Here is a 72,089-nt window from a genome sequence, read left to right on the forward strand (position 1 = left end):
ATCTATTTCACCTCTTAAAATCACCTACTTTTATGTCCTCTATTTTCTGTCCAGTTATCATGTAATTCCTGATATATTCAGGAATTTGGTAGCCAGAAATTAAAGAACATGCAGTATTAGAAATCAACCTAAGTATCTCTTCAGTTAGAAGAGATTAAAATCGTTATTTTTAAGTTAAAGTATATAAAATATTTTATCTCCTCTTACATAAGAAAGAAATTCTAATCTTTGCCACATTTCTTTAAATGTTTAAATGGAAGAAGAAAGAAAAAGAAAGATAATGGTGGTTGATCTGGTTACCTGATTTTGTGGTATCTTGTGTGCTTTTCAATGCCTTAAACTTCCTTTGAATTGACAGAATACATAAGTGAAATTTTTATATAAAAATCAGAGTGAAGTTTGATCATTGTGAAATATCCCAGTTAAATAAAATTAGTATCTGCTTTGACATATCAGACAATACCAGAAAACAATGTATTTTGAATTCTTACATATTTTACTAGTTAAATACTTATCTTCAAGTAACAATAAAGTTTTTGGAGTTCAAAATAATTTAGTCTACAGAAACTTTTCCAGTAGTGGCTTTTATTTTGTGTTATATCTCATTTTTTTATTCCACTGTCTTGATTTTTTTAAAGTTGTTCTTTGTGACAATATCTGGCTACTATTACACACAAGAAAACTTTGTCACAGCTTTTCCTCAATCCTAACTCTGCCCCTCAAATAAAACACAAGGGGGAAAAAAACTGCTCAGTTGGTTTTCTGGGCTCTCACAACACCACATATATGGTGTTAATCCCTTAAACTCAGCAAACTGTTGATGTATAAAAAACAATATTCTCCAAGTGCAGAGGGTCAAGTAGTGCAAAGATACTTAAAATGATACAGAAGGCCCATGTCTCCACTACAAAAAGAATTAGTGAACTGCTGTTTGCAATGCTCTGTTTTTGTATGTAACTTTTCTTGGCAACAGATGCAGTATTTATAGTAAAGTCTATCACCGTTTATTAATGTTATACATTAGAGTTATTTGCTACTCTAAAAATGATATGCTAAAATATGCCGAAGCATTTTCAAATAAAACAAGAAAAATGAACTGACAATTTATTAATTGCATTTCATTGTTTCATAATAGAACATGATAAACCTTGAATAAAACAACATAAATATATCAATTCCATTTAGCATAATTGTTCTAACCATTTATAATGAAGTCTCCAGAGAGTTCTTTTCTACTCATTTTCCCTAAAATTGCAACAGATTTTTTTCCCTTTCTTTATATACTTCTGCCATTGTTTAAAATAGTTGCTTTCCAGTAATTCTCAGGCAAGCAGAAGACAGCAGTAACCTGAATGTTCATGTGTCCAGAGAATTGATAAACAACTTGCAAACTAGAATATTTCAACTCAGTGTGATTTGGGAAATCTTGTTGCAGGTATAGTGCATCTTGCATGTTGTTTGTCACAAGACAAAATGGATCAAAGGACCAATCTCAAAGTTCTAATAACAGATACTAAAGTAGGTGCATTATTAAATATATACCGGTGACCCAGTTTACCATAAGAAGCAATTTCACTATATTTTTTAGATATCATGCTTTTGAGGACTGCATAATAAACCTGCTTCAACTTTGAGGAACTGGTATATATAGGAACACCAAGCAACTCAATAGCTGAGTCAGAGACAGGGTCAATGATCAGGGTCTCTATGTTAAAGACACATGGAGGAAGAGATGTACATTTACATGAAAATTTATCAGTTAAAGGCCATAAATTCTTTGCATTTATGTTTGTGTTTCTGATAGCTCTGAAAACATTAAACAGGTACACCTTCCTCCTTCATGTGTGGGACTAATCTCTATTTTAATACCAAGAAGAAGAGAGCAGAAACAGGGTTGGCAGAAGAGCAAGAGAACAAGTAGACTCAAGTGTATGAATATTCAGCATACAAGAAAGTCAGTAACTCGTATCAGCAGAGAGAAGATGGACAGCCACATGGAAAACAATAAAAATGGACCAATTTTTTATATTATACATCTGGATAAGTTCTAAAAGAATCGGAGAGTTGTCACATTAAATAAATACAGCAAAACAAGTACTAGAAGAAACATAAATTAAGTGCTCTATAATTTGTGTTTGGGGAAAACTTTCCTAACTATAATTCAAAATCCAGAAGGAATAAAGGGAAAATGGCTAATTTTATTAAATTTTAAGAATCTTTCACAAGGAAAGGTCACCTGGTTGTCTCAGTCAGTTAAGCGTCCTACTTTTGATCTCAGAGCTCAGGTCTTGATCTCGGGGTCATGAGTTCAAGTCCCGTTTTGGGCTCAATGCTGAGCACAAAGATTACATAAAAAAACAAAACAAAACAAAAAAACAAACAAAAAAAACCTGTCACAAGGGAAAAACACCCTAAGCAAAGTTAAAAGACAAGCTGAGAGAAAAGAATTGCAAACATATCACAGGCAAAGGGGTAGTGTCCTTAATTTATATTATTTACTTCTAATAATAGCAAGTCAAAGCACCAAAATTCTAAATGGTCTGTGGCTTTCAACAATGCTCAGTCTTTCTTATAATTGCAAGACCATTTCTCACCTATCAGAATGGATACAAAAGTCTGACAATATAACCAATAGATGAAGCTGTTGGGAAATGCATTCTAATGCACTGCAGTCAGAATACAACACCACACCCCATAAGGAAATGAACTGGCAATATCTAACAAAATTTCATATTTATTTCCCTTTGACCTAGTAATTCCACTCCTAGGAAACTATTGCAAAATATACTGGTAAAATACACACAAGAGGGTTTACTATAGCACTCTTTGTAATAGCAAAGGACTTGAAACAAAGCAAATGTCCATCAAATTGGGAATTAATCATGTATATCAACACAACAGAGTACTGTGCAGCTCTCATAGGTAATGAAGAATAGCTTTCTATACTACTATGGTGTGATCTCCAAGAAAGATGAAAAGTATCAAGGTGGAAAACTGCATCTGCAATATGCTACTGCTCATTTAAGGAAATGAATATATACATATATATTATAAAATTAATATAGTAATAAAATTTTTATATTATAAAATTTACATTATAAAATAGTAATATAAAATTTATATAATAAAAAATATATACTATGGGGACGCCTGGGTGGCACAGCGGTTAAGCGTCTGCCTTCGGCTCAGGGCGTGATCCTGGCGTTATGGGATCGAGCCCCACATCAGACTCTTCCGCTATGAGCCTGTTTCTTCCTCTCCCACTCCCCCTGCTTGTGTTCCCTCTCTCGCTGGCTGTCTCTATCTCTGTCGAATAAATAAATAAAATCTTTAAAAAAAAAAAATATATATATACTATAAAAACAACAATGTTAAATATATAAAGGTTTCCCTAAAAGGAAAGAGAATAGAAAGGACAGGGATTCAAAACTGAACATTTTGAATATGCCCTGTTTTGTAAATTTCAAATTTGACTTTCAACCCACATAAATATTTTAAATAATATTAAAGCAAAATCAGTTTCAAAAAGCATTTCTTAATTCCTAAAATCCTGAAAGTAAAATCCATGTATCGAATTTAGCATGGCCACACAAGGAAGAATTACTCCAAGTAACTTGTAATTTTACCAAAAGTTCCTAATGGGATTTACTCTAAAGGCAACATAAACAGAAAAAAAAATGTGTATCTATCTATCTATCTATCTATCTATCTATAACTAATTTGTTTTCAGTTAGTGACTGTCAATATCATTATACTGCAACTGTTATGTATGTATTGTGAAATAAAGCAAATGGGTAACTATACTGGTGTTTTAGAGAAACTAAGATTTATACACAGAGGACACAAAATGCAATTATAAACTCAATGAGGTTAAGTAAAATCCCCCACAGTCTTGACTATGAATTGTGATTATACTTATGATTATATATGCACAAGCAATATATGTATTTCCTACTTCTGCTTACTGAAAGGTCTTGAAATAGTGACCAATACAGTGACAACATGCACACTTAGCCCCTGGTCTTCAATTACAAGATGTAGAGAAATAACTAGTTCCAGGTTATCAGACAAGAGAGATATATAATATGAACCTAGATATATATATATATTATAATATATAATATGAACCTAGACCATTTTACATACCAAAAGGCACGTTACTATCCGTCCATTAGGGTAAGCTATAATGGACTCAGGAGGTAATATTTAAAAAAAGGCTACTACTAGCCAAAGACGGGAAAATTTGAGCATCAATAAGGATAATGACTGGCACGAGTTGAAACATATGACATATGTTTAAATCTATCACTTTGTAAAGATTCTGATAAAAAGAAAAAAAATAAGAAAATCTTATTGGTCTCCTTCAGAGGATATTAATAAACTGACTCATTTTTCACAACCAGTAAATTATGGAAAAAAATCAAGCAGGTACACCACCTTTCCCTACCAGCTATAATTCAGGATCACTAACGAGTTGGTGAAGGTACTATATGTTTATAAAATCATTCCAGTTAATAAATGAAGAAAAAATGATAAAATAAAAATATCACAATCACGTCCTAATATGAATCTGAGCAATGATCATCAACTGCTAAAACATCAAAAAAGTTAACTAGATGCTATGTGCCTCCTCATGGACAAACCCAAAACTACCTATAAAGTGTTCTTGCCAAAAACAAACAAACATTCCACCCCTGAACCTGATGTGGACAAACTTCTTGCCCCCTGTTCCCACTGTGTTTTCTCCCATCACCTGTGGAAATCAACAACCCTGAATCACTAACCAGAGGGGCAGGGTGGATCCTTTCCCTCTTGTAATGAGTTTTCATTCCTTCCTTTGATTTCTTTCCCTAAACATCATTTCTCGGCCCTGTTCCCTTCCTTCTGTTGCCAGGAGTACCAGCGATACAAACTTTGCTTTTAAAGCCTAAGAGAAGAGGGATTGGAAGTTAATGACAATACGGATTAGACACACCAGGCTTTGTTTATGGAATGTGAGGAATAGGAGCTGGAGCCAAGGCAAGGTCAGCAATGCAGCTGAGGACTCTGGTGGAAGATTATCAGATGGTGGAGAAAACAAATACAGTTTCTATGAGCACACATTCAGTCTCAGGTCCAGTGCCCACCATTGCTCATACTTTTGAGTACCTATCTCCATACACCCTTTGTGACATTCAGGAAGACAAGGAACATGCCAGGAAGATTCTTTACACACTAACTGCTAACAAGGAATATAATATCCTTAAGGGTAGGAATTATGTCCTCTTGGATCTCTGTGGCACACATATCACATCACCTAGTACACTGCTGTGTATATGATGAACATTCAGCAACTAATTAGTGGACATAAGACAATGTAACAGCATAAATTGAAAATTATAAATGATTTTAAAAAGTGCATCATCATAGGCTACTGAAGTTCTCCACATTCACTGAAGATATACTTGTTAAACTGCAACATTAATATTTTGTTTAAAAATCTAGAGACTAAAGGAAAAGGCTGAGAATTAATAAGATAAGCATACTACTTAAGAAGTTAGAAAAAGAACCACAAAATAAATCCAAAGATAGTTGATGAGAGGGGATCATGATGATAAAAACAAAAATCCCCAAAACAGAGAAACTGAGATACATTAGCAGAGCAGCAAACCTGGCATATTTGGCCTCCAGAGTAGATCTTTTAACAACATTTCCTCTCTATGCTAAAAATAATTGTCAGTAATAATCATGAAATAACTAATAATGGTCATGAAAGACACACAGAAAATGAATATTTTATTTTACTGAACTTATATGCCATCATGCCAGTAGAAATATATATTTTTTTAAATCAAGGATAGAAAAAGGAGAAAAATAATGGAATAATGTTTCTAAATTATATTACTATATTTTATCTTGTAAAAGAAAAGAAAAACTTGTATCTCTATAATCTGTTACAGTAATGAATAACATTATAATTAATAGCAAAGGGCAATTAATTAAAAAGAGTATCAATTAATAAAGAATAAATTTTTATTTTAGAGGTATTTTTCAAATTCCGTACAATATTTCATGTTTGAATTAAAACTTTTCACTCAACAAAAACAGTATTACACGTACTATTTCCCACTCTACTTCATTATCGAAATTTTTACATGCTATAAAAACTCCAAGAGTAACGTAGAAGGACAGAAACGAAGTAACCTGATTTTATTTCTTGTTATCATTGTTTATTTATAATCTACTGCATAAGCATAGGAACATATGCATTTACTCTCTCAATGAATGCAAATAACTGAGTCTGAGGAAGTCACAGGCAGACTCTATAACTACGAGTTCTCCCATTAGCTTCCAGGATGATGTTTAATAATACAAATAAGAAGGACACAGTACTTTGAAATCTACATATATGTTTTCAAAGCCTGTAGCAACCACATCAATTATTTAGTTCTTAGGCCAATAAAAGAGTTTTTAAGGGGGGGGGAGTATTTTATCACTGATATTGTTTAGAACTACCAGTGCATAATGATAATAAGAAGCTTGTCAACATTTAGTCAGTTTTACCATTGTTTTTAAATTTTTTACAGACAACACACCTTCTAATTGCCTGTGCCCAGGGAAGACCACTCTCACTACCCTCCCATCATGTGCCACGGCTGCAAAAATAATACCTGAAAAGCCTAATAAAACAGATGGATGTAAAAATTTTGCAGAGAAGGCACAAATAAATAATACCAGAAATTAAAAAAAGAGATAAAACTTTAAATAGCATAGCCACTAAAAAGGTAAAAAGAGTACGCTAATCAACTGTGTGAGAATAAATTGGAAAGTTTTAGATGAAATGAAAATATTCCAGGAAAATGTAACTTATAAAAAGCAATTAAGAAAGAAAATTTTATGGTCAATTAAATTGAATATTTATTTTAATTCACAGAAAAACACTAATCACCCAGGGTTGATGGTAATTTATGCCAAACATTCAAGGATGGACATACCAATCTTAAGATAACTTTTTCAGAAAATACAAGAGGACAAACTTTCCAACTCATTTCATGAGATCAGCATCTCCTTGATGCTAAAACTAGAAAAGGAACAGGAAGAGGAAAGAAAAGGTTACTATAATTTGTGAATGCAAATAAAAAATTCTAAACAAAATATTAACAAACTGAATATAGCAGTATACAAAAAAATATCATGAACAAGTAGGATTCACCTCAACAATGTAAGAGTTATTTGACATTTATTGATAGAAAATTCATATTACCATTCTTATATATGCAAAAAAAGGTTTTTGAAGTTCAACATGCATTCGTGATTTTAAAATACACTTAAACTAGGAATCAAAAGATAACTTCCTTAAAAGCTACCTATGAAAAGCTTAGAGCAAACATCATTTTTAATGTGGGAACTTTGGAAGTGTACCCTAAAAAATTAGCTACAATTTTTCTGGTTCTGCACATAATGAGTTTGGAAGTCACCACTCTATTTCAACAAATAAATAGCTGAACATACTGAAAAATAATCAACTCTTCTTGGATCTGTAAAGAGGAGAGGACACAGGGCAAAACTCTGCCTGCCACAGTTAAGAGACAGGTAAGTACAGGGCATCCCACAGGTTCCTTGACTCACACAAGAAACTGCCCTGGGAACGAGGGTGAGGGGAAGAAAAACCCAAACTACAACTGACAAATTGTAACAGCTCAGTGTAAACAACCCTGCAAGTAAAAAACTCCAGGGAGACCCAGTCATTGTAGACCCTCACCATACTGTAAGATTTACCTCCAGGACCTCAACCAGATTCCCAAGTAAATATCAGAGAAAAATCTCCTCTGGCCCAGGCAGGAGGAGAGGAAAAGGAACCATTTTGAAACACTCCAGAGCACTCTGTTCTTAGCAAGGACACCCCTCAGGAGAAACTATTTTACCAGAGCATAACCTACTTGGGTATTATCAGAACCTAACTGACCTGGGGAAAGAAAATACCCCACTACAGTATGGTGACTAACATAATATAATAAAAAATCATTATTTAAAAAAAAAAAAAAAAAGAAAATACCCCACTACAGCCCACTCAGCAATCTTGTCCCAAATAAGAGAGGAGAAAAATGGGCCAAAGACCTTAACAGACATCTCACCAAAAAAGATACAAACACAGCAAAAAAGCATATGAAAAGATGCTTCACGTCATATATCATCAGGGAAATGCAAATTAAAACAATAATGAGATAACCGCTACATACCTATTAGAATGGCCCAAATCCATAACAGAATCCAGAATGCTGTTAAGGATGTAAAATAACAGGAACTCTCATTTACTGCTGGTGGGAATGCAAAATAGAACAGATACTCTGGAGGACAGTTTGGCAGTTTCTTACAAAACTAGAAGTACTCTTACCATAGCATATTGCAATCATACTCCTTGGTATTTGCCCAAAAGAGTTGAAAACTTATGTCTATATAAAAACCTGCACATCAATGTTTATAGGAACTTTATTCAAAATTGTCAAAAATTGGAAGCAACCAAGATGTCCTTCAGTAGGTGGATAAGTTAACTGTGGTACATCTAGACAATGGAATATTATTAAGTACTCAAAAGAAATGATCTTTCAAGACATGGAAAGACATGGAGGAAAAAAATGAATGTGTCTTACTAAGTGAAAAAAGCCAGTGTGAAAAGGCTAATGCTGTATGATTCAACTACACGACATTCTAGAAAATTCAAAACTATGGAGACAGTAAAAAGATCAGTAGTTGCTAGATACTGGGCAAGGGGAGAGAGAAATAGGTGAACACAGAGAATGTTTAGGGCAGTGAAATCACTCTATATGAAACTATAATGGGGAATACATGTCATTATATATTTGTCCAAACTATATATTGTGCAACATCAACAGTAAACCATAATTGTAAACTGTGATTTTTGGTTGATGATTTATCAATGTAATTTCATCAGTTGTAACAATGTATCACACTGGTGGTGGATGTTGGTAATGGGGTAAGTTATGATTATGTAAGGGCAGAGGATATATGGGTTATCTCTGTGCCTTCCTCTTAATTTGCTCTGGATCTAAACTACTCTAAAAAATAAGGCTTTCAAATTTTTAATTAAAAAAATATTTTTTTAAAATTTAGATACAAGTCAAAAATACATCTATCACCACACTAACAGATCTTGAGTAATCAGATAAGAAAATGAAACTAAATGCCTAAGAATTAGGGAAGTAGAAACAAAACTGCCATTATTGCAGATGATGCTTGTTTACATTGAAAATCCAAAATAGACTGTGAACAAATTATTAAAAATAAGTTTAGCACAGTGTCAGGTTGCAAGATAAATGTGAAAGAATTTTGTTGTACATCAGAAACTGATCATAATTTTTAGAAGATATCATTTATAGTAGAAACAAAATACGTTTTATTTATTTTTTTTTTAAAGATTTTATTTATTTATGTGACAGAGAGACAGCCAGCGAGAGAGGGAACACAGCAGGGGGAGTGGGAGAGGAAGAAGCAGGCTCATAGCAGAAGAGCCTGATGTGGGACTCGATCCCCGATCGCCAGGATCACGCCCTGAGCCGAAGGCAGACGCTTTAACGACTGCACTACCCAGGCGCCCCCAAAATACGTTTTAGAAACAGTATACATTAATGAGAAGTAGACAAAGATATTTGAATTATTTGTGAAAATAATTATAAAATTTATTGAAAGATCTTAATGAAGACCTAATAGAGATACACTATGTTTACAAATTTAAAAACTTGCTTTCATAAAGATGTCAATTTCTCCAAATACAACTATAGATTCTATATAATTCAAATAAAAATCCCAATAGGACTTTAAAAAAAAAAATTTGACATCAAAATTTTGTTGGAAGAGCAAAGGACCACGTATAGTCAAAACATTCATAAGCAAGATTAATGTGGAGAACATTTTCTCCAAATTACCAAGAATTACTATGAATTTCAAGTATTTAGAACAGTATGATACTGTATAGTGAATAGAATATCAGTATGAATAGTGATAGACAAAGAGATCAGTGGAACCAAATGATAGTCAATATATAGATTCAGGGCTGTATATAGAAATTTAATGAGACAGTTATGTTATTATAGAGCACTGTGAATATGAAGGACTAGTCCCTAGAAAATATTCAAAAACTTGTTTATTCGTAGGGAGAGGGAATGGGACTCTACTTCACACTATACACAAAAACCCACTTCAAAGTAGAACAAAGATTTCAATATGAAAAGCAAAACCTCAACAATTTATGATAAAAATACAAGAAAATAGTCTTAGGATCTCAGAATAGGAAGAAAAAGGAAAATTTTAAAATTCCTAACCATGAAAGATAATACTTATTATATAATTACATTGGTAGTTTAAATTTTTGTTCATCGAGAGCCATTCTTAACACATTGAAAGGTTAACCATAAAATGGGAGAAAATAATTGCAGCATGTATAATTGACCAAAAAAATGTATCTAAAATATATAACTGACTCCTTTAAAGCAGAAACCTATAATACACATACATTTATATATGAAAGCAGGAATTTCAAAGAATTTTGCACACATATGGACAATAACCCAAGCAAAATAAAGTGCAACATCATTACCAATCAGTGCTATGTCAAACAAGCCCACAAATGAGATACTTCTGACACGTCTTGTTTTTCAAAAATCATGAATTCTGGTAGTTCCCAATGTTGAAGATGTCACTGATCAATAAAATACACTTTCTATATATACTTTTATATACTGTTAATCGTAGTATAAAATGATAAACTACTTTGACAGCATTTTTGTATTACTTGGTAAAGTTGAACGTGTGCACCTGATATGACATGGCAATTCCACTCCTAGATATAATCCCTAGGGACACCTTGGAACATGTGCCCCAGGAGCCAAGTATAAGAATGTCTACAGCAACACTGTGTGAAATTATAAAACACTGAAAACAATCACCCAAATGTCCAATGATAGGAGAATGGATAAATAAATGGGTAAGCAACATTATATGCAGCAGGGAAAATAAATTAGACAACTACATGAAAGAAACTTGAGAACATAGTTTGAATAAATGCATTCAGCTCTAAGTAACTATTATATAGTGTACCATTTTAATAAAGATCAAAAAAGTAAGACTAAATAATATTTATGGATGGGTATATATAAAATAACACTAGTTTTATTTTACACGTGAGGAAAGAGGCAGGGAGATGGGATAGGCTAGGAGAACAAAGGCCATATTCAAAATGTTCCCAACAGTACACTGAATGATGGATTTACTGATTGTTTTATCAGCATGGTTTATAATTTACATATAGGGCAATGCAACATTAAATGGATCAAATCAAATGGCAAAAGACAACTATGATTTTTTTTTTTTAGAAAGATAATTAAGAAGAAGGAAGGAAGGAACAAGGATGGAAGGAAAACAATGTAATTACCCACCATACTTCTGAACACTTGTTCCACTGATGGGCATCAGGGGGCAACAATGAGTGCAACAGTAATCCTTTCTTGGTCATAAATGAAGCACGTGGGAAGGTATGTTTCAGAGCACTGTGATGTGTGGTCTTTAGTGCATCATGGTTTTGACCTACTTGACAACAGAAATTGTAGGGAACAACTCTTTGTAGAGGGGAAAAAACACTGTTTACTGGATAATATTAGGAATACAATTTTGGAACAGAAAAAAAGTAAAATTTAAAGTATATTAAGGCTCTAGATATAGCCACAACTTAAGAAAATACAAAAGACAGAACAACATTCTAACCACATAAGGAAACAATTCCACAAGACAAATGGCTCAGTTTTGCTAACAAATAAAGGGCATGGTGAACAAAAAAGAGTAGTGTCAAAGTTTAAAATAACATTTAATTACAATAAATGGACTAAATGGACTTATTTGGGTCTTGATTCAAAGTGTTACAAAACTTTATTAAACAGGAAGAATTTAAAAACTATTTGGTGTATTAAAGAATCGCTATTTTATTGTGCTAATGGTACTGCGAATTTTTAATGAGACCCTAGTTTTTAAGACAAATGCAAACATATTTACACATGATATAATAAAATGTTGTGAATATTTTTAAAGATACTTGTGAAGAAAGAAGCGGATGGGAACAAAGAAGCCACGAATTGGTCATGTAATGATATCTGAGTCTAGGGATGGATAACAGGTGGCTTTTTATATTGTTCACTTCACATGTGGATATGGTTGAAATTTTCCACTGTAACATGTTAAAATATTTTTAAATCTACTGTGTATCCCATTTATTTCTCACAACAACCCTATGAAGAAAAGAGTGTTATTTACTATCATTTTTTAAAGAAAAAAACAGACCCAGGAAACTTAAGGGATATGTAAGTTTATAATGAGGCAGAACTGTGACCACAATCCAGAGGCTACAGACTTTTGACCAATGTCTTTCTTCCACCTCTGAATCCACAGAATTTTATGATCCCACCAGGTGATATTCTAGATCATGATTTATAAATGATATGAACACTCGTGGAATGACTCTCTAAGCAACATATTCTTAGACAGATAAATTGAGTGTGCTGTAACCTTGTAAACAAGTTCTAAAAATGAACCAGCCCTTGGAGCTTGTTTCATCACCTTTCCCCCAGGAGAAACACTTGTCAAAAACTGAATGAACTTCATTGTTGCTTCATTAATAACTTCTCTGAATAAATGAATAAAAGTTACTATTTCTAAATGTAGTGTGCCATTTAAATTGATGTAGCAGTTTTGGCACCATCTTCAGGTGCCAAGGGAATACAGGAAAAGGAAAACATTGGATTCTATGTGATTTCAACCACAGTTATTAAAAGGCTTACAACCTATGGGAGAAGAGGGGAAGGGAAAAGGAGATCAGAATATGGTAAGATATTTGACAGGCATAGTGGAATGGGGACATGAAAATTAAATGCTCAGTTTTAAATGGCTCACTGTGGCTTGTTTCAAAAATATCTAGTTTGGTATGAAAATTCATTTCTCTTTATGTCTTTTTGGCAGAAATAAATACCTCTATGTTTACAAAAGTATGGCTATGAAAGACTCCAAAAATTTTATGTTAATAAAGTTACTAAAAGCCAGATAGCAACAGAAATGTTAAAAGAAAGCTAGACACAAAAAAACAAATTTACAACAAAGTAAAACTGCTAATAGATAATTTGAGATTTTTGCCATATTCTCTTAATGTATTAGTTACTTCCTAAAAGCTCTGTTTCATTTTGGTTCATGTTGGTCTTTCCACAAAGTTTGTAAATATTCTATTTTGTGGCTAACACTAATAACTCCCCTTGTCATCAACCCAAGCCTGGTTCCCTAAAGCATTTTTAAATTCAAAGGTAATTCAGTTTCAGAGCAAAGCCGTGCACAGAATTCTAATTTGCAGTGGAAAATCTGCACCATGCCTGATGATGTCTCCCTGGAGACAAAACATCAGGTAGTTTTGTCAATCAAATCAAAGTCATCATGTTCCCTTCTAATTTATTATAGTTATTTATATGTTTACTTATGTCTTCAAGGGAGATTTGATTATGAATTATTTACTGTTGTTATTCTCTTGTAATGCACCAATCACCATATCGAGACCAATTTAGGAATGATGTCTGCAAATTTCCAGATAAAGAATACTAAGCAATTTATGTGATAAACTAATGATACCATGAAAGAAGGGAAATTGTTCTACATGAAATTCCTTCTTCATCTCCCTCAAAAGCTGAGCAATATTTCCAAATCTGGTTTCTTCCACAAAGCCTTCTTTAATGATTCTTGTTGCTACTGACAGCTTCCTTCTTTGATAATTAAAAATCTCTTATCCCATTCATGTAACTTTTGGCCATATATTTCTTCTTTAAATTTCAAACAGGACTGCAAAGTCCTAAAGGAAAAGGAGGATTAATGTCTTTTTCTCTAATAACTTGTATATAATTTTATGAAAATACTTTGTATAATTATTGGTGCCAACAACAGTTACTGTCGAATTTATTGATTGAATGGCCCTGTGATAGACTGCAATATTGATCCAAATTCTTAAACATTCCATTTATTTACATCCTTTGCTATATAATTTTGAAGGGCTCTTTCGTGGTAAGGGAGGGGCATCATTTGCTTTCTCTGGAGCTAGTCGTGTAACATGCCTTAGCTAAAACAATGTTAGCAGAAGTGTCATGAACAGAGGCTTAAAATGGGCTTTCATAATGAGGTTTGTTCTCTTATACTTCTATCAGTTCTGTAAAAAGGGCATTCCCAGACTAGCCCAGGAGAAAGACCAGAAACACTTGCAGCAGAACTGAGAGGCCCTAATAGTATGTGAGACCATTCCAGAACAACCAACTGCCAGCCGTCACTAGATGTGTAATTGAGTCTGACCAAGATGACTATAGCAACCCATGTGACCAACCTGGATGCAAGAGCAACAAATACTTCCTGTTTTATGCCACTGAATTTTTGTAGTTAATTATTATACAATGCAATCATGGTGATAAATATTGATGCAAATCCTAAAAAAATATTTTAAGAGAATTTGCAAAGTAGTACAATTATAGAGAAAGGTTTGTTGTCAAGTTCACTATGGATTTGCTTCAATTAAAGTGGGAAAAAGATAGGATACTTGAGGTAAGTATGCATGCACTCATTAAAAAACTTTCATTAAATAGATACACTATGACACAAACTGCAATTGGCACTAGAGAAATAAGAATAATGAGACATAGTTCCTACTCCTAAGCAAACCATTAAACCAACAATATGATTACAGTATGATGTTTTGATTGTAGACACTTTCGCAGGTTTCTGTAGGAGCCACTATATAAATGAACGCGGCTTGCAGCATGAGCTAAGTTTTCCTGGAGGAAGTACTTACTGAAATGTCAAAAATAGGGATGCCTGGGTGACTCAGTTGGTTAAGTGTTTACCTTCAGCTCAGGTCATGATCCCAGGGTCATGGGATAAAGTCCCATATCGGACACCTTGCTCAGCAGGGAGTCCGCTCCTCCCACAGCTAGCTGCTCCCCATGCTCATGCTCTCTCTCTCTCTGACAAATAAATAAAATCTTTTTAAAAATGTCAAAATATTTTTGGGTTTATTGGGAAAAGGTGAGAAGGGATCTGCCCAAAGAAATCCCAGTCAGATCAGCACATTCTGAAGGAGAGAAAATCACTGGGTATTCCTCAAACACCAGGTACATATACAGATAAGAAAGTTAGGTAGAGCCTAGAAAATTAGGGTCTTGTTAGAAATGATCAAGACTTCGGACTTCATTTAGTAGGTTATGAGTACTGATTGTAATTTTTTAAAAGAGGAGTGACATGATAAGGCTTAGATTTTATAGAGATTAGCACGTGCAAAGTATGAGGAAGGACTGGAGTGAATAATGGTGTCTCGTTGAGAAATGATGAGGCCCTAAACTGAGACAGAGCAGTAGACATCATATTTAAAGATACTAAAAGAGTAGAATCAACTAGCCATGGTAATAGAAAGTAGACAGCAGACTTGAGAGGGAAAAATACAAGATTTCTGGATTAAAAGAAAAGGGTAAAAGTGAGGGAAGATGTAAAAAGAGTAATTAGTAAAAGGGAAGAATGAATTTAGTTTGAACACATTGAGATTCAGGTATCTTCTCCGTCTGGAGAAGATGACATGGAAATTTGGGGGTAAAGGGAAAAGAATTTACTATGGAGATATGGCAATAGAAATATAGGCATTATTAGCATATATAATTATAGTTGATCTATGGGTGAAATGAGCATGTAGTGAGATAAGAAAACAGTGAGGACAACTTCCTAGAAAGCATAACATTAAAATGTAGGTTGTATGAAAAGATGCTCAACATCACTCACTATCAGGGAAATGCAAATCAAAACTACAATGAGATATCACCTCACACCTGTCACAATGGCTAAAATTCACATCATAGAAAATAACAGATGCTGGCAAGAATACAGAGAAAGGGGAACCCTCTTATATTGTTGGTGGGAATGTGAATTGGTGTAGCCACTCTAGAAAACAGTATGGAGGTTCCTCAGAAAGTTAAAAATAGAACTACCCCACGACCCAGCAATTGCACTACTAGGTATTTATCCAAAGGATACAAAAATAGATTTGAAGGGACATATGAACCCCAACGATTATAGCAGCATTGTCAACAATAGCCAAACAATGGAAAGAGCCCAAACGTCCATCAACTGATGAATGGATAAAGAAAATTTGGTATATGTATTGTGGAATATTATGTGGATATTAATACATATATTTACATATATATATAGTGGAATATTACTCAGCCATCAAAAGAATGACGTCTTGCCATTTGCAGCAAGGTGGATGGAGCTAGAGTGTATTATGCAAAGTGAAGTCAGTCAGTCAGAGAAAGACAAATACCATATGATTTCACTCATATGTGGAATTTAAGAAACAAAACAGATGAACATAGGGAAAGAGGGAGGAATAGAGGGAAGCAAACAATAAGAGACTCTTAACTATAGAGAACAAACTGAGGGTTGCTGGAAAGGAGGCGGGCGGGGATGAGCTAAATGGGTGATGGGTATGAAGGAGGGCACTTGTTGTGATGAGCACTGGGTGTTATATTTAAGTGATGAATCACTAAATTGTCCTACTGAAATCAATATTACACTATATGTTAACTAACTAGAAATCAAATAAAAATTTGAAACAAAAACAAAATAAAATGTAGGTGATGAGATGCATTTAGGTTTGAAGACTGGTTGAGTATACTGGATGAAAGAATAAGGGACAGATTGAGGATATTAATATTAAGAGAGTAAAGAGAGGGTTCAAGTGATGTAAGTAGAATAAGAAAGGAAGTAAAACAGAGTGATATTTCTCTTACATATATAGGCAATATATTGAATACAAGAAAAGTTCTAAATTATTCTATGTGGTTTAGGAATAAAATGCAAAGGACATAAAATTTCAATTTTGGGATTGCACTTGAGACCAAGAAGGCACTATATAATAATAAAGGGGACAATCCAAGAAGAATATATAAATACATAAAACAATTAATAGCAAACATAAGGGATGATACAATTGATAATAACACAGTAATAGTAGGGGACTTTAACACCCCACTTCCATCAATGGACATATCATCTAAACAGAAAATAAACAAGGAAACAATGGCTTTGAATTGAACACAAAACCAGATGGACTTAACAGATATACTCAGAACATTCCACACTAAGACAGTAGAACACACATTCTTTTAAAGTTTACCTGGAACAATCTCCAGAATAAATCACATATTAGGTCACAAATCAGGCCTCGTCAAATACAAAAAGGCTTGAAGTCATACCATGAACCTTTTCCAACCACAACACTATGAAACTTGAAGTCAACCACAAGAAAAAATCTGGAAAGACCACAGATAGATGGAGATTAAACAACATGCTACTAAACAATGAATAGGTCAACCAGGACATCAAAGAAGAAATAAAACACATGGAAACAAATGAAAATGAAAATTCAAAGGTCCGTGGGACGCCTGAATGGCTCAATCAATTAAGCATCTGCTTTCAGCTCAGGTCATGATCCCAGGGTCCTGAGATCAAGTCCCACATCTGGCTCCTTGCTTAGTGGGGAGCCTGCTTCTCCCTCTGCCACTCCCCCTGCTTGTACCCTCTCTCTCTCTCTCTGTCTCTCTCTCTGTCAAATAAATAAATAAAATCTTTAAAAAAAAAGAAAGAAAATTCAATGGTCTAAAACCTTTGGATGTAGGAAAAGCAGTCAGATGGATATAGCAATATAGACCTACCTCAAGAAGCAAGAAAACTCAAATTAACAACCTAACCTTACACCTAAAGGAGCTAGAAAAACAAAAACAACAAATTAAGCCTAAAGCCGGCAGGAGGAGGGAAATAAAAAAAGATTAGAGCAGAAATAAATTATACAGAAACTAAAAAAACAATAGAACAAATTGATGAAACCAGTAACTGGTTCTTTGAAAAAATAAAATTGATAAACCCCTAGCCAGACTTATCAAAGAGAAAAGAGAAAGGACCCAAGTAAATAAAATCACAAATGAGAGACAAGAAATAACAACCAACACAACAAAAATATAATTATAACAGAATATTATAAAAACTATATGCCAAACAATTGGACAAACTGGAAGAAATGAATAAATTCCTAAAAACATATAAATCACCAAAAGTGACAGGAAGAAACAGAAAACTTGAACAGACATAACCAGCAAAGAAACTGAATCAGTAATTAAAAATCTCCCAACAAACAAAAGTCCAGGGCCAGATGGCTTCACAGGCTAATTCTACCAAATATTTAAAGAACAGTTAATACCTATAATTCTCAAACTATTCAAAAAAAAAAATAGAAGAGCAAGGAAAACTTCGAAATTCATTCCATGAGGCCAGCATTACCCTGATACAAAAACTAGGTAAGGATACCACTAAAAAAGAGAACTACAGACCAATATCCCTGATGAACATAGATGGAAAAATTCTCAATAAAATACTAGAAAGCTGAACCCAACAATACATTAAAAAAAATCATTCACTACAATCAAGTGGGATTTATTCCTGGGCTTCAAGGGTGGTTCAATATTTGCATATCAATCAATGTGATACATCATATCAATAAAAGAAAGGATAAGAATCATATGATCATTTCAATAGATGCAGAAAAAGCATTTGACAAAGTACAACATCCACTCATGATAAAAACCCTCAACAAAGTAGTTTTAGAGGGAACATACATCAAAACAATGAAAAACCTACAGCTAATATTATCCGCAATGAGGAAAAACTGAGAACTTTTCCTCTACGTCAGGAACAAGACAGGGATGTCCACTCTCACCACTGTTATATAACATAGTACTAGAAATCCTAGCCTCAGCAACCAAACAACAAAAAAGAAATAAAAGGCATCTAAATTGGCAAGGAAGAAGTAAAATTTTCACTGTTTGCAGATGACATGATACTAGATATAGAAAACCTGAAAGACTCCACAAAAATCCTGCTGGAACACACAAATTCAGTAAAGTCATAAGATACAAAATCAACATGCAGAAATATGTTGCATTTAACTATACACCAATAATGAAGCAGCAGAAAGAGAGATTAAGGAATCAGTCCGATTTGCAATTTCACCAAAAACCATAAGATACCTAGGAATAAACCTAACCAAAGAGGTGAAAGACCTGTACTCTGAAAACTATAAAACAATGATGAAAAAGGTTGAAGATAACAAAAAGAAATGGAAAGACATTCCACGTTCATGGATTGGAATAACAAATATTGTTAAAATGTCCCTACTACCCACAGAAATCTGCACACTTAATGCAATCCCTATCAAATATCAATAGCATTCTTCACAGAACTAGAACAAACAATCCTAAAATTTGCATGGAACCACAAAAAACCCAAATAGCCAAAGCAACCTTAAAAAAGAAAAGCAAAGCTGGAGACATCACAATTCCAGATTTCAAGTTATATTACAAAGCTGTAGTAATCAAAATATAGTACTGGCACAAAAATAAGACACATAGAAACAGAACAGAAAACCCAGAAATGAACCCACAACTATAAGGTCAATTAATCTTCAACAAAGCAGGAAAGAAATGAGACTTCATTTAGTAGGTTATGAGCACTGACTATAATTTTTTTAAAAGAGGAGTGACATGATAAGGCTTAGATTTTATAGAAATTAGCAAAGTGTAAGGAAGGACTGGAGTGGATAAAGGTGTCCAGCTGGACCACTTTCTTAAACCACACACAAAAACAAATTCAAAATGGATGAAAGACTTAAATGTGAGACCCGAAACCATAAAAATCCTAGAGGAGAACAGAGGCAGTAACTTATTTGACATCAGTCATAGAAACTTCTTTCTAGATCTGTCTCCTCAGGTGAGGGAAACAAAATCAAAGATAAACAATTGGGACTGCATCAAAACCAAAAGCTTCTGCACAGTGAAGGAAATAATCAACAAAACTAAAAGGCAATCTATGAAATGGAAAAAGATATTTGCAAATGACATATCTGATAAAGGGTTAATATCCAAAATATATAAATAACTTAAAACTCAACACCCAAAAACCAAATAATCCAATTAAAAAATGGACGGAAGACACAAAGAGACATTTTTCCAAAGACAACATCCAGGTGGCCAACAGAGACATGAAAAGATGCTCTACATCACTGATCATCAGGGAAATGCAAATCAAAACTACAATGAGATATCACCTCACACCTGTCAGAATGGCTAAAATCAATAACACAAAAAACAACAGGTGTTGGGAAAGATGGGGAGAAAGGGGAACCAACCCTCCTGCACTGTTGGTGGGAATGCAAACTGGTGCAGCCACTCTGGAAAACAATACGGAAGTTCTTCAAAAAGTTAACAGTAGAATGACCCTGTGATCCAGCAATCACACTACTAGGTATTTACCCAATGAATACAATAATACTAATTCAAAAGGATACATGCACCCTGATGTTTATGTCAGCATTATCTACAATAGGCAAATTATGGAAATCACCTAAGTGTCCATCAATTGATGAATAGGCAAAAAAGATGTGATACACACACACACACACACACAAAAGAACATTACTCAGCCATAAAAAAACAATGAAATCTTGCCATTTGCTACAACATGGAGGGAGCTACAGAGCCAAGTGAAACAAATCAGGCAGAGAAAGACAAATACCATATGATTTTCATTCATATGTGGAATTTAAGAAACAAAGCAAATGAGCAGAGGAGGGAAAAAGAGAGAGAGACAGACCAAGAAAGAGACTCTTGACTACAGGGAACAAACTGATGGTTACCAGAAGGAAGGTGGGTGAGGGGATGGGTTAAATAGGTGATGGGGATTAAGGAGCACACTTGTGATGAGCACTGGGTGATGTATGGAAGTGTTGAATCACTATATTGTGTAACTGAAACTAATATAACACTGTATATTAACTAACTGGAATTTAAATAGAAATTTAAATAAAGATTGCACTAATGATGTGGAAATCAAGTACCGAAGGAAAAAGTTAGTGTGACTGTCTTTATACTGCAACCCTAGCTAAACCAAGGAGAATATGTTTCTGGTAGCTAAATTTCTTGGCAATCTTCATGAATATGGCAGATTGCATTTTCCAAAAATGGTCACAACAATATTTGCAGTTCTACATGTTCTCTAGAACCTTGCCACTCCCTATCAAAGAGGCAGTATAGTGCCTCTTACAGTTGAGTCAGGGTAGAATTAGAAAAATTGCCTTGATGAATAAAATAGGGCAGAAGTGACTCAGTGATTTTTAGGGCTCATTTAATCTCATTTAATATGTATACCAATCTCATTTAATATCAATAATAACCTTTGGATATAAGTTCTGTATCATCTATAATCTGTATGTGGAATTTTAAGGCTCACAGAGCTTGGGTAACACATTGAAGATAACATAGGTGGTAAGTGGCACAGCTGGGATGATTCGATGTGTAGGATTTTTCCTCAAAACTGTTGGTTGTAAATCCAGGCTCTGAATCCAGATTTCCTCACTCTGAATCCTAGCTCACTACAAGATATCACACTGCCAAATACTTAGAACAATATTAACACAGTACATTTTAAATACAATCTGTATTAAAATAAAGCACTATTTTAGCCATTCTAGTGTGAGGTGGTATCTCATTGTGGTTTTGATTTATATTTCCCTGATGCCAAGTAATGTGGAGCATTTTTTCATGTGTCTGTTAGCCACTTGTATGTCTTTTTTTTTTATTAAGTTCAGTTAGCCAACATATAGTATATCATTAGTTCTTGATGTAGAGTTCAACGATTCATTAGTTGCATATAACATTTGTATGTCTTCTATGAAGAAATGTCTGTTCATGTCTTTTGCCCATTTCTCAACTGGATTATTTTTGGGGGTGTTGAGCTTCATAAGCTCTTTATAGATCTTGGATACTAGCTCTTAATCTGATATGTCATTTGCAAATATCTTCTCCCATTCTGTAGGCTGCCTTTTAGTTTTGTTGACTATTTCCTCTGCTGTGCGAAGCTTTTTATCTTGATGAAATCTTAATAGCTCATTTTTGCTTTTGTTTCCCTTGCCTTTGGAGACATGTCTAGCAAGAAGTTGCTGTGCCTGAGGTCAAAGAGGTTGCTGCCTGTGTTTTCCTCTAGGATTTTGATGGATGGGTGGGGGGGATGGGGTAAATGCATGATGGGCATTAAGGAAGGCATGTGGTGTGATAAGCACCGAGTGTTATACACAACCCACGGATTGCTGAATGCTACATCTGAAACTAGTGATGTACTATAGGTTGGCTAATTGAATGTAAATTTAAGAAAGAGTGTTCACTGGGGCACCTGGATGGCTCAGTCAGGTAAGCATCTGCCTTCGGCTCGGGTCATGATCCCAGGGTCCTGGGATTCAGCCCCGCATCAGGCTCCATTCTCAGCAGGGAACCAGCTTCTCTTTGCCTCTCCCTCCAGCTTTGCTCTCTCTCTCTTTCAAATAAATAAATAAAATCCTTTTTTAAAAAAAAAAAAAGAGTGTTCACTGAAAAACAATTTTAAAAATAAAATAAAGCACTATTTAAAACATTGGGGTATCACCTTTAATGTTTTATTTCAGTAGTTTTCCTGACTTCATGTACAGTCACAAAAGTTAAAGCTAACTAAAGAAATATATACAAATCATATATCTAAACACATAACATTGTGTTACAGAGCTGAAAGTGAGTTATGTAATCTACTTAAAGAAGGTATGATTTTATCTAATATGGTACACTCAAACTTCATTTAGAAATTCTTGCCTGAGTATATGACCCCCAAGAGGGAGCCTATAAAGAAGTCCTAACTATACTCTGAAACTATTCTTTGGTCATTCCTCAGCTAGTTAGGCCCCAGGGATACTTTTTTACGGATACAGGATTCTACTCAAGTAACTACTACAGAATATCAGGCTCTGTATTTGGAGCTACCTTTGGATGCACCTAACTATGGCAATAGGAAAGCTCCAAAACAACACTTTACAATGTTCAAATTTTTACAATATTTGTTATGAGTGATCTGGTTACTATGTTTTCTAAATCTTGAAGCCACTCTTTCAATATACCTTTCTTTTAGAAAAAGATAGAAATAGAGTACACCCTCAAGAGAGGTAGTATTAATTGAAGAGTCATAAGATCATGACAAGTACAGAAGGTAAGTGTGGCAAATTAAGTGGGAGATTTGGAAGTATGAGAAGGGAATATTGGAACTAAGAATTTTAGAGTTTTTACTCTTCTAGGTGACATCAAGTCCAAGGTTTAGCCATTGCAGAGGCTGACTGGAGTTTATCGTGGACAGTTAATAATTTGTTAGGTGGAGTTCGAGAGTGTTATATGCATGGGCAAGGAGTTTAGGAGATCACTGCAGAGGCTGAAAGGGGGTGAATCAGTTGCCAGAGTTCTTTTTCATGAATCTGTGCATTTATAAAGGCTGTTTCTTCTGCCTGGAATATCTTTACAACCACCCATTTGCCTGTCAAACTCCTATGCCTTTTTCAAGTACCAGCTCAAATCTCAACTACTCTATGAATCATTGTCTATGAATCATGTCAAATTAATTCCTCCAAGCTTTCTGATCTTATAGCATGTTATTCTCACCTTGATTATAGCATTTAAAAGACTGAATTTTATCTATATTTTTACAAATAGTTCTCTCCATTAGATAGTGAACTTCTCAACAGTAGCCACCAGGTCACATTCTCTAATGTTAGCTCAAAAGTATATATAGTGCCTGCCAGGTAGGCAGTTCACAATATTATGTTTATTAAGTTAAATAATGGATAACTAAACAACAGCCACCAAAGGAACATACGGGAAGCATAATTAATTCTTACTCAAGAAAGCAGAGTGTCACATAAAAGGAATCAGGTGAACCAGAACTTAAAGAAGTACAAGTTTTCACTAATCACAGAACTAGAAGGAGAGCAATTCAGGCTGAGCAAACCACAGAAGCAAAAGCACAGCACGTGAAAAGGCCAAGTGCATTCCGAAATGGTATGGATTCATCATTCATTAGCGCATCAATTTAAGAGATATTTATTGATCATCTCTCTACCCCAAGCACTGTACTAAGTACAGGGAATAAAAGTAAAATAATAGATTGCCTTTACAAAGTAAAACAAACATGAAAAGAGAGAAAAGTCATTATACAGTATGGAAGCATAATTGCAGCAACATGAACTAACCATGGGGTAGCACAGACAACAAGCAGGAAAATTAGCCATTTCTGGGGGCTTGGATTAGACCACTAATGGTGTGATATTTCACTGAGTATTTCAAGGTGAAGAATGGAGAAATGGACTTTCCAGTAAAATAAGAAACAGCATGTGCAAATGTTTTTTTAAGAACTGCATTGCAGAGGGTCTTGTGCTCCAAGGCAAGAAATTACAAATGTTTTTCTATGGACAACAGCAGACCAATAATAGTTTTTAAACTGAAAAGAAATATGATGACATTTAAGAAGAAATAATGCTGATGAGTCTGTGGAAGACACAGCAGAATGGAAAGAGATGGAATCAGAGACCAGTTAAGAGGTTGGCAAAGGGTGAAGAGAAGGTAGAAATAGCTAGAAAAAAAGATGTCCAAGAGACTTTGACAAGGATATAGAAGGACTGATCCTGAAGAAATTATGTCAGCAGTTTTTAATTTATTTAATAATTAAAGATTTTGATGAAAGAGAAAATGGCTTGCTTTAATGGGCACTTTTAGCGGGATGTTTCTCATAGCAATATGAATGCTGGGTTAGAAAGAGACCAAAGGCAGAGAGATCTATTAGGAATTTATTACAAAGACCTAGGGAAGAGATGTTGAGGGCTCAAACTAGCATTATGGGAAAAGAATTTGTAAGAAATCAAAGGAAGAGTGATAGAACAGAAATGTGAAAGGTAAGGGGAATGTTTCCTTTATTAATTCATTCATTCATTCGACAAATAGTTTTTCAGATACATGCACTAAACACTTTGCAGGAGTGAACAAAAGAGACATCCCTGCCCAGAGCATATGGCTCAGTGTAAAGAGAGATAAGTGAAGCAAGTAATTATATGAGGAGATGATTAAATGCTATATTATAAAAGTAGGTAATATTATGGGAAAACATAACCACAGCACTCAACGTGGTCTAGAGTTAGGAGATGGTGATATTTAGGCTGACACCTAAAGAATGAGTAGGCATTAGAAAAGCCAAATCCAGGGGAAGAGAATTTTGGATAGGAGGAATACCATATGGGTAGGGAACCTTATGGGAGGAACAGCATATGGGGAAGGAACCTTACGGTAGTCAATGATTGAGTTTAAAGCTGAGCAGAAGGCAAGGAAGTGGAGAATACAAATGGAAATAACTTGTTCTAGAAGTTTGGCTATTAAAGAGCTGGGTTTTATCAGATGTCTGATATGGAATCAAACAGGATTTTAATTGCCATTTTTTGAGTTATAATTTATCAACCAGAAAATACACAAATTTTGAGTGTAAATTTCAAATAGTTTTGAAAAACTATACACCCATGTAACTATCACCTCACTCAAGGTATAGAACATTTCCATCACCCCAGAAAATCCCCTTATGTCCCTTTTAGATTAATCCTCCAAGAAAATCGCTATTCTAATTTCTGTCACCGTAGCTTGCTTGTTCTAGAATTTTATTTGAATGGCAGCATACAGTATGTTCTCTTTTTAGTCTCCCTTCTTTTATTCAACATAATGTTCTTGAGATTCATCCAGTTATGTTGTGTATCATCAGTTTGTTGGTTTTTGTTGCTGAGTAGTATTCCATTGTACTGATATGTATCATCTACTCGTCTGCTGATGAACATTTTGATTTATCATTTCTGAACAAGTCTTTTTATGGACATCTTTTCACTTTTCTAGGACTACTGGGCCATATAGGTATGTATGTATGTTTCACTTTATAAGAAAATGTCAACCTGTTTTTCAAAATGCATGAATCATTCTAGTTTCCTACTAGTGGTTTTTGAAAGTTTCAGTTTTTCCATTCTTTCTAGCAGTTGATATTTTCTCTCTCTTTAAATTCCAGTAATTCTAGAATGAGCTTTTACCTGAGATCTTAATTTGCAATTCCCTAATGACTAATAAATTTAAGCATTTTTCATGGGTTTTCAGGTATTTGCATATTTTTTGTGAAGTATCTGCTCAGGAGTTCTTACTTTTTAAGACAGAAGAGGTGAGAAAATTTAGACACATAAAACCAAGAATCAGTTGTTAAGAGGGAAGTTAAAAATACAGAAGAGAAAGAAAATTAAGAACCTTCTTGGTGAGAAAAAGTGGACCCATAGTTTGTAACATATATTTTAAGTATTGGATGGGGGACATATTTGCTTTTCTAATTTCATTGGATGGGGACTCAAACATTTGGACTTTACTACGGGTAGTATAACTTTGAGAACATCCAAAAAATATTGGATGATAGCTTATAATTATCCCAAATCACTTTTTCTAATGTCTACTTTTTCTAACTTTTCCTGATTCTGAAATTGCATGAAATTTTGCATCTGTTCCCACAGGATACTATTGTCCTGCATTTAAAGGGGCCATGGTGGTCCCATAAATCCAAAGTAGTTCTTATATGAAAACACATTGTAAATGACATTAGCTATGTTATGTGACTGAGATCAAATCAAGTGGCTCTGCTGAATGTCAAAAAGTTTGTTTCTAAGGAATGTATGAAGAAGATATATACGTAAAATTGATGTTTAGGAAGACTATATAAAGTATTTCTCAAAAGCTGGCAAAAGGATTACCTATAATGCAAAGGTAAGAGAATAAAAATGTTAAGTCTTTGAGTTTAATAATAACGTAAGCCTGAATTTTGCCACTTCATAATAAGTTGGTTTCTAATAAAAAATGCAAATGAGAGTGAGAACTCACTCTCATTTTATGTAGAAACTGAAGACATAAGATTTTGATTTTTAAATCCAATGCATGATTTTAATAAAAATATACTTTATATATAATCTAATGCATAAATGGTAGTAAACAAATTAGAAGTGAAAGATTTGTCTCAGAGTTTACTCTCCCTGACATGTTGATTTGCCTCAACTACTCACCCACAACCGTATCATATAATCGATGTTCAAGTGTTAGTTGAGGTGTTATTTTCAGCTCGATGCAGTGGACTACAGAAAAATAAAGTTTCACAAGTACAAAGTTCAGCTGTTTTCTCATTCCCTTCCTTCTGTTGCAAAGATGATTCCCAAAATCCAATGAATAAAGAAGAGAATTATACTCTGTATTTTAGGATTGTTCAAGGTTTTTCTGTTTCTGACAGTTTGGCTTTCTTTTGTCATTTTCTCACTTAAATGTTGTAAACTCAGAAAGTGCTAAGCTAAGATTCTTTATGTAGTGTTACACATGCCATAAGACAATATTATTTTACCATGTCAAAGTTGTTTGCACCATTTGGAGCACATCTATCATCAAAACTCAATTAAATGGAGTCTTTCTATCTTCAACTAAAACAAACTGTTTACTTAGATTTGCTCAGTGTTTACTTCGCAAGAGGTAGAAGACCCAAATAGCGCAGTAATATAGGTGTCTGGGGATATACCAGGGGTCAAAAAATTTAACCCAAAGAAGGAGGCCTTCTTCTTTGGTTGCAACAAGAGACTTTCTTTTTCTTTTGCCAAGTAAATGGCAGCATTATAATGTTATTCATACCTCACTGGTGTCCTAACAATTCCTCTATTCAAACTGAAAAGGGATATATTCTCTTTGTTGCAAAGTATTAAATTTGTCCCTAGAGATTAGCGTGTAGGCAGTTTTAAAGGATGAAACAGGATTAGATAAGATTTCTTTACTGAAAAAGAGTTCTGAAACTGTACAGCAGAAAACCCTCTTCTATGACTTGTATTGAAAAAATCTTTTGTTTTAACACTTCAAATCACAAGTCAAATTTATTAAATTATTAATTGACAAGATGTTTCTTTGTGGGGTTTTGTGAAAGGTAAGTTACAAATAGAAAAAAAAATGACACTTGCCTTAATTGTATTTGAAATTGTGTATCTTTGAAATCCCTCTATGGCATTTATAATTTAAATATGTTCTGAGAGATGATATAAAAAAGCTTATAGTATTTGTAGCTACCTACTTAAAGATTCAGAATGCTTCTGCCTTTCTGGATGCTATTTAGAGGGGATGAAAATTATATTATGTATCTACTGAATTCAGCCAACATTTGTTAAGTTTAAAAGTGTCAAAATTATGTAGAGGGCAGTTCTGTAAAATATGTCCCTGGTTCATTTGGGTTCCACTTACTTGTTTATAGTTAATAATGTGTATAGCACAGGAAGACATGAATGAATATTACCGACAATTTTTCAAGAAAAAAGCAAAATATGTCTTCCTCAGAAAGAAAAAAAAATAGCTTATAATAATACAGTGTTTCCATAGTTAAATTATTTTGAGTTTACAGACCTCTCATAATTACTACTAGATTGCATGATAAAGTATTTCGGGGTTTTGTTTGGGTTTTTTTGGTTGTTCGTTTGTTTGTTTGTTTTTCTTACATGGTAGGGCAGAGACTGAGTAATGCTTTCTAGACTACAGTAGTTTCTTCTCTTGTGACCTTTACGTCATTCTACGACTCATGCTTTTGTTGAATGTTACTAACTACAGGGAAAAAATAATAAAATAAAAAGGAAAGATTTGTAGTTTGGACCCCAATTTTTGTTACAAAGTTAAAAATCTTAATTTAAGGCTAAGGATTCTATTTTTGCCCGATGTACAGATTATAAAGCTTAAAAGAAAAAAAGAATTGGAAATATAAGATTTCTGCTAACGCAACTAAAAAAAAAAAAGTCCCTTTGTATCTTGATGGCACCTTGTCATCTGAAAACCAGGAAACCTTCTGCATACACTTCCCTTTTTCACATTGCTGCCAGGTAATCAATCTTCCCATGGCACAAACTATTATGTCAGCCCCTGCTTACAAACTATTTGTGGGTTCCCAGTGTCTCCAGAACAAAATCCAGACTCTTTGGCTTGATGTTCAAAGCCCTCCACAATCCTTCCTTAAACTCCCCATCACGGCTTTTCTGAGTTCATTGTGTCCCAGGATCATTCACAAACCCCTACTTCGACTCCCTCTGCACTGTATTCTTAGCAAGTTCTCATATACATCACTATTCTTTGGGGCTTTCATAGTGTCACTTACGCTGTTCTCACTGCCTAACCATCTTTTAAGTTTTTGTATTGGCTAATTCACCTTTCACCTGCTGGTACCTTAGGGCAGTAAATATTTGCTGCTCTGCTTCTGATAGATACCACCGTGTTTCTCCACAATAGGAAGACGTTCTGAGGTAATGCCCCTTGCCCGCATGGAAAATCTGAGCCATGTTAAGGCAGCTCTGTTATTTGTCAGGCCAATAAAATCACCATGTTTGCAAGCTTTTCCTTCCTCAATGGTTTACGAATGTCTGTAGTATTTCCCCTGATTTCCACTTATCCTCACAATTCAAAACAGAAATATAAGGGCTCATGTTCTTTACCAATATGGTGATGGACATGGAAAAAAATCTAAGTATGCAGTAGTTATATAAAAACAAACATCTGGATGTTTGCAAACAGTCAGATATTGGACTAGATTTTTTTCCCATATTCATCTTGACTTTGAGGTCATGAAAATAGAATCCTGTGGTCTGACAGTATTAAAAGACAGAAGCTACTACACTCTACCAATTTTTTAACATTTTTATGAATATCTATTACTTTTGTATAAATTATATTTACATTTTATTTAAATTATAATTTATAATATATTTACTCAACTCATTTATTAATTTAACTTATAATAAATAATATTTACTTAAATTATATTTTGAATATTCTTTTTTAAATTTTTTATTATGTTGTGTTAGTCACCATATAGTACATCATTGCTTTTTGATGTAGTGTTCCATGATTCATTGCTTGCGTATAACACCCAGTGCTCCATGCAATACGTGCCCTCCTTAACACCTATCACTGGCCTATCCCAATCCCCCACCCCCCTCCCCTCTGAAACCCTCAGTTTGTTTCCCAGAGTCCATAGTCTCTCGTGGTTCATTCCCCCTATTTTGAATATACTGTATTTAAGTTGGATTCTATTTCTGTGAAAGCAATTCTCTGCAATTAAGTTGGGAACTTTTATAAAAACACAATTAACACAAATGAACAAAATGAACAGATATTGGATGCTATGCGAAAGAGAAAGAAAATATTTGAATAAATAATACAGTTGTTGGAAGTAATTTTTTCCCACTTTCACACTCAAAAGACAATATTCACGATGATAAAGAAGACCTAGGCATGAGGCTGGCAGATGGGATTGTTTGGTTGTTGCTGATGATGACTGATGTTGTGATTTGCTCCACATTTACTTTAGAACCTTAAGAACCATGAAGCCATAAGACAAAGTCCTAGCTATTGGCACATTCAAAGGTTACTTGTACTTGACAATTTCTACCCAGTTCTGCATTTGAAGAGGAGACTATGCTAAAGCAATATGATTCAAAAAACATATCTGCTTAATACTTCAGGGATTTAAGAATCAAATGTACAATGTCTCCTACTTCCATCATCATTGGCCATCAACCATAACAAAGTAAACTTACCAATGGGGAAACATGTTCTCAAAAACCCATACCCACATTAATAAGTTTGTTTATGGTAAATCAAGACTATAATTCAGGCAGTTCCATACCTTGTCTGATCTTTTAATCTCAAAGTATATTTGAAATCCTCTTTGATTAGGCCAGATGGACAATTCAATTTTGTATGATGTATATTTTTATGTAGTTCAGCATGGTTTAGTTTTCCAAAAGAGTTTTGGTCAGATCAAAGGGAGTTTCTGTGGCCATGCTGTGTGAAATCTGTGCAATCACTAGATCCATCAAGTTGACTTAGGCGCAGAACAGCAGATTTGAAGGTAACAAATTGAGAGAGAATCTAGCACACAGAGAAGAAGATCAAATACGGCCACTGAAATACTTTTCCATCATCTAGGAGCTTTTACGTGGTGGCCACTATGGATTTTTAATCATAAGAGCAGCTATCATCTATTGGGTATTTCCAATGGGCCATACACTGTGCTCCTTATGTACACAAACATTTCATTACCTCAATGATATAATGCTAGACATTCTTTTTTTTTTTAAGATTTTATTTATTTATTTGACAGAGAGAGACAGCCAGCGAGAGAGGGAACACAAGCAGGGAGAGTGGGAGAGGAAGAAGCAGGCTCCTAGCGGAGAAGCCTGATGTGGGGCTCGATCCCAGAACACTGGGATCACACCCTGAGCCGAAGGCAGACGCTTAACGACTGCGCCACCCAGGCGCCCCTATGCTAGACATTCTTATTCTCATTTCCTAGATGAATGAACAGGCTCAGGGAATTCATGTGTCCAAACTCACACATATAGTAAGTGGAAGAATTGAGATTTCAATTCAGGGTTTTGGTTTTTTTAACTTAAAATTCAAGTTCTTAACTGATTAAAACTACTAACACTATTACTACTTTAAAAACAATTGCTGATATATATACTGCAATTTTTTCTACATAGCATCAGAATTTAAACACTACATCTGATATTTCAATCTTCATAATGACTATTAGAAATAAATGAATTCAGTAAAATCACAAGATATAAAATTATAGAAATTTGTTGCCTTTCTGTACACTAATAATGAAGTAGCAGAAAAAGAAATTAAGAAAACAATTCCATTTACAATTGCACCAAAAAGAATGAGATACCTAGGAGTAAAATTAACCAAAGAAGTGAAATATCTGTACTCCAAAAACTACAAAACATTGATGAAAGAAACTAAAGATGGTACGAACAAATGGAAAGATATTCCATGATCATGGATCGGAAGAATTAATATTATTAAAATGTGTGTTCTACTCAAAGCAATTTACAGATTCAATACAATCCCTGCCAAGATACCAACAAACTTTTTCACAGAACTAGAACAAATAATCCTAAAATTTGTATGGAACCACAAAAGACCCAAAGTAATCTTGAAAAAGAACAAAGCTAGAGGTATTACAACCCCAGATATCAAGATACACTACATCTGAAGTAAATAAAGCAGTATGGTACTGGCAAAAAAATAGACAAATAGATCAATGAAACAGAATAGGGAGCCCAGAGATGAACCCACACTTACATGGTCAATTAATCTACAACGAAGGGGGCAAAAATATACAGTGGGGAAAAGACAGTGTGTTTAATAAATGGTGCTAGGAAAACGGGACAGTTACATGCAAAAGAATGAAACTGGACCCCTTCCTTTCACCATACACAGAAAATAAACTCAAAATGGATTAAAGACCTAAATGTGAGACCTGAAACCATAAAACTCCTGGAAGAAAACATAGCAATTTCTTTGACATGGGCCTTAGCAACAATTTTCTAGCTCTCTCCTTGGGCAAGGGAAATAAAGCAAAAATAAACTATCAGGACTACGTCAAAATAAAAAGCTTTTGCACAGTGAAGGAAACCACCAACAAAACAAAAGGACAATATGCTGAATGGGAGAAGATATTTGCAAATGATATATCCAATAAAGGGTTAATATCCAAAATACATAAAGAACTTAAGCAATTCAACACCAAAAAAAAAAAAAAATCCCCAAAATAATCCAAATACAAAATGGACAAAGAACCTGGATAGACATTTTTCCAAAGATGATATACAGATGGCCAAGAGAATCATGAAAAGATGCTCACTATCACTCATCATCAGGGGAATGCAAATCAAAACCACAATAAAACATCACTTCACAACTGTCAGAATGGCTGGAATCAAAAAGACAACAAATGCTGGTGGGAGGTGGAGAAAAGGAAATCCTCATGGAACTACTGGCAGAAATGTAAATTGATACGGCCCCTGTGGAAAACAGTATGGAGGTTTTTCAAAAAAATTAAAAATAGAAATACCCTAGTGTGCCTGGGTGGCACAGTTAGCTAAGCGTCTGACTCTTGGTTTCGGCTCAGGTTGTGATCTCATAGGTCGTGAGCTTGAGCAGCGTCCAGCTCTGCATTCAGAGCCGAGTCTGCTGGAGTTTCTCTCTTCCTCTGCCTCTGCTCTTCCCCCCACAGCCCACTCTGAAATAAATCAATCTTTATTAAAAAAAAAAAAAAAAAAGGAAGAAAGAAATACCATACAATCCAGTAATCCCACTACTGGCTATTTACCCCCCCCAAAACATTGAAAAGACTAATTTGAAAATTATAGGCACCCTTATGTTTATTGCAGGGTTATTTACAATAGCCAGGATATAGAAGAAACCCAAGTTTCCACTGGGTCCATTGTTCATCATAGATGAATGGATAAAGACGATGTGGGTTTTATATATATATATATATATATATATATATATATATATATATATATATATATATATATATATATATATGGAATATTACTCATCCATAAAAAAGAATGAGATCTTGCCATTTGAGACAACACGGACAGACTAGAAGGTAGTATGATAAGTGAAATAAGTGAGACACAGTAAGACAAATACCATATGATTTCACTTATACGTGAAATAAAAAACAAAACAAAAGAACAAACAAAAAGCTAAAACAGACACCTAAATACAGAGAACCAGCTGATGGTTGCCAAAGGGGAGGTGAGTGGGGGATGGGCAAAAAGGGTGAAGGGGAGCGAGAGATACAGGCTTCCAGTTATGGAGTAAGTCACAGGGATAAAAAGTATAGGACAGAGAATACAGTCAACAGTACTGTAATAGCTTTGTATAGAAACAGATGGTAGCTATACTTGTGGTGATCAAAGGGTAATGTATAGACTTGTCGAATCATGATGTACACCTGAAACTAACGTAATAGTGCGTGTCAACTATACTTCAATTTAAAATGTAAAGTACTTAGAAGAGTAAAAACAAAACCAAAAAAATCTTCATAACAACTATCTGAGAGTAGGTAACATTATCTCCATTTTCCTGTGAGGATAAGAAAACTTGGAAAAGTTATACAATGTCTTCAAGATTACTTGGTTCAGAGGAAGCAAAAGTAGTTTGTCAGACTGCTGAGACCAGCTTCATCCAGTACTCTAGACTGCCTCTCCTGATCTTATCCCTATGAATTCAAGACTGTTCTCCAGGTGCATTAGTCAGGAAAACAGACATGTGTCACAACAAATGAATCCAGAATTTCAGTTCCTTATAGCAACCACTCATCCTTTCTGTCCATTGTAGCTATGGCTCTGTTTCAAATGTGCATAACAAGAGCCACTATCTGGACCTGGTCTCATGGCAAAGGGAAAAAAAAAAGACACAATCATATATTGGCTTAAAAAGTTTATATGCCTGGAAGTCACATGGCCACTCCTGAGTCCTGCCAGGTAGAGATAAACAATCCTCTCATGGCAATTGGCTCCACTGAGACAGAAATCGTATCATTTGGGGGAAAGGTTAGACTGGTATCTGGCCCAGTACAGCCAGGATGTGTACATCCATGCATAAGGCAACAGGATACAAATGTGTTTTCTTGGTTTGTTCTTCAGACAACCTCAGCTATTATACTACTGGGGAAAAATACACAAGGCAATAGAATAGCTTTCAGGAATGAAGAAACAAAAACCATCTGATGGGCTAATATAACATTCTTCACTAGCATATGAAGTCCACAGTTTATAGCTTAAGAATTTTTTTTTTTTTTTGCCAAGGAAAGGGGGCTTATCTATAAGACTATTGAGTGAGAAAAACAGGTATTGTCAAATCTTGCTGGTTTGGAAAACATACCTTAAACCTTTCAAAAATATATCTCTAAGAATAGGTATGTACTGCATTGTTTAGAATAGAAAAAAAAGTGTGGGGGGAGGGGGAACCAACCTAGATGCACAAAGATTATAAAATGAAGTTAAATGAATTAAGTCTGTAAATGAAATTCTAAACAGCAATGTAAAATGATTAAAATGTAATGATACGGAAACAGTGACACAGTAGGAACATCAGGTTATAAAATAACAGTATTGTATCATCTTTTTTGTATAAGATAAATGTATTTTATCTAAAATGTATATATTTTTAAAAAATCACCAAAATGTTTAAAGTTACCATTGGGCAATAATTTTTAGAGTTTTATGTTTGGTTTTTTGATGAAGGTGTTCAAGAGGGAGTGGGGCTTGTCTACATTTTCCAAATTCTGTACATTGAATATTTAAGGTACTTAAAAATCAACCAATCAATAAATATTAATTTAAAAGTAAATTTTAAAAACAGAGCAAAAGCATGTGCAGTCCAGGAAACACCAAATAATACTACATCTTTAATCATAAAGAAAGCAAAGAACTAAATTCAGACAATTCAGTGATCTGTCAGATCAGTCAGGAAACAATTAGTGATTGTTCATAATCATTCCTGACCAGGTTTCACTCAATATTCTATTTACCTTTAATTGTTTCATAATTTACAAATGTTACTTTATGTATTTATTTTTCAAAACCTCACGATAGAAACTAGACAACATTTTGGCATTCTGAAAGACTTGAAAGAGAGTAACATGACTGTAGAGCAATTTTGTGATACTTCTAAAAGGAAGAGGCTAAGAAGTTTTATGATGTTCTAAGATAATTCATCTAAACATGTTTTCGATATTCAGACTGCGTATTATTGATCATATATTTTACCCCTTGTTTATATTATGTCCCTTTTTTGCTTAGCATACAATTACATTTTTTTATTGAAGTACAGCTGATATACAATGTTACATTAGTTGCAGGTGTACAACATAGTGATTCAATAAGCCTATACATTACGCTATGCTCACCACAAGTGTAACTACCATCTGTCACTATACAATGCTATTACAATATCACCAACTATACTTCTGATTTACCTTTTCTTCTTCCTTATACGCATCTTCTGCACATAGCCTTACATGATCCCCCAACTCCCACTACTCAGAGCTGTGCATCAGCTTGGAAACAATTTACACTTTTCTCTCTCCCACTGAACTCTCAGTTACTTGGTAGCAGGTATGGAAGCTTATTCTTCTTGGCATCCTCTCACTAACATTCTTGATTCCAGACTTGTCCATGCCTATCAGTTCTCCACATTGCAAGCAGAGCTCCTTTTATGTAATAAAAATGATATGATGTAGTATCTTTTAGAAATTTCCTTATTAGTTAGCTTATTATAAGTTTTACTATAGTAACAGATAAATTCTAAATCTCAGGGGCTCACAAAAAAAGGTTTATTTCTTCCTTGTGTTATAAGTCAGTTGGGAAGCACCTATGACTCTGCCCCCTCGCCCCGTCTTTTTCATTCTGGGATTCATACAGGAAAGAGCAACCCTTATCTACTGCACTGGGGAAAGAGTCATGGCAGAATCATACAATAGTTATGACAGCTTCTGCTTAGATATGATGCAAATCACTTTGGTTAACAGGTCACTGGAAAAGAAAGTCCTGTGGCCAAACCTGGTGTCAATGGTGCAGTGAATAACATAATTCTGTCACAGGGAGGGGCTGCAAATAATTGGAATCAATAACAGGACAAACAACAGTAATACCTTCTTTTGCATTTTCATCTTTTTTTTAGATATTAATAGTTGAAATGAAGAAAAATGAGTAGGAGTTGCTAACTTTTGTTTCCTAATATAACAATTATTTGTTTGTGAGAAACCTAATATGATTTTACAGCTGAGTTTTGACAAAAGTCAAATAAAGGATCTTAAGCTTCTATTCAGGTCAATGGGGCTTGGCAAAATTGAACCTCAGACACAATTAGCAGGAGACCATTTTAAAAATTGACAAAGAAGTTCTGCAGTATTCTAACTTTCTATGAAATAGACATGAATATTTCCTATGTTTTAGGTACATCAGACCCATTTAGAGATGGTCACTGAAGACCCATATAAAGCAGTAATGGATGATGGTACAATCTAAATTTTCGAACACCAAGGAATTGTGCAGATGTATCCTCTATCTCAATGGAGTTCAAGAGAAATCCATAAATGCTCGGCCTCATTCTCTGGGTTTTGTTTTGTTTTTTAATCTTGGGCTATATTAGTTCCCCTCAGTAGTCAGAATATTCCCAGTAATTCAGGTATTTTTTAAAAATATGCTGCAAAGCTTAAATTTTGCTGATGATGTTTCTTGGTTCTCTAGTGGGTTAATGTCTATTGACTGAAAGTTAAGTCCGAGAACTTCATAACTCTTACTTCACTGGAAAACTATTTCAGCAAAATTTATTAATGTAAAAAAAAAAGATTTTGAATTATCAAAAAGCTGTAGTATGGGACATTTTTAAGACTGCAGTGTTACTTCCTTCAACTACAGTAATTTGATCTAGCTTTAGGCTCAAAGACATCTTTAGAAACTAGTTTTATAGAATGGATAAAAAATATTTGTAATTACTGTATCAATTGTTTGTTTATGTAGATGCTGCCAAAGTATTTAGGAGTGCTTGAGAACAGTTTCTTTTCTTAAATATATTTATTTTACAGTTTTATTTACATTTACTAGCCTGGAAAAACCTTTCATCACAGATCTATGAAAGATACTGGTTTTCATGTAATTGAAAAAATACAAGCAAAGCTGTTATTTTGCATCACACAGACAAAAGAAAAAATACTCAGTTTCTTTTCAGAATCTGAGCATCAAAAAAAGAAACCAATTTAAGATATGCTACTTATATGTAGGAAAAAAGTCTTTCTGTATTCCTCAGGAAAAAATTTCAAGGAATGAAGATCTATATAAACATATATATATATATATAGAGAGAGAGAGAGAGAGAGAGAGAGAGGAGATACAGTTATATATAGTTATATGTATAGGTGCTAATAAACATGTAAATATATGTATGTATATGTATGTGTGTTTATAGGAATATAGATATAGATGATATAGAGTTATAGATATATAGTAAGTGACTCTAGATTTTTTCTTATAGTTAAGCATTAGAGCTTCATCACTTTTCCTTTCTTGGACTAGGATGTACAATATATAAATACATAGTTTCACAGAGAAGTAAAATATGGGGTACACAGTGCTCTGAAACCCCTTATCCTAGGTTAATAAAGGTAGACCAGACAGCTAAACTGAACTTTAAGGATAATGCCACAAAGAGAAACACCAGCCTCTAAGAGCTGTTAGCCATGACTATGCTCGGCAAAGTTACTCACCGTTGGAACGTATATTTACAAAATATCAAATATTGGTCACAGCATCACATGTTGACAATTTTATTTGTATATTCAAGATAAAAATATCTGTATATTCAGTAAGAACTCTCCCTATAAGGAACACTACGTTCTAAGCTTCTGAGTGTACAATGGTGGTGGTGATAGCAGAGTGTGCCACCATATTATTTGGTACAATCTACTGGTCTACACAAAACAAGGACAGTGCTTTTAATAGTCCTGAATGGAATACTTCCACATTTCAATAGAAATATTAAAAATGAAGGCAGGACATAATTCTAATTCAATGTACAAAAGGTTTTATAATTTCTCTTGGGAATAATTAAAGTAATACTTAAAGCATTCAGATTAATTCAGAGCTTTGTTTTTACCTTAATTTTGGTTGTAAATATATGTCAGTTATAAGTGTACCAAACCCATATATGTTTGCTAACTTGTTTTAATGTATAATGCTGCCTGGAATGATCACTTTGAATTGAAATATGCTGAACTACACTGCAAGTTTTAAAACAGCAGTGTTTTTTAGGCAAGGTGAACACATGATAAGAGTCATTCCATAGTTGTAAATTTCTTCAGTTAATAGTTATATGTTACAAACAGTATCAAGTACAAGCCAAACTTTTTATATTTTTGCATTAAACATGAACTGGGTTACTGTATAATTTCAACATATGACATCCCATTTCAAAAATTATTTTCCATAGGCAGTTATTTATACTTTTAGGCATTTTAATTTCTTGAATTAAAGGACGCAATGTAGGTAAAGATATTCCTATATTTTCAAGTTCTCTTTTGATTGGTAAGGGACAGTGTGAGCCCATCTGTTTTGCAGCAAAGAAAGCCCCAAACCATCTGTGTAGAACCACATGCCAGCTAAAACACAGAGATATGCACAGTTTTTTTGTTATGAAAAATTTTGCAGTATTTTTTTCTGTATTAGTGTGAATAAATTAGCAACAACTAAATTAAAGAAATCTTTAGAGAACATATTAAGTTTCTAGTGCCTACAGTAAATTATATCCATTTAGAAATTATGGAAGTTGCATTGTCCCCATATGAATTTTTCTTTACTATTCTGAATTTGATACTGAAATCACTCATCATCTGCAAAGTAAAATAGCTTCATTTGGTAATGTAAGTTCATTTTTATAAAACTGTTTTTGATTGAGAAATTCTTTGACTTTCAAACAGTAAATAATTATGATTTTTTTGTTCAGCTATAAATAGTAGCATAGTAAAATGAATCGTATGGTTATAATTCATATATTATTTGCACAATATCTGCATACTATAGTGGATGAGAATGTGTTATGGCATATTTTCAAGAAGCTCTTACTTTGCTATTTTCAATCGAAGTATTCTGCTGAAGTATTTTTTAGGTTCTACCAGAGTAACTGAATATATAAATTCATCGCTGGTTTTTAGGAGTCAATAACAATACTGAATAACAGATTAAGTGTTAATTATATTTTATAATTCTAAGGTTCTGAAGGATTACATTAATATTTTTAAAATACTACTACATTTAAAATATTTCATACAACGTTTTATAACGGGGTTTTTGCCTACACAAAATTGGCTAGCCTGGCCATTTTTCTGATTTTGAGAAAACAATCAGTAGAACACATGTAGGCCAACAATCTCTAAAAATTTACCAAAATCCCCTCCTGATCTTCTCGCAAGCCTTCTATCTTCACCCTGCTTTAGTTTATATGTGATTGCTGTTTGATGAGTTAGAAAATAACAAATAATAGAGGTATGCGATTGTATACCAGCTCCTTAATGCATAGTAAGTATTGATGAAATATGTTACTCTTTGAGGGAGACCTTTTCTATTATGCTTTACAGTGGTGTCGAAAATGCTTATTATCTGTTTGAAAAACATTAAAAGCTTTAAATTCAAGCAGCTCATTTTTCATTTTGTTAATTGCATAACATACTAATGTTGCACTAGGTTGTTTTTTTCAGTGGTATAATGATGCAACAATATTTACATACCAACTCTGGTTTTCCTTTAATGGTTTCTATAACAAGATCATAATTTCCTTTAGCGTAATCACTGGCAGATTTATTTGGCGTCCCATCTTCGCTCCACTCTGGCTTTGGGGGCCTGGGAGAGAGCACATACTACTTCCTCTCCCTTTCACCATCAAGTACACTCTGCTCAAGTGTAGTTGCTGCAGGTCTGGGTTACACTCCTGCCAAACATCCATGTTTAAAAAGCTTTTAGGACAGAATCTCCATAGAAATCAACTGATTCCTCTAACTTCTGCCCAAAAGCTTTAACAAATTGGTTTACCACCATAATTTTACAGCACAGTAAAGATGTGAATATGCGAAAGTGGGTGGTTGGAGAAAAATTTCATTGAACTAGTTTCAATAGATTCCTAAGAGAGGTGACATTATGAAAAAGAACATTATGGTGTTAAGGTTTTTCTACAATGCACTCACTCTTAATCCAAATGCTGACTTGAAAAACCAGGGTTTCAACACAGACCTGTATCACCCTGCCTGGGAAGTCCTTGTGACCCGTCCTCCACCCACCAGGCATAGCACGTGCCAAAGAGCACTGTAAATTCCTCTTGTTAATTTTTTATTTTCCTACATAAAACAATAATAAGGTGTTAAGATTTGTCTGGCTACTTTGCTCAACATGCCTTGGAAGCAGATGAAAACATCGTAATATGACATTCCAAATTTAGCTCCATTTGCCCTGCATAGAGAAACAAAATAAAAAAACAAAAAACAATTTCAAGCTGTCTCCTAAATTGAGCTGATTTCAAAGAAAAATACCATTAATCGGAGTACTACAGATTGGTGCGACTTGTTCTTTGGATGACATTGTATGAGATAACTACAAACCTCTCATTATGTTTCAGAGATAGTTTGTTAAATGTCTAGCTTCTTTTTAGTTAAGCAGCGAGTGACCTGTTTTAAACCACAGTAACGGCAGAGTTTTGAAAAGAAAAACTCTTCACACATGATGGAGTTGGGTAAAGCTGTGATTTTCTGCTTGGCTGGAACACAGTCTATGATGCAGTTATAAGGTTAATCAATCCGAACTAAAATGGAAAGGGATATGCATAAAAGATACACGTAAAATGGGATTCTTAATGTCTCAGAGGAGCGTGTATTTATATGTCCTCACAGTGGTGATTCAAGCTAATTTCAATTCTACCATGAGATCTCTAATGGTTACCTTGAGCACTGTTAATTCACTTGGCTGCGAGACATTCCTTTCTGAGGAAAAATGAGGAACATATATCAAAACCCATGACATAGGCTTGACAGGAATCCTTCGCATATTAAAAGCTGACATAATTATTCATTGCAAGCAATAAATAGAACACATTTAAGATTTTACCAAAATGTTCTTATAATAATTGAAACTCAGAGAAGAGTTTATTTCAATTAACTTGGAAAGCAAAATAAATATTTAACTTATTTAGCATTCCACAATTAAGATCTATAATTTAAATGAGATGCAATTAGTTTTCTCTCTTCAACGAAACTATGCTCTACATAGTGTGGGCCGGAGATTTATTTTACTTTTCTCTTCCAAGGGGCCATTTGTTTTTTAGCGTTTTTCTTTTTTTCTCTGCTTTTAATCTGCTCAAAAAGTGTCAAACTCAACTGCTCCAATACCTGCACAGTCAAGACTTTCTTCTATTTTATAATGTATGTCTGCTTATTAAAGTCTTCAAGACATCCTAGACTTCGGCAAACAGTGTCCAAATGTACCATATTTAGCTTCTATCTCAAAATCTCCCGAGCTGTCAATTTAGGTGTTAAAGAGACCATTTGTAAAGCTTGGCTGGGAATTGCCATTATTGACTGGAATGTGTGTTTATCATTACATTCAATGATGAAAGTGGAACATGTAGCATATGAATAAATGTCAGCAGATGTTTCTTTTAAATGGCCTGATTTCAACCTCCTGTTGTTTGTCTTGAATACAAATATTAAAAAAGGGAAAAAAAGGCAGAATTTTTATGACATAAGTGCAAGGGTAGTTAGATTTTTTGAAAAACAACAAAAATAATGGCTAGAATATCAGACTAAGGGAGTAAAGTAGAATTAAGAGTTAGTTGGCTGTGCTCAGCTACTCCTGCGGACTTCTAAACAGACTTAGCAAAAGGAGGGATTTTTGGTATGTGGTTACAGCAAAATTTAATCTCACGGATGTTTGTGTTTCACAGCTGTTATTAATGATTTTTAAAAATAGCTGAATTTGATTACTGCACGGAGACTGTTCAACTTGGGTAAGGGTCTTAAAAAGTCTTTATCTCTTAGTGGGAGACGTTGAGTGGAAATATTCAGTAGCAAATAGACACTGTTTTCTTCCAAACTCTTACTCTGAAAGATAGACACTGAACACAGAAAGCATATTTTACATATTTTAGGGAGGAAAAAGCAACATAAACTCGGTGGTATACAATTGGAATAGACATTTTAGATGGTACGACACTAACTCATCCTTTGTTCACTTCTACAGAAATTTTTGTGAATGTACTATATTTAGTGGAACTCCTGTGGTGCTTTTGGGGCTGTAAATATTTGGGCGTCATTTGAAAAGGCGTAAAATGACTAGAGACAAATTCTGGGTGGGCTTTAAGAACAGAAAATCTAACTTTAAAAATCAGGCACTCATATTAAATTTCCAACATGATTAGTCTAAAATACTACAGAGAAAATTTTCAAATATAATGTATCTTGTAATAAAATTGTTCAGAATTTGTCACCATTTCCACTTTATTTAAATGATAATAATTTGTACTTCAGATCGTAAGGAGCACTACAGGCTAACGCTTACATCTGTCAAAAACCAGAACTTTCAAAGCCACTGAAGTTATGAGCAAACCATGTTCCAAGCTTCAAAAAGGGCAATGACTCGGGGCCGGCTTTCTATCCCTGGCTTTCATTTTAGTAGCAGGATTGTTTGTAGCCACCGTCAGGAGTGGGCACAGATATTGCATACGCAATTAGCCATTTTCTCTTAATTTTGAGAGTGTAAATGCCTAATTGCTTGTGCAATTAAAGGAAGCAAAAATTTTCTGCCTGTAAAATAGAAGGCTAGGGCAGAATGCAAATTAAAACCATTAGTATAATTTTCTGACTTGTATATCAACAAATTATATATGTTTTTCCTATATGTTTAGTATTTCTGTAGTATTGATCAAAAAGCTACCCTTAAAAATGGGTAAGGGAGTAAAGTAGAATCACATAATGCTTGACTGCTTCTAAGATAAGACAGAGAACATTTTGACAGTCATACTAATCCAAATATCAAGTTTAATATTTAATAATCAAGCATGTTTGTTTTTTTTAAAAAAAGGAATAAGGTACTCATTTGGTTACTGAAGCTTTCTGGTGCAATAATGCAGTATTTATTCTGATAATCCCTCTGAAATTCAAAATTGAACCTAAATCTGCTTTTGCATTATTTGGCACATCTATACCATTCATCCTTGCAGGTCTGAAATAGCAAAAACTACACCTCCCTACTTTTCTGTCACTTAGACTAAAAACATGCCCCGGCCATTACTCCATTCCCATCAGATACTTTCAAACCAAACTCCCCACCTTTCATCACTATACACACTTTACACATTCCTTCAGCTCAGCACTTTGCATAACCTTCTTCCATTACAAATATAAATTAAAGTTCCCCTTCTACAAAACCCTTGGTCAGGCCGCAGTCACCTTCCTTCACATTCTTGTCCAATTTTTTTTTCCTTTTTTTTTTTTGCTTTTTCTCTGTTCTTGTTTGTTCCTTCCTAATCTGGGCATCACACATACCCCCACGCTAATATGTCTGCAACACCTATTCCAAGGCTCATTCTCATCTACAAAACTATCTGACATACAAAATATGAAATGCCTATTAATTAACTCTGCTTCACTAGCTTTGCATAACTGTGATCGAAATTACGCTCTACGGCTCTACTATGATGAAAAGGAATTATTAACTAACTGAAGAGTTCTTTGGATGATTAGAACGTGAAAGGACTGGAGAAACGCTGGGATTTAGTCATACCTCATTTGTCACATGAGGAAATGGGACACTGAGAGGGCAAAGGGGCCTGTGCTGTGTTTGGCAGAGAAAGGTCAAGAATCCCTTCAGTCACCCTGCCTCTACCCATGTGCCAGAGCATGAATTAACCCCCCAGGTTCTTCAACACATCATGGGCCAAAGGGTATGGCACGTAAGCTTTATGAACCTCTGCTTACTGTCCCAAGGGTTCTGAACCAGCCACAAAAGTAGGAGAGGCACAGCAGGCATTCGTGCACCATATATTACAAACGGAAGACCTGTAATAGGAGGTTATTAGGATTCAACTAAATTAATATTGGCTGATAAGAAATTACCTTTAATCCACAAAGAGAAAAAAACCTGTTAAGATGTGGGAATTAGTAATAACCTTTCTTTAATAACATATCTCATATTCTAAAGTTAAGTCAAAAGATAAAGGTGTTCTATGATGACAGGCTGCCTTCACTCTTGCTGAGCTGTTTTTAACTGCCAACAATAACTAATATCATTTTGTGACTCTAAATAAGCCAGAAAGGCCTGCAAATGGCACCATTTTTAGGGAAATGGATTTGATAGAAAATCTGAAGTTTTGATGATATGTATTCCTCTCAGAATGGCTAGTTAGGATATGAGGATTGTCATATTCTTAAAGTTAGCTTTCTCACTAAAGCTGTCCAGTGTCTTCCAGAATGAGATTTAGAAAATACTAATTTGTAGGAGACACTGGATTAGATAATCTTAAGTAAATATCATTTTCCAGGAGCTCACAGACTCTGTTCATGCCATTTTGTGACTCTACAAGACTGGGGTGTGAGATGCAGGGTGCAGTGCACAGTGGTTTTCAAATGTATTCAGCATGTTTTCTTAAAGTATCTCATCATGCTAGTGTTCTGGGAAAATTTCTGCACAAAATCTCATTTAACACTGGGGTACTACAAATGATTAATAAAAAGTTAAAGCAGCCTACTAGCATGTCACACTTAAAACTAGGGAAGAGCAAGGGGCTCTGACTGCTCAGCCAGAGTTCTTTCCACTTTTCCATCCTAATCTCAGTGGTTACCCTGGTTCTCACACTAAGAATTTTTATTGAGTTTTTCAATTTTTCTCTTTACTTGATATGCTATTAGGAATAGTTTATAGTTTCTAATAGTTTAGGCTTCACATCTCAATTAAGTCAAACAGCAAGAAATATATAGAGAAGGTTGACAGAGGAGTTTAAGGTCCAGTGAACAGCAGAGAAGAGTCTATTGGGGTAAGCAGTCTCCACATAATATGAACACCAAGCAACCACTGGCTCCAAAAGATCTCCTTAGCCAGAGCACCAGCAATTCTCATCACGTGGAGAGGGGTTTAGCAGGAAGACAAAAGATGGTAAAAGAGTCCAAATGTAATAGCGCCTTCTATGTACAAGGCACTGGTCTTGGCACCTTCACAAAGATTATTTCCTTTAGTGTCTGACCACTTGGACAGGAAGTTGGGTAGCATCATCCTTATTTGCCAGAAGAGAAAAGAGACACATAATTTCTCGGAAGTACTAGACAAAGGGCATGTTTCTCCTCAGGGCTAACACACTTAGCAGGTTGGGGAAAGAGCAGCCCCAATCATAGGTACTAAGGACCTGGTGAGAGGAAAGATAGAGATTAAAAATGCATGAGCTTATGAGCTTATTACAATTACTGAAACCAGAGAGCAGCAAGAGTTCTTTTTAGTCCTTCAGTAAATTATCACTGATATTAAAAACAGAGTTTTTAATAGTTAGAGATGCTCGAATAAAGAAACAGATGCTGAAAGTTTCCAAGTAGACTCAAGTCTCAGCATTGGCTAATTCAGGTAGAGTTAAATCTGAGATTATGAAGAGGATTCCTGACATCTCTATCAATGCTTTACAAAGCTATCAAATTCAGCTCTTAAAAGATCTTCAGTTCACTGCACTCACATGTTTTGGTGAGAAGTTTTGTTTCTTTGTTCCTGATCTAAACAACCAATTAAGAGTATTAAGAGTTTCTGTGAACAGTTTATTCTTACTCTCTCACTAACTCGACCTTTTGATTTTCAAACATTCTTAAAAACAATGTATTCTATATTGTTTCATATACTTGTGAAGGTTGTTATCAGAAACAAATTTCTTTTGCTTCAAGAGCTTTCAAAATGATTACTTACAAAAAGGAAAAAAACAAACTGTCTTACTCAGATATACATAATATTTAATTAGAAAACCATTTATCATTTTAACACTATTTAAATATAAATCTTTATTATAAAACTACAAAATACAAGATTTATGTTTTCTACTCTATTAAAATGGCTAAAGAAGAAAACTGCACCTAATAAAATTTTAAATCCTGTAAAATAATGTCAACAGACATATTAAAATTTTACTCTTCCAATATTAGTATCTGACTCATTATCTTTATATACTAACATTGTCACAGTTAAATCACTATCTATCAAATATAGGAACAGAATGATACAACATGGGATGAGCCAGATATGATCAGATAACTTAATCTATGCAATTGTGAATCTCATATTAATGAGGGAATCCACGTCAAAAATTAGTAACAGGAGGTATCTTACAGATGGATGGTGATAAAAAATTCCAATTTAAAATGAAAGTAGCAGCAATGCAAATTAGTGCAAAGTGTAACTTTTGTTCACAAAAAATTAAGGTCAAATTGCACAGATTTAGCATTAAATGTATTAATTCCAGACACTGTCAGCAGTCAGTGTCTTAGAGAACCTCACTCATCTTTCTGAGAGTACTATGAAGATTGTCTTGGACAAGTGTCCTACTCTAAATGGTGCTTTTCCAGTCCCCTCACCTTAACCTGTACATTTATATAGTCTTTCAACTATTTCCAAATGAGAATCTCCAATTTAAAAGCCTATTTTTAAAGAAAAACATTTGGAAAATAAAGTTCAATGTCTGAAGAGCTGAAATATTCTGTGTGAATACCAGCCCTGGACTGAAGATTTTCACTGAGGAAATGAGAGTTTTGAAGCATTTGGGACCAAAGGAAAAGAATATTTCTTCCCAAACATTTCCAGCTTAGAATATGGGGTGAGGAAACTGGAATTTTCAAAACTTGGAAAAAAAAAAAAAGAGAGAGAAAACATTTTGGCTGATAAGATGCTCCTGAATAAAATATTATCTGAAACAAATGTTTAATTCAGAAAACACCTGCCAATGTAGATGTGCCCTTCAATAAATATGGCATCTCCATCCTCATTTAACATGTTTCTTAGCAATGAAATGTTGGCATTAAATTTAAACATAAGTGCAGTATAAAACAGGCATATAGCTATATCTTGTGGACATGGTGTTGTAACAGCTAGACCAGGAATTTTCAATGTTTTGAAGTCATAACATTTTTATATTAACACCATTTAGAGACCATAATTAAGTAGTAGGTGTTTAATGATATATACAAGAGAATAATAATGTAATCACAGTGATACTGGTATACTGTTGATAATTTATATAAAAGGAGTAATCTGAAAATAAGGCTTGTGATAATATTAAGACAGTAAAGTTTGAGGATAGAGGCCACGAGCAATAGAATATTTCCATTTTCCTTTTCATGTTTTTTCCCAATTTATGTAAAATATCACAAAACTGTTTTTATATACAAGTGGCAACACATATACTGTTTGTTTTCTAATGCCTCCTTGAATGCCCTTGAGACAAATGTATCTTTGTAGAACAGAGGCAATAAAATAATTTAGAGACCTGAATGAAGATGGATTCATTCTTTCATGGATTTACAAATTATATCGCTCCTAAAAACTTAGTGTATAAAACACAAATCTGTAATTTCCAATAAAAACATCCAATGGGTATTATACTTGCAAACCATGAAAACTGGCAGACACTATGCAACCTTAATTTGAAGGATAATGTAAAAAAGTCCTGAAACTGGAAAATTGCAATTGTCAAAATAAAGAAAACCAGATGCTACCTTGGTTGAAAGAAAAGTTTCAAAGCAAAAGAATATCTTAATTACTGTGACAGTTGTTACACTATACCCTCTAGGTTTGAATTGGTTTGAGGGGAAAAAAGTGTTTAGGACTTATTCAAATCTATATGTTTATTACCAGAAAGCTGTAGTTTAAAAACTCATGCAAATGCTTACTGAAAAGAAAGCAATGTTTTTTCTTTGAAAATGTACATATAACATAATACTATTAAGATTATTTTATTCGAGAGTTGTTATAATGAAATATTTTGACTGGGATGTTTAAAGCTTGTCACTTGAAACATTTATCTTATCATATATCAGTTTATCAGACCAACTATTTGATAATCAGTCCTTAAGTGGATGAGATACAGTTCAGGTAAAGTTACATGGGACAATGAGAAGGAAAACATAGAATTAGACCTCCCTGAGAGTGCAAATACTAAGATACAAAGAAAATACCAGCCATGGTCTTAATGGAACATGTGTAATGGGCCTTTGGTGCATACAGTGATTATGCAATGTCAGAGGGGAAAGAGGTGCTAAACATAGCAGTTCCAAAAATCTTTCATGTAACATAGGGTTTTCCTAATGTCTGGCTCTTGAGTAAGAGTTTGTAAGCTTCACTTCACCCGTGAAATGTTTTAGATTAATATTTACATCAATTCTTAACTAATTGAAGTTGTGATTCTAAAAATCAAAATCCATTCTAATATATTCAGTGTTCATTATATTACTGAATGGATTTCTTGAGCTTCATTCAAGAGAACTTAGTTATTGACTAATTTAAAAGACCTATCTATACTTGCCCCCCATGAACCAACTATTGTGATACCCTGAGAGATGGTTTTTCCTATTTTGTTATCACTTTATAACTGAAGTACCACATATGAAAATTCTGACTTACTAATATCTGAAAACATAATGAGGTTTCTTTATTAAAATCTAAAACATAATGAGGTTTCTAAAGTGTATAACACTGGGGCACCTCGGTGGCTCAGTCTGTTAAGTGGACGGTCCTAGGATCAAGCCCAAGGCAGGCTCCATGCTATGGGAAGTCTGCTCAAAGCACCCTTGTTCTCCCTCTCCCCCTCTGGCCCTTTCCCCGGTTGTTCTCTCTCTGAAATAGATGAATCTTTCAAAAATATGAATAAAATAAATAAAGTGTATAACACAAATATTTTAAAAGATAATGGAAATTTATCTAAATTCAGATTCACAATATACATACTCAGGAAAGGATGCTCAAAAAGTTATGGAGGTCCTTATAATATAAAGTGATACAGAATTTTGAATAATTTATTTTATTTTATTTTAAAGATTTTATTTATTTATTTGACAGAGAGAGAGACAGCCAGCGAGAGAGGGAACACAAGCAGGGGGAGTGGGAGAGGAAGAAGCAGGCTCCCAGTGGAAGAGCCTGAAGTGGGGCTCGATCCCAGAACCCCGGGATCATGCCCTGAGCCGAAGGCAGACACTTAACGACTGAGCCATCCAGGCGCCCCGCCACTGAATATTTTAAAACAAATTGTTAATATGCAAAATATGAATCTTGGCTAATCTCATTTCTAAAAAAATAATACATATATATACACATACACACACACACACACACACACACACACACAGAGAGAGAGACAGGGTGCCTGGGTGGCATAGTCAGTTGAGCCTCTGACTCTTGGTTGGTTTCAGCTCAGGTCATGATCTCAGGGTGATGGTATTGAGCCCCGCATCAGACTCCATGTTCAGCACGGAGTCTGCTTAAGATTCTCTCTCCCGGGGTGCCTGGGTGGTGCAGTCGTTAAGCGTCTGCCTTCGGCTCAGGGCATGATCCTGGCGTTATGGGATCAAGCCCCACATAAGGCTTCTGCACTAGGAGCCTGCTTCTTCCTCTCCCACTCCCCCTGCTTGTGTTCCCTCTCTTGCTGGCTGTCTCTCTCTGCCAAAATAAATAAATAAAATCTTAAAAAAAAAAAAAGATTCTCTCTCCCTCTCCCTCTGCCCCTCCCACTTGTGCTCTTTCTCTTTCTCTCTCTTTCTTTCTCTCAAATAAACAAGTCTTTTTAAAGACGTATTTTTTTGGAGCAGCTTATAGATCAAGGATCTTGCTGAGGGCAATTAGGAAAAGCTGAATAACATATAAAGACATAAGCTTGCAGGTATTGGAGAGTTGCTGAGACAGCCAGAATTCAAAAGGCAAACCTTTGAGGAAAAAGGAACTTACTAAAACAAACCAAAATTTTAAAATATTTATTTTCCTCTCATGGCACATGCCAATTCTTGGCTCAGGGCAACGGGATGAGAAAAGAGGTAGAGGCCGGCTGCTACCCAGAGAAAAGGCAAAAACTAAGTTTTGTGCTATCAAGGCATTTGAGGATTCTAGAACTTCCCAAAAAGGAGAAATCTCTTCTCTTCAAAGAAATTACCAATAAAGCTCATTGATCATTACACTAAGAAGCTAAGCAGAAAGCAAATATAAACCAGGACAGAGTATAGACATTCTCATGGCCCTGGAAAGCCTGTCAGCTGAAAACCCTGGAAAGCTGTAGCTTTGGAAAGAGATGAATAAGAAGAAGACCAACCATTAGAAAGATAGAAAATCAACCTCCAGTCAGCTCAATTCATCATTAGGTTGATATTTTCTGTCCTTTTGTTACCTACCAGACGACGTGTTAAATCCTCTCTGGAGTGGGGTAACAGAAATCAGTTCCTACAATCAAGTACAATGTATATAGGATTCAGTAAATAAAAAATTACAGTCATATGAAGAAAAATTATCAAAAGAACAACTACACAATAGAAAAGACCCATAGTTGACACAAATCTTAGAATTATGAGACATGGAATTTAAGATAAATAGATCAATATGTTCAACAGGCCAAAGAATCCTACCATACAGCTGGGACATAAAAAACAAAAATCAATAAGTAAGTAAATAAACAAATAAAAATTTCACAGTATAGGCTTAACAAGGGTTTGGAAAGAGTTCAAGGATGGCTTACAGAGCTAGATAGATCAGTAGAAAATATCCAGACTGAAGCATGGAGGATAAAAAACTATAGAAATGATCCCTGAAAGTATAGTCTTGAGGCATGGATGATAAAATGAATGGAAAGTACAGGTGAAATCATAAGATATATGTGGGTTGTGTTTAAAAAGGTTTAACATATATGCAATTTGAGTCCTTGAAGAGAGGAGAGGGAGAATGTGGTAAACACAGTATTAAAGAGATTATTACCAATAAGTTGTCAATACTGAAGAAAAACTTCAAGCACAAATCCAGAATGTCTTATGAACCCAAAGCAGGTAAATACAAAAAAAAAATTACACAAAGAAAACCACACTGAGTTTCTTCAGCATAAAACAGGTAAGAATCATAGAAAGAATTTAATGTTCCCCATGAGTGAAAAAGCCATTACTTTCAAAGGAGTGAAAAAAATCAATGAAACCAGAGGATAATGAAATATCTTTAAAGTGCTGAAAGAAAATCCTACTAAATTAGAATTTTATACCCAGATGAGATGTCCTTCAAAAAGTGAAGATGAAATAAAAATCAAAAAACTAAGATTATTCATAGCAGTAGAGTTACATTAAATAGTAAAAGATTTCTTGGAGCAGAATAAAAATGAATCCAGAAGTAAACACAGAAATGCAGAGAAGAATAAAGAGCAATGGAAAATATAAGTATGCTTATACATCAAAATGGATATTAAAACTATGAAAAGAAATAATATATTTTGTGATTTAAAATATAGTCAGAATTGAAATGTTTGACAGCAATAATACAAAAGTCAAGAAATGGGTAAATGGAGACAAAGTGCTCTGTATACCTTGCATTGTCTGGGAAGTAGTACAAGTACAAATTTAAAATAGATGGTCATATAATAAGGATATGAGTTATAATCTCTAGGTAATCAATTAAAAAAAAGTTTGGCATAATTACCAAACTAGCCAGGAGTTCAGGGAGGGGGACATGGATTGTTAAAAATATCTGGTTAGTGCAAAATAAGGAAAGAAAGAAAAGTAAAATGAAAATGATGGAGAAAACAAAAAATAAATAGTATGATAGTAAATATAAACTCAAATGTACCAGCAATTACATTAAACATAAATGGAATAGATACACCATTGTAAAAACAAAGATTTCCAATGATTAAAAAAAAAAAAAAGCCCAGCTCTATGTTATTAAAAAATATATCCTTAAATTCACAACGAGGTTGGAAATAAGGGACAGAAAACGTATCTTGCAAATACTAAGCAAAAGAAAACGAGTGTGGCCATACTGACATAAAACAAGGTAGATATTCAGGTAGGTAATCTTGTTAGAGATAAAGAGGGGTATTTTCTAATGATAAAAGAGTTAATACATCAGGAAAATACAGCAACTTTAAATTTATATTTAAATTGCTTTAAACTATATATGCTTTAATATATATGCTTTATAAATTGCTTTAAATATATATATGCTTTATATATATATAAAAAGCATATATATATATGCTTTATATATATATAAATTGCTTTAAATATATATATGCTTTATAAATTGCTTTAAACTATATATGAAGCAAAATAAGACGGATAGAAATAGAAAATGCACAAATAAAAAATCATATTGGAAGACTGTAATACCTCTCTTAGTAATAATATAATAAATAGACAAAATAATAATGACAAAGAAGAATTTAGCAAGAAAATAAATACTCTTTACCTAACTGACTTATTTAGAACACCTGGGTGGCTCTGTTGGTTGAGCATCTGACTAGGTTTTGGCTCAGGTCATGATCTCCGGGCCCTAGGATCAAGCCCACATTGGGCTCCATGCTCAGCACAGAGTCTCCTTGTCCCTCTCCCTTTCCTTCTGCTTCTCCCTGCTTGCACGCTTGCTCTCAAATAAATCTTTAAAAGAAAAGGATGCTGTCCTCAAATGCGATAGAATATACATTCTTTCAAGTACACATGGAATGTATGCCAAAGTACACCACATTTTATCTATGTTGGTATGTGTTCAATAAATTTTAGAGAACTGAAATCATGGCATATTCTCTGAACTCACTGCTATTAGATTAGAAAACAATTTTTTACAAAGGTAAGTGAAAAATCTGTATATGCTAGGAAATTAACCAGTACACTTTTAAGAATACACTAAAACTTCCTTAATCTGTTAATAGGTACCTATATAAAACCTACAGCACATATGATGTGCAAAGAAATGCCCCCTCAACACAAAAGACTGAGAAAGAAACGAAGATGTCCATTAGTGCCTCTTCTGTTCAACATCTAGTCAAACTAATAAGGAAGAAAAAGAAATAAGGGACATAAGGCTTAGATAGAGAGAAATATAACATTATTTACAAATGACATAACTGTATATTTATAAAATTCAAAGTCTTCTATAGTAAAACCACTAGAATTTGTAAAGGAATTAAGCAAGGGAACTGCAAAAATGGTCAATATAAACATATAAATTATATTTCTATAGACCACTAAAAATTACAAAACGAAATTCTAAAAATATACCTACAATTTGCAATAGCATCCAAAAAAAGCAAATGTCAAAGAAAAAAATCTAACAAAACATGTATAAGACCTCTACCCATAAAACTGAAATACTGAAAGAAATAAGACCATTAAAACTATAAATCAAAGGATTTACCATGTTTATGAACAAATACAATGTTGAAAGCATAACATTTCTCCCTTTGAAAATTTTAGCAAACATTTTAAATGCAGAAATTAGCAAGATAATTTTAAATGCAAAGGGATAAGAATAACAACAGATCTTGGAAAAGAACAAAGTCAAAGGATATACATTACTAGAAATCAAGACTTAGTACAAAGTATAATTAAGACAGCATAGCGCACAAGGAAACTTAAAGAATCAAATGACAATCTACACGTACACGTACTCACTTGATTTATGAAAAAGGTGACACTGAACTACAAAACTGAAAGGAGTGTCTTTTCAATAAATGGCATTGGGCCAACTGAATATACATAAGGAAAAATTATAACTGATTTCTACCCTATAGCCTACACAAAAATCAATCATATGATCCATAGATATAAAAATAAAAGGTAAAAACATCATTTCCCCCAAAATAGGAGGATACTGTTACATCCTTGTGGTAAGGACATCTTTAACAGGACACAAAATGTGCTCATCATAAAGGAAAAGACTACTTCAAAATTAAAAGATTATATTAATCCAAAGTCACCAGTAAGAAAGTGAAAAAGGCAAACTATATACTGGAAAAAAAAGATGGTTGAAAACCTTTTATCTCACAAAGGACATATATGCAGAATATACCAACTACTACAAAACCATAAGAAAAAAGATAGAAAACCCAAAAGAAAAATGGGCAACCGATACTTCATAAAAGAGAATATACCATGGCCAATAAACACAGGGAAAGTGGTCAAAACTTATCAGTTGCCAAAAGAGAACAAATTAAAATCACAATGACGTACTGAACATATCTTACTCAGTATTTCCACTCCTAGGTATATATTTAGCAGAAAAGTATACTTATATATCCAAAATACTTATGAGAAGATCAATAGAAGCCAGAAATTGGAAATGACCCTGTCCATCAAAAGTAGGGATAAATGATTTTTGGTATATCCATGCAATGAAATCCTCTACAGCAATGAAAATAAACCACAATTACACCACATTTGTTTACAGCATGGATTCAACAAAGTACATACTATATGTTACTACTTATATAAAGGACAACAACATAAAATCAATCAGAGCAAATAATTAAAATAGTGTTTTCTTTTTGGGGGTAGTGACAAGATGGGACAAAGGGGAATTTTTTACGTGCCAATATTGTTCTATTCCTTTAAATCACTTTGTTCAAATATTCAATAATATGTACACTTAAATCTGTGCATTTTTTGAACACGTGTTTTACTTCAATGAAATGGTTACTTGACACAAAACAAATAATTACATAGTAATGAAAATAGGCTTCAGAAGATAGACATTTCTCCAAAGAAGACATACAGGTGGCCAACAGACACATGGAAAGATGCTCAATATCACTAATTATCAGGGAAATGCAAATCAAAACACAATGAGATATCACCTCACACCTGTCAAGAATGGCCAAAATCAAAAACACAAGAAACAACAAGTGTTGGCAAAAATGTGGAGAAAAAGAAATCCTTGTGCCCTGTTGGTGGGAATGCAAACTGGTATAAAACAGTATGGAGGTTTCTCAAAAAATTAAAAATAGAATTACCATATGATAGAGTAATTCCACTACTGGGTATTTACCCAAAGAATACAAAAATACTAATTCAAAAAGATATATGCACCCCTGTGTTTACTGAAGCATTATTTACAAAAGCCAAATTATGGAAGCAACCCAAGTGTCTATCAATAGATGAATGGATAAACAAGATGTGATAGATGATAGATAGATAGATAGATAGATAGATAGATAGATAGATAGATAGATAGAGGAAGGAAGGAAGGAAGGAAGGAAGGAAGGAAGGAAGGAAGGAAGGAAGGAAAAGGAAGGCAGGCAGGCAGGAAGATTGATTAGTTGGCCATAAAAAAGAATGAAATTTTTCCATTTGCAAGAACATGGATGGATCTAGAAGGTATAATGCTAAGTGAAATAAGTCAGAGAAAGACAAATGCCATATGATTTTATTCATACATGGAATTTAAGAAACAAAACAAATGAGCAAAATAAAATGAGACAAATCAAAAGGCAGACTCTGAACTATAGGGAACAAACTGATGGTTACCAGAGGGGAGGTGAGGGGTGTGGGATGGATATAATAGGTGAAGGGGATCAAGAGTACACTTATCTCAATGAGCACTGAGTAATACACAGAATTTATAGAATACAAACATATTCTATATATAGAATCGTTGAATCACTACAGTATACACCTGAAATGAATATAACACTGTATGTTAATTATACTGGAATAAAATAAAATAAGAGAGAAAATAGGCTTCAGAAGAAAAGTTTTAGCTTTGCCTTTTCGTGTTCTTTACTGACCTGTCATACCAATAAATTGTTCCATAGCTGTGGATTCTATACCGGCTTCATGAAGACTTCAATTGGTCTACAATTTTACTAATGGCAAATAGAAGTTAAGGACTTCTGTGCATAAATACCTCTGTAAAAATAACTCCAAATGAAAGGCACTATAAAGCACTACAGAATGCTTATATCTTAGATTTTCATGTGTTTGTAATTTTTCCCTGAAATCTAAAAAATTATTATACTGAGGAATAATTATCTTATTGTATCATGGCTACATAACTACCAAGTGAGTAGGAGCTGATACCATTATCCCATCTATCAAGTGAGGCAGAATATAACCAAAAACACAGCCAAAACCCATCTGGATTTTTACTTAAAGAGGACAACAGACGGATTCAGTACTTGTTTTGTGACCTACCAACTCAAATATCCAATTTCTCCTTTGACCTCATCTACCAGACAGAGACTCCTGTAGTCATTTTTCAGAAACTAGCTTTTAATATCGCCTTCAGTGGAGAAGTCCATGAACATTTGTTCCAGACATAAAATGCTTTGGACAGCTGTCCACATTTCTCTCCACACCTGTTTTTTCAAGGCTCCTTCAATTCTTTCGATTATATCAGATAGACAGCCTGACTGACATGCTAATCGGCATTCAACACCTTATGCAGTTTTACTCTCTCCCACCAAGAGGGCAGCTAAATTTCCTTTAAAGGGAGAGAATGTGTCCCCTGATCCTGAGTTCTGACAGTGGCATCAGTGGGAGAGAGAGGAAGACTGCTTCTTGTTCTTAAAGGAACTGAAGATCGTTACATCATATTAAACTTCCATGCAATATATGTGAAAGTAGTAACAATGCCTCAAAAGATCTAGTGGGTGTCCTGATGACAGTACATCTCATCCTCCTCAAAACAGAAGAGTTATTTCTGATACGATTTATGGGACCCATTTGCCCTACCTCACCAGAATCATGTTAGTCTACCTGATTGTTTCAGGCTACTCTAGGGATCAACTTCTTAAGTGCATAAATAGTTCTAGGAGTGACCTACATCTATGATTCTAGCTTCTAAAATTCTCCAGTTTGTCTCCAACAGGTTTATAATGCCTTGCCACCAGGAAAGGTGGCTCTCATTCTCTAACAGTTTTATGGACCAAATCATTAAAACAAGCATTTATTTCCCCCCAATTATAGGTACTAAACCCTAAATGGAAATGTGATTTAGTTCAATGTAATAGCTGTCAGGAAATCCAAGCAGGGAAATTTAACCAAATTCACTTATCCTAATTTCAAATCCAGTATGTTCTTCCAAAATTTTCTAAATTGTACAACATTAGCAAAGAACATCTGTAATGAAACATGAATTATAAGTGATAGCATGCAAGCTCAGAGCTTGATAACTTCAGCTACCTGGTCTTCTCGGTTCCAGTTTCCCATCTCTACCTTGCTAATGTTTCCTAAGTAAATCTCCTTAAAACTCAAGCGGTTGATGTTCTTAGAAAAGCAGTATCTTCTGATATACTTTCAGAATCAAGTTCAAAATTCACAGCTGAAGACCATTATGCAATAACTTCTCTCATTCTCTCATCTCTGTCTATCACGATTATCCATTTCCATTACCTAGTCTTAGACCCATCAGCTATTCCACCCAACTGGAGGAAAATCTTTTCTTTTACACATGCACACACACACATGCACATTTTTCCAGGACATAACTAGTTAGTTAGAGGGAAATATACAATATGCAAAGAGATTAACTTTAACCATTTAAATATTCAACACTACCATTTTGAAATGCTGGGATTCCATAGAGGCCAATTATGTAAGATGAGGAATAAAACACTCATGAGAAGTTTTACATAAAACTGGAATGGAACTTGAGTTACTCTGCTCTTGGTTATTGTTAGATTTCAACCTTGTGAAAATTATTAGAGTCTGGATTTGTCACCATAAAGAGGAAGTATTAGTACTTAAATTAATGAATAAATGTTGCAGGTTTCAAATTCTTATACTTTCCATTTTTGCTCACAAAAACTATGCTGCAAACAATATTATTAGCAACTGAATAGCATTATCATATTTCTTCCCAGAATTTATTTACAGTATATCATTAATGATAAAAACACCTTTATGTACCCAAAATATTTTTGAAGAAATAAAACCAACCTGAAGGATAAATTATTTATTAGTATTTTGATCCTGAAATTTTTTAATGCCCTTTGAAAGCTATTTCAAAACCTTCCACGACCAATATAAAGTACTATGAGTAGAATGATTTTTGTCACACAAATTCCTTGCTGGTTTTCAATTAACTTCTCGCTTACCTAGATGTTGTGGGTTTACACATGCTGTTGACCTTGAATATCGATTTTCATTTAAAAATGTTAAAGAGATGATGTTCTGAACTATAAGTAACATAAACTCTGTGGGTATTTAAAATTGAAGACAGAGAAGAAGAGTTGCTTTTAGAAAGAGCAAAGAGGACAAGTGAACAATTTAAAAATGGAATGAATGGAATTTAAAAATGCAAATGAGTGAATCATATTTTTCAGAGAAGCCAGATGTCCACTTGCTTCCATGTTACAAATCAGTATAAAGGCTTATTTGTAAGGCAAGGTTTACGCAATAAAAACAAAATGATGTATTTAGAAAAACAGTCTATTGATCCATCTGGTTTCAATGTCTATGTAAGAAAGGAGAAAAAAGATGGCATTTTTGTTAACTTCACCTCAATTATCAAGATCAGAGTTGTTAATTTTCCTTCAAAAGGGCAGTAAATATGCACTATTTTGTATGCAAAATTTGTGTGTACTTATGAGCATTTTCTGTAAAGAGAGATTTCCAAAAAGGTTAAGAACCACTGCTCTTCTATCCCAAACATCTACATTTTAGAACTACATTGTTCGCAACTTCATTTGGTTAGATAGTAAGACACAGTGCAGTATTTTAAGAAGTCAAATACCCTGGAAATAAAATTTTTTCGTGGAAGAGCCCAATTTGGTGAGTGGATCGAAATTAATGTACTTGGAAAAAGGGAAGAAGGAGTAGAAATGACAAAAGCACTGAAACATCTATTATTGTTGTAAAGATAATCATTTATCCTCAGAAATGATAATACAAAAATCACATAACCCAGACAAAAAAATTGTTAAAAACTGTGTCAATACTTTAAGTATATATACATTTATTTGGCTGATTGTTTGGGTTGCTTTAATATGATCAGTTACCTATATTTGATCAAGTCCACCAAAAAAATAAACAAACTGAGAACTGAGAAATTTATTCAAACTGTGTTGAGTCACTGAATTTAACACTATCATATCACTTGAAAATTTGTGAATGGGAGGGGCATAAGGAGAATAGAAATGTATGCATCCCTAGGGTACCTAAAATCACTGAAAGTTGGCCAAAGTATATACTACAGATGCTATCCCTTGCATTTTTTTATTTGAACATTCTCTTGGAAATTTGTACTTCAAATCCCTTAATATACTACCATTACTTCACCGCTCTATTTTTTAAAAGGTCTACACAGAAGAGAGGGAATGGAGAATTATCAATTACTGAGAAAATGTAGGTTGAAGACAGCCAACACTTATCAGTAAGGCTCTTTCACACCCACATCCACATAATCCACTTGGGCCTGTTATCTGATCAAAAATAAGTATATTTTCCAGCTCATTTCACTAGATTTTTAGTTCAACCTTTGCTTTATATAAATAGAACTTATCTAACTAAGCAGAATTTTTAAATAAGAGGGGTGGCTAAATAACACAACGTGAATAGTACTATTTCTAAGATTTTCTTTTGGACATATTAGACCAAACCACTTTTACCTTCTGTACTCATACACAACTTATCACAATTAGAGGAAATATAATACATTTAATACATGGCCAAGGAAGTTATAGAAGCTACTTAAAAGAAGAAACCAACGTTTCACCTAACTTTTACAGTAACTAGGGCAAGTATTTTATACACGGAACAGGAGCTCAGGAAATACCTCTCAGTGAGGTTGTAATATTCATATGATATCTAAGAAGAAACATTAATTCTTTGTTAGTTATTGTTGGTAAGGATACAATCTTACTTGCTGAGGAAATGAACTTGAAAAATCATTATTTGATCTTATTGTTTCCTTAAATCATCAGGCTATGTCACATGACTTGCACTCATAATATAGGAAATCACCTAAGGCCTTGCTTCTCAGGGTGTGATCTGCAGACCAGCAGCATCAGCATCACCTTTGAGTTTGTTCAAAATGCAAATTTTCCCATGCACCCCAGGCCTACTGAATCAGTATCTTCAATTAGACAAGATCCCCAGGTGATTCATAGACATATTAAATTTGAGAGGAACTGGTCTAGATTAGAGGTTCTCCAAGTGTGATCCTCAACCAGCAGCATCAGCCTCACCTGTGAGTTTGTAAAAAATGAAAATTCATCAATCCAACCCCAGGCCTACTGTATTTTAACAAGTTCTCCAGGTGGTTCTTAGGCACATTATAGTTTGAGAAACACTGGCCTAGGTCATTAAATTCTGATTTTGTTTCAAATATTTTCTATGTACCAAGCCCTCCTGCTACCTGCTTCTTTTTCACATATGCTAGAAAGAGAATCTTTCTAACACAATCCTTTCTATTCTATAATAGAAAGGGGAAAAAATGCTTATATATTTAGCTGTTCTTGGAAAGCCCTAGAATCCCATCAAATATTTAAAACAATTTGATTGTAGGTTTCCCTGTTTGAGTTTGTTGTTATTCCAGTATCATTCCTATTATCTCAAAAGATACCATGAAAGTCTCAGAGTCATATTCACTTACGTTTATCATGTGTGAACATGCATATGCACGCACACATACACTCATACATACCATTCAAAACATGGAGGTACTGAATAGGTAGCAAGTAGTTACTGTTTCTCCTTTCCTCCCCATGTAACATAAAAGACAAGAAAGAAAACCCAATATCAAAACAAATTGGCAGAAGCAGAACTTCACATAATGTAAATTTTTAAAGCCACACACAAAAAAAGAATGTTTTAAAGCCAAGAGCCTCTTAAACAGCACAAATTAACTCAGCTCTCCTGTGGCAATCTTTGGCCTACTGGCAAGAAACGGTAATGGTCCCATTTTTACCATCGAACTAGTTGAGTGATCACCTCCTCTATGAAGCCTTCCAGTCTCTCTGAGGCAAAATTAGAAGCTCCTCTTCGGACTTCCTATAGAAATGTTGGTGTGCCTTTATCATAACCCTTACTATATTGTGTTGTTAATTTGGGTTATTGCTTCATTCAGTAGACTATGAATATTTTAAAGGTTTGGAACTTTATCTTAGTCTCTCATAGCAAGAATAGCCATGCTCTTTAGTCAATACTCAGTAAATATCTTTCACTATACGAATGAGTAAATGAATGACACTATCACAGTAAACAGAATACACCCTTTCAAAGCATAAGAGCTCAAACAACAATGAAAACACCAGGCATCAGAAATAATCACAACCCTGCAGTCCTTCTTACATTAAAAGTGTTAGAATCCTGTTCATTTTGTACCCAGGTAGGCCCTGAACAGTTTAAATGACTTGCTCACATTTAGATAGCATGATATTGAAAAATCAGACAAACATCTTCTTGGTTTTTCCATTGCCCAACACTGTCCCTTGAAAGACCATGAATGAACCCAAATATATGCTTTCACACTTAAATAATTATGAAAATTATGTTGCATTTCACCTGAACCATTGCCTTACTTCGTTACATACTTTAGAACATTTAGAAAAATGTTTTTCATTCTGGACCTTCACTTTTAAGCCTCAAAATTCTTACTATTGGAAATAGATTTTCTCCTGTCTGGTTTAGGGTATCTTTGAAACATTTCCAGATCTCATTTCACCTTAAAAGTCCTCTTCCTTTTTCAGTACCTGTGCTTGAATCCCCTTAATGTTAAAGTTGCACACACACACACACACACACACACACACCCCAATGAAAGGGCAGACAACTTAACACTGCTTGGAGGATTTCTTTCCCATGCTTTGGTCCCAAACAAGCACATGTAATATTGGGTGACCTTTTGCTCCAGGCTATTCAGTCTATTATATAATGGCTTCCTTTTCTTAGACATGCCAGGCCTCAGATTTTTGAAGTGGAGCATCAGAAATTTACCATATGAACAATGAACAATCCCAAAGATCTTTGGGGCCAGAGAATCAACAGTGTTAACAGTACCATGCCCTTACCCCAAAATTATCTTCCTCTGCACTTTAGCTTTCCAAATATATTTTAGTTATAGAAGGCTACTCAAGTGCCATGTGTGAAGAAATGAAGGTAAAAAGGGATGTAAGAAAAAGACAAATGTGGTCACAGTAAAGAAAATAATGTAAATAAACTCATCCTTATGAATATAACCAATCATTAATTTGACTATACACTTATTTACCTGGTTTCTTAGTGAGAACATTTGTAAAATTCTCTTGTACAGGTGATAAAATCAGTTCATGAAACACCATGCCCGGGACAGGGAAAATGTTTCAGGGCAAATATATACAAAATGTGCTTATTGAGCTAAAAGAAATACAGACTCTGTGTGTGTGTGTGTGTGTGTGTGTGTGTGTGTGTGTGTGTGTGTGTGTGTTTTCTGCAAGCTAAATGCATGATTTTGAGATACGGCAAGGGAAAATATATTATTTCTGTATGTCTTTCCCACCTACATACTACAAAATGACTGCATAGATGTCATTTCAAAGTCATAATAATTTCTTAACTAAGTGGAGGGAGATATGAAGAAAAGTGAATACTGAAAGTTATCTTAAACATCAATGCTTTCAAACACTGATTCATGGTAAATTTCTAGCAAAACCAGCCTGAGGTAAATGGAGATTAATTTTGAATTAAAATATTTTATTCATTCAGATCATGGCAAAGATAATACGTAAAATGAGAGATCTAAAATATATAATCCTATACATCTATGATTCCATGGAACGTATTAATGATTATTCAGTTCCTTGCCCAAAATGAAACGATGTCACTATAATATAGGAGGAAAACAAGTTTCTGTAACATTGTGAATGACATTGTCATTGTAATACTTGAGTTTATTTTGCCTTAAATACTGTTATTAACTTATTCTTGCTGGTTATAAAAATACTAAGAAGAAAAAAATTAAAAACAAAACCTTAATGGATAACTAAAGAGCTTTGTGTGCTAAATTCGATTCAGGTTTAATTTGTGAACAGAAATCTTTTAACGTGTATTTGGTTAAGGATATGTGATCTGGTCACAAAACGATGAATGGCCTGGGATGTAAGAACCAGCTGTGAGTTTTAAAACTACAACTTAGAGAATTCTAATGTCTTAAATTTATCATTGTCTATGATTTTACAATAGTACCATAATCTACTTTAATAACAGCACATGCTTTTTATTATTTTGTGACTTCTCAACCCCCTTCTCCAAGGAAATCAGATTTCAGAAGTTCTCACACAGTCAAAACCCTCCAACATGAAATTTATAATCAAAGACTCAGCCCAGAAACACATCTAAATTCTGTTCAAGCAAAGTATCTCTCTCTCTTAAATGTTCTCACATATCAAATCACTGTATTCATCCCTATGTATTATTTCTGCTATAAAAATATCAGTGTGCTTTTGGAAAGGTTTTTACTCTTACAAAATTATTGAGATGTCTATCTGAAAATCAATGGTAGGTTTGGTGACATAATTACTCTAATTCTCAAAAGCCAGGCATTCATAAATGTGGAGCTATGTCTTTTCCTGGTGGTAAAGTTCAGGATTTGCTAATTGGTACAATCAGAGAGCAATAGTTTCAAGGCTGCTGCAGCAGTATGCTTACCTAAATTGATGCACAAGCTAGGTCCATGGCGAGAAGCACTCATTTACCCACAAAAACTGAGAAATTATATTGCCCAGTAATCAACTTGCGTAGGCAGTTGTTCATAGATGTGTCTCTGATCCATGCACTAAAAAGCAGAGCCATGTAGTGTCTTATTTCTTCACCCTCCAAAGGAAAAGTCAGAAAACAAATCACAGAGAAGGGACTCAGAAAACATAAGAGCTGTATCTTCAGCCCACATAAGCTTATTATATGGTTGTACAGTTATAAGAATTATATCAGTAAAGCACCTAAATAGACATTTCACTTGAGAGTAAAGAAATATAGAGCCTTATAATAAAAATAAAGACTTTGAAAGCCAGTGTTAGTTTTCTATTTCCAAGTTCATGAAAGAGATTATAAATAGCATGTACTTTTTAACATGCACAGTCTATAGTTTTCAAAAATAATATTCTATAGAGGATACATTTATTTAGTTATTGCTTACAGCAGGATAAATATCTGTCATTTCACTTATATTTCTACCCATAACTAGAAGCTATGGTAACCCCCCCTTCACTGTATTCGTATTATTAAAGATTTTGTAAGGCTACCATAGCTATATTTACATATGTACAACTTGAGGTGCATGGGAAAAAGCAAGTAATCAAGAACTTCAATTTGGTGTCTTAAGAATTGTCCTCTAGTCTTATTATCCTGCGATTGTGTTCAGAGCTTGAGAATTTAAAATGGGGGAAAAAAAAACCTCATATAGCAATCACCATTTTTCCTGTAATCAAGTCCATACTTCTTTTCATATTCTTTCACTGGATTGCTTTTCTCTGTTTATTGTTGTTGCTAAACAAGGTGAGAGTTTAGGCGACATTTTTCAGTGATGATTTCTTTTGCAATAACAAAATCTTAAATGCAGTCTCTCTTTTCCTCCTGCTATATGCTATCAAATTCATCTTTGTATGGAAGGCACAAACTAAAATGAGTAAATTGCCCTTAGTAGGTAGTACTCTTTTCCAGACACTAGGAAGTAAATTGTCAAAGAGTTACACAGAGTTTTAGCTGCATGATTCCCATTGACTTTAATGGGGGTTGCAAGGAAAACACCCCATGCAAAGCTCAGAAAAGTAGGGGTTAGTTTTCTTTATCATCTCCACTGTATTTTGTACCCTCCAGCCTTGAACATTCTCTCTTCACATTCCTTTCTGTGCTCCCCTTTGTGTCTTACCCCTAAAAGGATATAAATCTGAGGTCATTTCATTTAGTCATCTGCATACATAGCTACTCAACATACTCTACTCCTAATGCCATTTTCAAAGTCTCACAGTTAAACATCTCTTTCTCCAACCTCCCAAATCCAAATCATCCAATATCCGGTTCATATGTATAGCTAGAGAAGAATATATTTTTCATATTTGAAGGATTATTATAATATTAACTGGGTATTTTTGAAATTTGTAATGTATTTCAAATGATATCAAAATTGCCTAAATTATATTCTTTCCTACTTCTTAAAAAAATGCCTATTAGTACTGTCACATTCACTATTATTTACTTTTTAAGTAGTTTTAGTATTTCCTGAACATTCCCATAAAGTACAAATTTATAAGCTACTGGGAAATGCACCAGGCATTGCAAGGCAGTTATCATAGCCACTTCAGCAGCAGTTAGCTAAAGTGTTTCATAGGACAACTAGTGAACAACATAATAGATACCATGATGTTAGATACTGGCAGAATGGGTATAAGTTTCTATCATGTCTGGGGAATGAAGGACACTCTTGTCTGTGTGATAGAGACAGCAATACCACAATTGCCTGATGTCACTTTTATATAATACATTGCAATACACACACACACACACACACACACACACACACACACCCTATGGGATTGTTCTAATTCTCTAGCAAGTTTTGATTGTGGAGAGAGCCAAACTAGGCTAGCTTTGAGCTAGATTTTTATGAGTGTTTGATTCTGTATAGAATGCACAAAAGGCCCAATCTTCGTGCCTACCACTTTTTTCATTACTGTGGCATTAATTACAAAGTAAGATGCCAAGTAATTGGCAAGGGGAACACTACTTGCTTATTTATCAGATACCTTTATCCTATGCCCCTGGCTTCTCTCCTTTACTGCACTTTTATAATAGATTACCAGAGTAGCAATGTAAAGAGTAAAGGGTCTTTCCTTTGCACATTTATAACCCAACTTACCTTGAATTCTTTGTCTTATTTCAAATCATGACAGTAAGAAAGGATTTGCACTTAGCGACATATTAATCAACACACAATACACAAACACATAAAGTCTAAAACAAAGCAAAGAGTATGTTCTGCTAAAAGCAAATGGTTTGCTACCAAAAATCTTCCCAGTTCATCCTTGCACCTATGGATTCATTATTTCTGGGAAACACTGTGGGAGTGTGCCATAAAATACCAGACAAACAGAGCGAGCATCCTGAAATCTTCTCAACACGCAGGGTACCTCAAAAACCTACGAGAACACACTTTTTTCAATTTGTTGTCTTATTTGTCCCCAGTTATTATCAATTACTACTGTTCTGTCTCCGTGTTGATCATGACAAAAGATATGTTTCTCATAAAATAACACGTTTGGACATAACGAGAACCTTGGTTCCCATCTTTCCCGTTGCCGAATAGCACGTCTCGTGCTGTACAGGCGCAGTTGGCTGTCCAAGGACCCTGATGCCAAATTGCGGAGGATATTCTTGTCGCAGTGACAAATTGCTTGCTGGTGGGCTGTGCAGAGTGTTGTTCTGGCAGCATCAGAGTTGTCTACGTGTCTGTCACTTGGTTAGGCTGCTTCAATGCTAGGTGATTTCATCCCCACCCCCACCCCGTCTCCTTTTTCTTCAGTGCGGTTTTTCAGACTTACCTTTGCTTCCCAGTGAGTGGGGGCTTTAACTTTCACTTGACAATGAGCCTATGGAAATGCCTCCCAAGCTCTCCGTACAGGTATCTGTAGGGTGAGAGAAGGATTTTTTTCACTGTGCCATACTTGTTTTCCATACAAACCTACAGGCTGCCATTACAGCCACCCACATCCCTGTTGGCAACGCACTTATGCAGTGAGCGCCTTAATGAATCCAGACAAAACTGCACAGCATTCCTGACACACAAGAAAATCATGCATTTTAATGGTATTGCAGGGTAATTTATTGCTTCAGTCTGTAAAATGTTGATGGTCAATGTTATTTGATAACATTTCAGCAAAGAGATTATTTTGCTTTTGATTTGATGCTTGCTTTTAAAACTAAAAAAGATTTATTTTATAAATTCCTTATATTAAGTATATTTATTCAGTGAGGATCTGCTTTAAAAAAAAAAGCAGAAATGTAAACGAGTAGACAATATTCAGTAAACAAATTAGCTTGTAAACATACTGCAGGCAATCCCAAGTGTCTGTTGACTACCTATGAAGGTATATAATTTAATGCCTCCAGATAATTTGTGGGTAAAGTCTAACCAGTTGACATTTTGAGATAAATAATAAATAATACTCCTATTTCATTACTGAGTTTATAATTAAGTATAAACGTAAAGGCATTAAAAAAAACTATAGCTACAGGAGATACAGTATTGTAAAATTGTTTTGTAAAACTGAAAAGGATAATGTAATGATGTAGGAGGTCTTTTTTATTCTATGGAATGACAGTAGATTTTTTTCCATGGAACATATTCTGCAGCACTGGGGTATTATTTAAGACTTGAGGATGTATAAAAGAAGCTAATGGGTTTTTCACAAAGGATAATATACAATGAAATAATTCTAAAAGGAAATGAACAGGCTTTTAATCTTGTGGGAAAAAAATGTTTGTTTTTGCTCTTCTCATATATAAATGTATTTGTTAGTTTTATTGTTAAAACTGTACCCTTGAATCAAGTAGAATATAACATTCTTCTAAATACTTTAATATAGAAATATTAGATAAGATTGGTTTTCAAAAAATAGATATAAATGTAGCTATACCACAGATTTCACTTGCATTGATTAGAAATAGTAATAATAAAGCTGCAAGTAGTAGAACTTGGAGAAAGACTAAAATATATTTTAAGTTTCAACCCTCAGGATACATAGGTAAAATTTTCAGTGCACAGTGACATTTAATTTAGCTTGTTTTTATCATGACTGTTGCTATAGGACTTAAGTCAGCCCTCTGCACTACATGGGTATTTCCAAACTAAACTTATCGAATTATCTTTCCCAGACACTTTTGTGTTCTGTTTTATTCTCTAAAACCTGGCAGCACAAATGTTCCAGCTTTTATCACTTAGAAGCATCCAGTATGAGGCTATTGATCCTAAAATTGCTAGGGTTTTCTAAGAAGGCTGCTTGTTGGTTCTGCACTGTTGTCACTGAAGTGGTTAAAGCTTTGTTTGTTTGTTTTGTTCTGAATGGCTCTTAATGGATTAAGCTTTAGGCTTTCACCAAAGCAGTAACTGATTGTAAAAGTAGCAAGGAATAAACTAACCACAGGGTGTATGTGTGTGTGTGTGTGTGTGTGTATGTGTGTGCTGCCAGAGCAGAGTAAATTATGATCTTTAAATTCTAAAGCTAGTAAAAATATATGTTAAATAAAATATTTCTTACTATATATATATTAAGTTTATCCCATGTAAATTGCCATGAATTAGATTAGCTGATACCTACAAAAGATCATCTCTATTTAATCAAGTAATTGAATTAAACTATACAACGACCCACAGCTCTTGAGATATTCATTACAATTACAAGATCGCATTGTACCATGAAATCAACATGCCATTGTGTTTTGATCCTAGAACAGCTTTTCATAATTTTACCAATAATACTCAAAATGGTAATCCCAAGTTATATAAACCTTTAAAAGCTATTACTAGAACTTTAAGTAATATATGCACTTGTCTTCATAATATTATGCTGTGGTTCTGGACTTGTATAATTAGGTTTCAGCTTGAGTGTGATATTAAGTAGAGGATTAATAACTTGATGAGTAAAGAAACACCCATATTTGGAGAAACAGATGGAAATGCATGAACTTATATGACTATTTTATACAGCGCCAGCTCCTCTCTAAGACAAGGACCTTATTCAAGGTCTCATTACCAATGCATGGTGATTCAAAGAGCTAAATACTCAACTCAAAAAATGAAATTACATTGTACAAATCTTTCAACAGGGGTGATAGACAAAGCACTACAGATTATGTTCAAGTCACCCCTCCAGTTCTCCAGGAATGGCATCCACTGCTGCTCTTGAGTACCCCATAGCCATTAGCAAATAGAGGGTGACTCCACCTGGCACAGCATGACTACCTGCCCTTGGATTTGCTGGGGAATATTTTTTCCCCCAATGGACAAATCATGAAAATCTAGAAGAAACTGGACTAAAATAAAATGGCCTCTGCTTCAGTTTCAAATAACCCAAGACTCATTAGTCAAAGTCTACAAAGATGACAGTCCTTTGGCAAATTTTCAACATGGCTGTTTCAGAGATGCAACACCGTATCTAGGCCTCTCTGAATGTTATACTTGGAATACTGCATTTTAGAAGAATACCATGTTAGAAAGAATGAGGATACCTTAAACATGGAGTTAAAAGCCCTCCATTATACCTCTAGATTCTCTTGGCCATGAATATAAGTGCAAATGAACAGTTTGTTTTACCTCTTAGAACATTAGCTAATTCACTAAATCTCATATATAAAGAACAGTAAAAAGTTCTTCTCTTTCTCACAAATATCACGCACAAAAGATCTGAAATCTTGGGGGAAGTTTCTAATTCCCATCTCATACTTGTAATAAAGGCAATGAATTGAATTGAAGTGAAAGGGGGGCTATATTAAAGGAAATGCATAAGCTTCAAAATGAGAGTGCATTTATCGTATAGAGAGAACCATCGATTCTGCTATAATGCTGGTGTAGTCTTTGTAATTTTCAAAATTCCATTCAAAGTGCTGATATTCTGATGACAGAACTAACTGCCACTGTAACTCCAGAGCCTAGCATTAAGAGAAGGGATTTCAATGAGTGCAATAAAAAAGAAGGCAATTTTTCCCCCTTGCATGTAATATTCTAAAATTAAGGGAGGCAAAGTGTTATAAAACCTAGATGAATGCTGTTAGTGAACGACTAATTTGCTAATTGTGTGACACCCAAAAGCCAAATGTACTTAATATTTATATAAGAAAAGATGATGCATTTATAAAAAGCAAGGGTGCTGTGTTATAATCCTTTCTTGAGGCCTTATACCAACATAATAAGGGTGGGGGTTATAAAGGAGAGGGGTTTTCCTCCTCTTTCTTTCCTTTTTAAGATCAGGGATACCTCTAATTGACCTAATACACGTTTATGCCTATACCTTGTCAAGAGGAAAACACACAAGCCATAGGGCCTTCTTTTGGTTGTGCCTATTTTTCTCACTGTATTTCCCAATATTCCTTCATTCTACTTTCTCCATCACCGTTTCCTCTTCCCTACTCACACTGCCCTGGTCCACATCCTCTCGCATTAACCCTCCTGGAGTCTCCTAGCCTTCTCTTGTCACTCCTTTGTCAAAGACAGAAGAGGAGGGCCCTGGGGAATGACATGGCCCAGGACACACCCCTAATCTTCTTCCTTGTTTACACCACCACCTGCAAATGAGGAGGAAACTTTCCACAGTTTGAATGAAAAGCTTTGGCCTCTCCTATAGACAGGGATGCACAATGCGGAAATAGTATTTGTTAACCAGGCTGAACCATTAAAAAGATCACACACGACAGGGTGGCTTTGAAACTCTGAGGAATTTCGGCCATACCAGGTTAACTAAATGGGAAGCCAATAAATCAAGTGAACTTTCCTGACCCCCAGACATCCAAAAACTCAAGTTTATACAGAACTTTAAAGAACTGGGTTATGAAGACCTTTTTGTTTTTTAATTTCGTGAGGATGAAGGAGTACTTGACACACTGGCAAATACATCATCTGAGAGCAGAAACATGTTTGCATTTTGGAAATAAAGCAAAAAAAACATCCAGAACTGATTGTCAGTAAGTTGATTTCAACAGTGTTTGGATTTTAGATAGTATATTAAAAAGCTGAAATACAACTTTAAAGTATGCAAAAAAATATGATTCCCCAGGTTTTCATTGCATTCTTACAGTAGAAAGAAGAACACAATTAGGAGATACAGAAGGATTAGGTTAAAAACTGGAAGTACACACCAAGTCTAATATACTGATAATCCTGTACAAAACAGCTCCTGTTAGAAGAGCGTGCGCAAAGGCGAAAGGTTTATAAAATGTACCTGATTTTTAGATCATAGAAATGATGTGTACATATAGGTTTCAGTAGCTTGAAAAAATATCCTGTGCAGTAAGAACCTTCTTTTCACTAATTTGAACTGCGCAATATGGCAGGAAGGAATTTCAAAGGAGATATTTATATATGTACTTCAATGTTTACTGCCAGGCTTTGCCTTCTCATTTTATACTCAGCATTTCGAATGAAAACGCTTACCTACCTTCAAAAGGTTCTAAGGGCTTGCCCCTTTATATTTATGTATATGCAGAATGTTTGAGGTACTAGAAATATATCAGCATTTCCAAATATCTCAGAGGTAATACTACCCTGCATTTGTCAGTATATGGGTATGTGTACACCACTTACTGAGTAATTATAATCTGCCATTATGTTTCATTGGGAGTACATTTTTATTGTAAATTTTAATAGAGGGTAGACTTTAATGACAATAATCTAGGAGACAGGCAGACAACAAAGAGATCATAAAGATGGAAATAGGTATGAACACAGATAGTGATAGAACTTCAGTAGAAGTAAAAGGGATCAATTTTGGCTTGGAATTATTTTCTGCCCTTAGGTGAGTATCTCCAGGCCTCATTTCCCTTTCGACCAATTGAATGCAATAATTGTTATCTATTTTTAAGCAATTATGAACCAAAATATCATAGTTTTTCATGGCTAGAAGGGACTTAAATACCAACTTTTGGCAAAAATGGATGGCCAAAATTTTCTGAAGCAGGGAACTGCCAAAGGATAGAATATAAACTTCCCACGAGAATCC

This window comes from Ursus americanus, chromosome 35 (assembly GCF_024610735.1).
Source record: "Ursus americanus isolate L20-20 chromosome 35, mUrsAme1.1.p, whole genome shotgun sequence".
NCBI lineage: Eukaryota > Metazoa > Chordata > Mammalia > Carnivora > Ursidae > Ursus > Ursus americanus.